The 51,586-nt window shown below is 41.1% G+C and overlaps 1 protein-coding gene across 5 annotated transcripts; it reads left to right on the top strand.

Moving 5' to 3' along the window:
• Positions 1-18,458: 18,458 nt before the first annotated feature.
• On the top strand, positions 18,459-45,424 carry LOC103189396 (gamma-aminobutyric acid type A receptor subunit alpha1). Of its 5 annotated transcripts, XM_042339881.1 has the most exons (12): positions 19,503-19,635; positions 21,204-21,262; positions 21,943-22,035; positions 23,285-23,402; positions 26,506-26,609; positions 28,410-28,477; positions 29,199-29,419; positions 32,345-32,427; positions 36,000-36,143; positions 37,634-37,786; positions 38,633-38,835; positions 40,258-45,424. In XM_042339881.1, the coding sequence occupies exons 4-12, from the start codon at positions 23,320-23,322 to the stop codon at positions 40,558-40,560; spliced, it is 1,362 nt and encodes a 453-aa protein (XP_042195815.1). In that variant the 5' UTR covers positions 19,503-19,635; positions 21,204-21,262; positions 21,943-22,035; positions 23,285-23,319; the 3' UTR covers positions 40,561-45,424. The 5 variants fall into 5 exon arrangements, with proteins under 5 accessions (XP_007907962.1, XP_042195815.1, XP_007907963.1 ...); XM_007909771.2 differs by lacking the exons at positions 19,503-19,635; positions 21,204-21,262 and adding an exon at positions 18,459-18,608; XM_007909772.2 differs by lacking the exon at positions 21,204-21,262.
• Positions 45,425-51,586: the final 6,162 nt, after the last annotated feature.

Genomic DNA, 51,586 nt, shown 5'->3' with positions numbered 1-51,586 from the left:
TTCTCTTGTGTTTAGATTATAATAATAATCCTTGCATTTGATATAGGGCTTTTCACGTCTTCTCAGCGTCTCAAAGCGCTTCACAGAATATGCTGTAAAGTGAATTGACCATATATTTGTGGACGAAACGCGGCAGCCAATTGCGCACAGCAGTGTCCCACAAACAGTCGTGGATTGCAAAGGATCAATTATTTTGTTTTTTGGAGTGATTATTATTAGGTGTGTGGTTGCCCAAGGTTTCGCCCTGCCTGGAATTGAACCCAGGTGTCTTGCTTGTGAGGCGAGTGCTCTAACCACTGAGCTACAGGACTCCACTGTAGCTGGATAATGTTTCTGTACATCATGCTCCAATTCTCATTTCTGTCTTAATAATTCTTAGCTCATCTCCAGTAACAGTTTGAGGCAAGAGTAGACAATTAGCACATTTAACTTAGCTCTGCAATGTCCCAACAGATTCCCCAAACATCTTTCTCATCCTTTAATAACCCCGATTCAACTTTATTTCGCAACTTGTCTGGTTCCTTTTTGAAACTCTTATCTTTGTTCCACCAACATGAGCTAACAGTTTATTCCCCGTATTTATCGTCCATTCACTTACAAAATTAGTCTGCAATTTCCAATTGCTTTCTGCTCTCCTTTTTGAAGCCATGACCTCATTGGTCTCGAGTTTTCTATATGGAAGTAAAATGTTTAATTTTTGGTAGCAATTTATTTCTTCTGTTTGCAAGAAAGGAAGACTTTTTTTGGTAGAGGTGCTGTCCTTTGGACAAAGCGTTAAACCAACGTCCCGTCTGCCTGTTCAGGTGGAGGTCAAAGATCCTACGACACTATTCAGGAAGAGCAGGAAGTTTCGCCTAGTGCCCTGGTCAACACTTTCCCAGGGAAAGAAATTGAAAATTAATTTTGTGTCTGTTTATGACATTAGGGTGCACAAATTGGCTGCCACACTTGCCTACAAATGTACTTTCAACAAAGCTGTGAAGCACTTATAGTTTTCTATGTGCTAAAGCGCTATATTGAACACGACTATAAATAACCCATTCTTTCAGGCTTTCTGTCATATGATGCCAGCGCCTTGGAACTCAATCCCAGAGTCCCTCTGGTTTGTTCCCTCCCATGTTCAAAGTCCATCTGTGGGGTCCTGTAGCTCAGTGGTTAGAGCACTCGCCTCGCAAGCGAGGGACCTGGGTTTGATTCCCGGGCAGGGGGCGAAACCTTGGGCAAGTTTCTTTACTCCTCACGCCTGATAATAATCCCTCATGAAAAAAATCCAATAATAACTTGATCACTTCAATCCACGACTGTTTGTGGGACGCTGCTGTGCGCAATTGGCTCCCGCATTTCACCAATAAATATACAGTCAATTCACTTTACAGGCTATCCTGTGAAGCGCTATGAGACGTCTAGAAGGAGTGATAAGGCACTATATCAAATGCAAGGATTATTATTAATTATTATTATCTCACACTACAGCTCTTTCTGTCATCTTTCCCCCTTTCTCGAGCTCCCACCCCCAGCACGGAGCTGCAAGACAACAGTGTCAGTTCCTTTGACACATCTCACAATATGAAAGTTGAGATACTGTATAAATGTAAACTCTATTGTTCTCTCTTGAATTGGAAAAGCACGATTACTACATTTACCTTCCACTGCTGAATCTGACTTGTTGGATCAAATGACCTTTAAAGATTATCTGCTATTGTTAGCCAGTTAATTTACATTGTATAAAACACGTTTCCTTAGACATTTATCAGATTACTATTACATTTCATTGCTTGAAAGGCCTTTCATAGCTCCATGTTCACATCAATGAACTGTAATTCTAAGAATCACTGAAAATCATAAAAACATAAAGTATGAAAGAGAAAGGAACATGCGATGAATTATGCTCATACCTTTCACAGGACGTCTCACAATTGATCACATCAAGACCTCTATTCTATCTGATAGAATCAATACAGTCTAGCTGGATAAAAAAAAACTACATTATCTAAAATATATCTCTACCGTTCTTTTCATTTCTCATTTCTGTGCCTTTATTGCAATGTTGAGATCCAGTGGCCTGACTTTAACAGACCTGTGGCAATGCGCTGAAATCAATTCTTGTATTCAGCTTATATTATTGTGCTCATTCCACACACGATCAATATGAAATGCAATTGTTTCCTGACACATCTGGTTCTTTCTGCTACTTGTTTTGACTTCTTAAAATAGTACCTTTCCCTTTTTTCAGCTGAAATAACATGCTGGTGTGACAGTTTACCATTCTCTTTGGCAATCTTATTCTTGGAGGTGTCTGTCCTCTTTCTCTCTCCCTCAATTCTATTTACATAAACAGTAATTTGATGTTATTGACGCCTCCATTAATCATCTTTCTCCTTTGGGAATCCCAAGTTTCATTCTTAAATACCTTTAATGGGTATTATTGGCCACCACAGACATTTCCCTGACACAATTCCAGGGGCAGAAATCCTCACGCCTTTATTGGAGATTTGGGGTGCTACCCTGTGTGACAGACGCTATATAAATGCAAGTTGTTATTGTTGATGATTTCCTTGAAAGAAAACGATTGAAGAATGCCAACGTTTTGGATGCTCCTTACACTGCTGAAACCTCACGGAAGAATTCACAGTTTGAGTCAGGGTGCCACAGTTAATGTTCTGAATGTCGTAATAACATCTAGAACATTGTTTAACGTAGCTCCTTTATTTCAACAACTAACATTTATAAATTCGGGTTGGGATGCTACCTCAAAGCTGAGCTGACTGGGGACTCAGAACCAGATGGGAAAGCCTGAGTAAAGTAGAGGCAACGGTTATGAACCCAACCCAACAATCAATACAACCCCAAGGGTTTGATTCATAACAGCAGGAGCAGAGACCTAATAAATGCTTTATTCAGCATCTCGACCAGTCACATGCAGCGAGCCAGGTGGGTGCACGCACGGAAGGAGACAGAAAAAAATAACTTCCACCGAATAACTTCGAGCACAAAGCAAGGAGAAGCGGCAGTCTCTTGTGCTATTTTCTTTTCTAGGTATTAAAACGTCATTTCATTGAACGCTTCTTTTCCAACACTGGGAATTGCTTGTGTTTTTTATATTATCTTGGGCACCATTTCATGCAACATTTGGTACACGCAGAAAACTTTGGCTGATGTAATTGAAATATAACGGCTAATAACATTACCGACAGCTGACCTCTGGGTAACAACAGGCACTGTAACTTGTGCAATAAATACAGAAATGTGATACCTGAGCACTTCTTGACAAGCTAGACATGATTAATGCTGCTGAACATTTACTGATTCATCCATCAAAGATTTATGATTTTATTATAACATTCCTTAGTTGCTCCACATACATTTTAATTTTCCATACTTTAGTTCTTTTAAGTTTATAATCTGCAAATTGTTACCAGATGAAGACAATGTAATTGGACAGTTTTATGTGCATATAAACATTAAATGTTCAATAACGTTGGTGGAATAAATAATCTACTTATAATTAGATCACAGTGGATTCACATTCAGCACTATGCATTAGTGCCAAACCCTTTAGGCTAGCTACACTTGGGATAAATTTTGCATTCTCAATAAATTTTATAATATATATTAATAATTCTTGCATTTTCATACACTGTCCTATCATGCAGTCAAGACCACTCAAAGCACTTCACTGGATTTTACTGTGAAGTGTAGTTACTGTATTTGTAGGCAGACGATTTGCACACAACAAAATCCCTCAATCAGTGTAGTCAATGACCAATTTTATTTTTCGGATTGGTGGCTGGCCAGGAGGAACTCCCTACTCTTTTTGAATAGTGGGATCTTTAACATCCATCTGAACGAACAGAGGGCCCTGGGTTTAACATCTCATCCAAAGGCCAGCACCTCCAACAATACAGCACATCCACAGCACCGAATATTGTTCACAGCCTAGACTGTGAACTCAAGAGTCCTGACATGGGGATTGACCTTCTGACTCAGAGCCGAGAGTGCTACCAATTGAGCCAGGCTGACACCTAAAATCTTCCTCTGGCTTCACAAAGGTGGTTTGTGCCCTTGGCATACACAGAATGATATGGCATGGAAACAGGTATTTTGGCCCAACTGGGCTGCTTTTATCTCTCCCCCCCCCCCTTCAGACAGGGAAATATCGACTGAGGTGTTAAGTGTTTGAAGTGGATTTCAAAGCCTCATCTGATGTAATTGCTGACAACGTCAGAATGGAACTGTTAATTGTGTTTCCTATCCTCCTTTATGTAAATGTTCAGATTTAAAGTCCGCATCAATGTCATCACTATATCTTGTTAGAAACTCGGAAGATTTGAGTACACCGAAGGAGAAATGGAAGTGTCTGTGACCTGATTACTGATATTAAGTCACCTCTGCCATGGATGAATACATTCTTGAATGTGCTGTTTTAGTTTCTATAGGAACTGAAATTCACCAGTTGGTGTTTAGAAGATAATGCTTTGTACCATTGGTAGGATTGTGAGCAGAACAGCTGATGGAAATGTTGTATTGTTGCTGTGATGTTGTGAAGTTGCTCAGTGTAATACTTTCTTTTGTCTCAGTGGGTTGCTGGACTGTTTTGCTATTAAGTTCAGCCGACCTGTCTACCTGTCAGGTCTATCAGTTTCTGCCACCCTTTCCCTAACATTGCCTGCCTCCCTGCCTGTTTCTCTAACTTCCACAGTGCCCTTCCCCGCATGTCTGTTCTCTCTCCTCCTGATTGCCAATTATTCTGCACTGCTGCCTGTATGTTCTGATTGTGTCTTGTGTGCAGATTGTTGATAGTCCCCAGCTGCTCATGTCTATTCCCACAAACAGTTTGACTACCTAATTGCCTCTTCTTCACCTGATGATCTACAAAGGATCTCAACAGTTAGTTTCTTCCTGTTGATATTCTGTATATTGTTCCACAATGTTTCGATGTTGTTGCACTCAATCCAGACTTGCGTACTGCCTGCATCATGTCACCCCTGTCAATCTCCCCTCTCGTCGTTTATCCTTTCCATTCCTGCAAAGAGATCTCGATCTCTGTAAATCTATTCCCGTGTCTCTGTTAAACAGGAGCTTCCATGGTGTGGGTCTAACTTGATTCCTAATTCCTGGCATTTTGTGCACATAAATTTCATATTCATTAAAGATTTGCACACATAATTAGATCATACAAATAATTGCCAAGGTTGACCCAATGAGGGAAATAATTATGATTGTTGATTCTGATACGAGTATGCAATTAATTGGATTTTTGACATGGGATTTATGTAGGAGTATATAAGCCTCACTTTTCTATTTATTACTTAAAAAAGGTTAAAAATAATAGCGGAACAGAAGCAACAGTAATAATGATTGTGGAGGTATGCTTGTGTCATTTTTCCTTGTCGGTGTTTTGGCAATCAGTTCTGCATTTTGTTAAACCAATCACGAATGTAAGTTCAAACAAACTCTGTCTGACTCCTCTGCTTATTGTTCCCTCAATTAACATATAGGTTAAGCTGCTTAAAAAGGGAAACACTTTCAATGACCACAATACAACAGATGCAGGAACTCGTACAGAACCTGATGGTTAGAACTTCAATAATTCTTCACTTCTAATTCGGGCCATTGGAAATTTGTAATTAGTTCTCTATAGTGAGATTGTCCAATGCAATGGATGGCTCACTGGGTGAGATCATTGATTCACCTTTATGTCCAAACTAGACATCTTTCTTCCTAAAGAGTAAATAATAATAGTCATTAGCAAAGTGGAGGTTCCAGATATGTACTCAAGGAGCTGAAAAACAATAAATCTACAGGAACAGATAAGCTATACTCTGGGGTACTTAGAAAGACAAGGGAGAAGATTTATGAGGTAGTTGCCATCATTTTGAGGGAGTCAATGGAACTAAGTACAATATTTCTCATTAAGTTACCGAGCCAGGCTCAAGCATTGAATGGGTTCGACAACTATGTTACTTTCCAATTCTTAAATGTCAATTAGTTTATGACAAAAATAAAAGCTTATAAAGACACCAGAGCACAGCATTTCAGGATCTATTTACTGATTGTTTTGCTATTAGATTTCTCTGCTTTTTTTCAAAAAAATAATGTTTAGGGAGATTGCAATCCAATTAGTTCCAACCCAGATATTTCATCAATATTTGTCACAAAGAAATACATTACTGTGGGTTATTCATCACTTAAAACAAATTGCACGTCACTGGCAAATTTCAATCTAAATATTATGTAACCAGAGACATTCAGTCCCTCATTCATGATTGTTTGGGCTGCATTGTTGGAAGTGCTGTTCTTTGGATGAGATATTAAGCCAAAGTCCCATTTGCCTATTGAAGTGGACGTTATACATCCCATGGGACTATTCAAAAAGAGAAAGCAGTTTCTCCTTGTGTTCTGGCCAACAATTCCCCATATAAAATTAATGAATCTCTCCACGGCTGTTTGTGAGACATTGCTGAGCACAAATTGTCTGCCTGCAAAATATACAGTCACTACACTTTACAATAAATCCATCTCCAGCATTCAGCACTAAATGCTGCACCTTTCCCCTGGTCCCAGCTGGTTTGAGGACAGCAAATATCACATTGGTGCTGAGGCAAGACTCTTCTAACGTTAAAATAAAGGAATAACTATTGAACTGCAAAGAGGAAGCTTTGTGCTGGGTTGGCTTAGGAGCTCAAAGCCCTGACACGGGACTTGAACCTAGAATCTTGTGACTCAAAGGCAAAAGTGATGCCAGTTGATGCCAGTTGAGGCAGGCAGACACCAGAAGCTCATTGGCCAGTAGGAGAGGAACATCTGTCACAAATCATTTTGTTTTAAAATCCAAACTCTTTCTATAACGTTTAGAGATCTGGTGAGTGCAGGAAGTAATGGACCTGAAAAAGACTTGATTTCTCAGTCATGAGGAACTATAGTTGACCTGTTGAGTTTGATTCTTTCTACTTAATTACCTCATCTGATAGATATTTCATGGCTATCGTTCAGTGGCAAACAAGCTGCCGGAATCAGTCACTTCAATTAGATGGAGCTTGTGTTGGCAGGGCTATGGACTCCACACATCTTGTTAAAGACAAAACGCCAAGCTTCTTGTTAACATGAGTGGATGATTAGAAGACCTATAAATAAATGTCATTTATAAGTAAAGGAACAGTATCTGTGGGTAGGAAATGATAACATATAAATTATAGATTTATTCATCGAGTCTATTGGACCATGATATACACACAGAGATACACTTGTTTTCCAATTCTTTTTATTATTTCTCCCCATCTGCTGATGGTAGTGACTCGTGTTGGGGTGTATAGACGGGTACTGACACCTTTATTGACTCAAAAGCGGTTATTCTTCATCCATGAGCCCATGTGGCGGTTGATGGCAAGTTATCATCGAAATAATAATTATTGCATTTGGTACAACACCTTTCACGTTGGGAGGATATTTTAAAGCACTTCACAAGATTTACTGTGAAAGTGCAGTGACTGTATATTTTGGAGGCAAATCAGCAACCAATCTGCTCACAGCAGTGTCCCACAATCGGTCTTGAAATGAGTGACCAATTTTGTTTGGAGGGCTTGCTGGTAGGACATCGGGAGAGAGAGAGAAACTGCCTTCTCTTTTCCAATAGCCCTGCGGGATCTTTAACATCCACGTGAACAGGCAGACATGTTTACACACATGTTTACACATTTACTTTGGAAGTCCTCCCGACATGAAAGACGCTATACAAATGTAATCTTGCTGTTATTGTTTACACATGGGCAAGTATCACATGCAAATTAGACCTAAGTATCTCTCTAAAACGACAAATTCTCTTCAACTGCACTATAATAATCTTTAGCAAACTATTCTATCTATAATTTGTTGTTATTTAGCATAGAGCTGAGTGTGTGGCAGGGCGATATACTGGATCAGAACAATGTCCTTTCACTTTGCAGATCTAGGCTGGATTCTGATAGAATGAAAATTCATTTCCTCTCTTTCATGGCCATAAGGGTTCAGCGTGAGTTCTTGAGGTTTGTCATGTCTGATCAGAGTTACTATGCAGTGTAAGACTGCACATAATTCCACACAGGTCGGAAATCGATTCACAATCTCATTCATCAAGGTCACCAGAGTAGCCAGTGTAGGAAACCCAAAATAAAATCACATTAAGTGCATTCATTAAGGGATGTTCTTCTGAGGCTGGTATTAATGTACATTGTTTGGATGAGTGCATGGAGTTCTATTCTGAATTTAAACCTTCTGTAGTTGCCCTAAGATTGCTTTGATAGCGGAGAAGTGTTCCATTCTCCAGCATCGACACCCCTCACCTCGATACATAGAAAAATATAAATTTAGATGTGTTATCGTGCACCTTCTGACTATATCACACTCAGGTACGCTGTTGTCTCTGTTTATAGTATACATTGTTTGTGAATCCCTCATTAATAAATCTCACAAACCACCTCTGTAACACTGCCCTCATTATAACTCACTTTGTCCCTGACACTGAATACCCTCTCTATCACAATCTTTTCATTAAACAACTTTTTTTGTGATACCATAAGACATAAGTGTAAACCGGGAGAGGAAGCTAATGAAAGACTGTCCCGAGATTCATTAATTAATCTCATGGAAGTAGTCAGAAAGTGAGCCATTCATTAAATAAGGATGACGTTTGACACGGATCCGTACTTGAATTAATCCCAAATTGCTTATGATTATCACTGAAAGTGGCATTTTACACCCATTGTTGCTCTTCAATGAGAAGAGAGCATATTGCAATCCATAGCCTTAAGGTGCCGGTATTGGGTAATTCTGATTGCTTCTGGCTTAGGTTTATTCAAATTAATTTAAATATGTTTGTGCTCTGCCTCTGAGCTCCATTATTTTGAAAGCTCTGAAAACATTTCACGCGAGGCGTTATTTTAGAAAGTCTGTTGGATCTTTTTATATTGGCAAAAAGTCAGATAATCTGGAGCAGTGACATTCTCCAAACTGCGCTGAGACAGTGATCACATTCATTCTTTTTGTTTGGTGAATTTGGATGAGGAAGGAATATGGACCAGAATCCCTTCTTTTCCATATATCACCATGCAAATATGATTTTGTTATCAACGATAAATATAATTTTAAAAATAACTTTGTTTTTTTCCAGTTTGTGTTTTTGCCCCCATTCTCTCTACTTATTATTATTATTAATAAAAATAATAATGATTGTACTTGATGTAGAGCCTTATCACATCAAAAGGTCTCAAATAACTTCACAGACGTTTCTGTAAAAGGTTTTGATAGTTGCACAGTGTGCAAGGACTGGAAACGTGTTCCATTCTCCAGCGTTGCCACCCCTCACCTCCATACATAAGCACATGTTATTTAAATGTATTATTGTGCAGCTCCTGACTATACCACATTCAGGTACACTCTGTTATAGCAGGTATTGTTTATGAATCTGTCCCCTGGGTGTGGACGGGTTTTACCCCACTGTCTTGCTCTGCTCAGGTACCAGAGTAGACTGTATTAACGCTATGGGATTGGGTACGTTCTCAGAGAGAAGTCACAGTTCTGGTCCCGATTCCGAGACGAATGGTAATTATGGAGACTGACTCAGTCGGTAGCTTTCCACTGGAATGTTTAATTAACAGGATCTACAGATAATCACAGAGATGTTAGATTATATATGCAGCATCTTCCATACAGAAGCTTGAATGATGTAGAATAACGGTTACAGGTAGAGGTGATGACACTTCAGCTCTATGTTGAATGCTACCCTTAGAAAGGTCTGACCCCTCTCAGTCTCCAGAGCAGAGACTACTCACCCACAGCTCCTTCATTGTGCTTCTCAGTTGCCTTGTTCACAAGAATTCTCCCATCGCCACACCACCATCACCCCCCCCACTCACACCCACCTCCCCCTCCCCCTACACCTCCCCTTCCCACTAAACAGACATGTGAACGACACGACAAAGACAGAATATGGATGAGAACCAGTGTTGACTGTTGGAGCTCTCTCTCAGTGGTACACATTCAAGAGGCTGAAGCTGATTTTGTACATAAGCTTATGTTGGTCCAATAAAATGTGGAGTCCTGTAGCTCAGTGGTTAGAGCACTCGCTTTGCAAGTGAGAGACCGGGGTTCAATTCCAGGCAGAGGGCCAAACCTTGGGCAAGTTTCCTCACTCCACACAGAGCCTAATAATAATTCCCCCTAAAGCAATAATAAATTGGTCATTTTCAATACACGACTGTTTCAGGGACATTGCTGTGCGCCTTTGGCCGCATTTCGCCCACAAATATAAAGTCAATTCACTTTACAGCATATTCTGTGAAGTGCTTTGTGACGTCGAGAAGATGTGAAAAGCACTATATCAAATGCAAGGATTATTATTATTATTTTTGCCCCCATTTCTCCTCTTCTCTCCTGAAACTTACAGGGGAACGAATACAACGCGTTCGAGGGTATTAATAAGAACAACAACCTATATTTATATACAGCGGATGTCACGTTGGGAGTACGTCTCAAAGTGTTTCACTTTGCACCAGCGGCGTGAGGAGAGAAGGGAATGAAAGTGCGGTCTTAAAGATGGATCTTAGAATGGGCTTTAAAGGCGGGATGGGAGGGAAGAAGGCGGAGGGACTGCGAGATGGAGATGGGGCAGAGTGGCTGCAAGGTGACCTCGTGATGGTGGGGTGAGTTGGGTGGGGTCTTGAAGCACAACACCAATGACAGTGACAACCCTCCTCCTGCAGTAACTTGCCGACCAACTGTTTTTATTTGAAGGATGACAGACAATCTGGTTACATATTCTCTTTGTCTTTTTGCAGAGTTATTCCGATTACCTACATGACTCAGGTATAAAAGTGGCAATACTTAGGAAAAATTATCTAATTAAGTCGTAGTAATTGCTCTTCATTTTTCATCTGGTGGGAGTCATGGAGCAACTCCCATCACAAAATGTGGAGAGTTAATGGTCTGTCCACACTTGTATTAATTCCTATTAAAATTAAATTTAAAATCTTGAATCATTTCATGGAAAGTGAAGTTATCTATTTTGGGTCTCTGAGATATTTCCTCACTTGTGCTTGTTGCACTCTGCCTCATTCTCGTTCTTGTTGGGCACCACTTTGCTTCCAGTTCAATTTCTCCCTCTGATTACTGTCATTGGGGATGTGATGATGCAAAGCATTTCTGTGCATGGTGTTTGACTTGCCAAATGACAGAGACGGCACCGATATAATTAAAAATATTCACGGCTGTTTGTGGGACATTGCCGTGCGCAAAATGCAAAAAACTTATTGGTTAGAGAACTCGTCTCACAAGCGAGAGGATCCAGGTTTGATTTCCGGGCAGGGCAAAACCTTAGGCAAGTTACCTTACTCCACACCCTCTGTTAACCTAGCAGTAAGTAGGACCCGGATGTTAGTCAATTTCCTGTGGTAATAATCCCATTACAAAAGGAAAAAAACAATTTGGTCACTCAATCCACGGCTGTTTCTGGGATGCTGCTGTGTGCAATTGGCTGCAAAATATAAAGCCAATTCCCTTTATAGTATATTCTGTGAAGCGCTTTAAGACATTTTGTCAACTCGGTGAGGTTCTCTATCAAATGTAATAATAATAAATAATACTAATCCTTGCATTTGATATAGTGCTTTTCACGTCTTCTCGACGTCTCAAAGCGCTTCACAGAATATGCTGTAAAGTGAAGTGACTGTATAGTTGTGAGCGAAACGCGGCAGCCAATTGCGCACAGCAGCGTCCCACGAACAGTCGTGGGTTGAAAATGACCAATTTATTATTGTTTTTGGTTTTGGAGGGATTATTATTAGGCTCTGTGTGGAGTAAGGAAACTTGTCCAAGGTTTCGCTCTGCCTGGAGTTGAACCCAGGTGTCTCACTTGGAAGGCGAGTGCTCTAACCACTGAGCTACAGGACTCTATGTAAGCATTATTTATTTAGTTAGTTTGTTCTGATTATAAATTCCTCTGCCAGCCACCAATTACGGAAGTTGGTTTGAAGAGAGTTGTTTACAAGTATGATTCCAGATCAAGGTTGCAACAGATCACCTGACTTGGTGGGTGGGGTGGGGGAACCTCAACTCGTGCTGAAAATCCAAGCCATTCTCTCTGGCTGAGCAGTAATATATTTATGGATTAATAATAAAATTCCTTTGCAATCTCAGTGCGGACCTCAATAATGGAATTCCGCAGCGGTTGAAATTAGGCTGAGTATTCTCAATCCAATTCCTGGCAGCGTCGTCCCACAAAATAAAGCTGCCCAGAACTTGGCACTAAATTGTCAATCTCACTCAGTGAGACGATAGACCCAGCGTTTCACTATTATTATTATTATTATTATTAACCTTACTTTTGATATAGCGCTTTTCACGTCTTCTGGACATCTCAAAGCGCTTCACAGAATATACTGTAAAGTTAATTGACTGTATATTTGTGGGCAAAACGCGATATATGGAACACTGTAGGGCCCTTTCACCTGAAGGACTCGGATTTCATGTCTGTGTAATAAATCTTGTGAGAGAGAAGAATAACAGCTAAAACCTCAAACAAGAGAATTGTTCTATTGACGTCTAAGGTAATCAGACGAAAACTCCAAGATAACATTTAACAATCTGCATTTGTTTTTAACCTAACTGTTCGCATTCCTGTGGGCAGCATTACTGAAGTTGGATTGTGCCTTTGGAGCTTTTAGTATCTATAACTTATCCACAGAAACTGAAAACGCTATCGTAGTTTCCTGGAGCTTCCTTTGAAATGAATTCATTGCCTTGGAGTTAATCATTTTGATAGCAATCTATTCAACGTGTCTATTACTGAATGTGTTTGGATGGGAGTCTGTCCCACGTACTGTGTATGGGATTCATGGAGGAAAACATTCATCCTGAACTGCTGGAGTCTCTATGATTTTCAACTGGTCACTCAATCCATGGCTGTTTGTGGGACGCTGCTGTGCGCAATTGGCTGCTGTGTTTTGGCCACAAAATACACAGTCACTACACTTTACAGTATTTCCTGTGAAGTGCTTTGAGAATTCAAAATCATTATCCTCACCTTCAAAGCCCTCCAAGATCTTTCTCCTTCTTACCTCTGTGACCTGCTAACAACAGCAATTTGCACTCCAAGCGCGCTCAGAGCATCTCAGAGCGTCTCGACCTGTCCGCACCCTCCGCTCAGCAGGCTCTGGCCTGCTCCATGTCCCCTACCTGGCCCTCCACACCATTGCCGGTCGGGCCTTCAGCCTCTCTGCCCCCATCCTTTGGAACTCCAACCCACAGTCCCTTCACCTTGCTCCCTTCCCTCACCGCCTTCAAGGCCCGGCTCAAGACCCTCCTCTTTGATCGTGCCTTCGGCTACCCTCCTACCCCTACCCTCCCTGCCCTCCACCCCTCCTGATTCCAACCCCCAGCTCGGCTCCAAATCCCTGACTGTCCAGCACCTTGGGACATCCTCCCAACATGAAAGACGCAGCGTAAATATAATCTGTTGTTGTTGTCGTCGTTGAACGACGTAATATGCACGAAATCAAATGCAAGGATTATTTTTCTCATTATTAAAAGACAATCTTAGATGTTGAATGCAGTGGGAGAATAGCTTTCATAAAACAGGGTTTCCAAATGGAAACCAATCACACAATGTGCTATTCGCCTGCTCTGTTTAAGCGAGGTACACTGAAAGATATGTAGAGGACAGGATAGCATTAAACTCAGACAAGGTCCTTTCCGTAACCTTGAGCAGAAATGGCTTGCTCAAATTGCTGTTATGCGAGCATTTCAGCTATAGTAATACACAAGTCTGTTGTTGTGTGTCTATTATGTGACATACACTGTGCAGCTGGAGGTAACTGTAATGTGGACAGACGTGTCACACGATTGACCTTGGTGTTTTCTGGGAGCGTTAAAAAGGCCGAAGAGTTGCAATGACACAACCAACCCGATTTTCAATTGGAGAAATAAGTTGCAAGAGCCTGGCTCAGGAGGTCAGAGCATCATCCAACCACTCGGTTCATTAAGAAAGATTCACGGTGCGCTGGCGTGTCAGGGTTGTCAGAGGATGAAACACCAGCGAGGAATGACAGGTTGGCCCCAAGGCCGCAAAGCTTTGTGCAACGTAATGTAAATTTACAATCCATCTGCATAAACAGCTGCCAGTTGCTAACAGCCTTAGCCTCCGCTGTGCGAGGTCAGATCAGACAGCATAAAGAGTTAGAGATCCCATCCTTACTGTGGGTTATGACATTGAAACCTGAAACCATTCAAAGGATTCTTATGGTGTCCATACCCTACCTCTCCAACTTGCTTTCTCCCCAACCCACCACCTGTTGCCTCCGTTCAACTGGCTCTGGCTTCCTGATTGTCCCTCATTTTCCGTTCCACTGTGCTTTCAGCTACTACGCCCTGAAACTCTGGAACCCTCTCCCTCAATCTCTGCTCACCGCCCACCCCCCCACCCCAACACCTACCTTCCCCATCGTCAGGTCACGACTGAAGACCGCACTTACGGTCAGCTCCCCCCGGCTGGGAGTCATGCTCCGCCACCGTCAACGCTCTGGGACGCTACCCTGCTTGAGGGCGCTGTATAACTGCAAGTTGTTGTTGCTGTTGTTGATTGTCTGGGAACACTTCATTGGAGGTGAGCCAGGTGGGCTCAGTGAGGTTCTCGCTACTCTAGGTTAAGCAATCTGTGGCTGTGAAATCAACAGCAGCAACAATAACTTGCATTTATATAATTACCCTTCATGGAATGAGCTAGAGATTGTTCTTCCATCTCCCCGGCTCTGTCCGTCGTCACAATTGTCTTCCAAATTTCACCAAACTGTAGCCCCTTCCAACATCTCAGTCTATGCACTCACAGCGCTTTCTCTCTCTCTCTCACACTCTCATTGGAAACTTTATTTTTCCATATCTCTCACTAGGTTAAATTATTGCTAGTAATATCCTGTGAGATGAACGCACGCTGTTTAGCTGATAGGCTTTTAAGTAGTGCTAATAGCTAATTGCAGGGATGGAAACAGTTCAGATTCTGGAGCTAGATTTTGGTTGGTTTCTTTGGGAAATTATTATCTTACGAGACTCATTATTCAAAGAAAATAACACTAAAGTACTGCTATGGCTGGTGCTGGAGTTATCTAATCATAGCTGAAGGCTATTGATCCTCTGTATAATGTTGTACTTTCTGCAGTCCTGTCACACACCAGATCTGTATCGTAACTCCAACACTAATCCTGATGCACGTAGTTTGAAACGGATCACAATGCATACAATTAGATAAAATTGCGGATCTGAAATTACAATTAAAGTTGCTGTGTATTACCAATAGAATAAAACGTGTTCACGTGTAATTTCGAGATGTGTATAGTCCAAGGCCAACACTGTAATGTACATTACGTCCGTAATTTATTTCTAGCTGTCCGATGTTTGGGAACAATTAATCCATGTTTTCAAAAATTATCTTACAGAGCCACAGTACCACAGAATATTTATATGATGTCCCAGGGAATGGTAAGGCAGGGAATTCTGTATGACTTTTGTCATGCTGTCTAAGCTAAGGCTTCAAAGTGTGTCTAGGACATTGCCCATCGGGTTGAGTGATATTGAAATGTGGTTACCATGAACTACTGGTGTACAGTTACACAGGATTGAAAAACCTAGGGATGGCTTACCTACAGCTTTACTGCCCACCATTTGGACTAGACAGTCATGAATGTCATGGGGAAATCTAGCCAGCAAAGATAGAGCTTTTATCTGGTGAACAATTATGGTTGAACAATAAACTCACTGCTTACAGAAAGGCTCCTGTATTAACAAAATGCACAGTCAAATCACTTCACAATATATCCTGTGAAGCGCTTTAACACTTCTCAATGAAGTGATAAGGTGCTATTATACTGAATGCAGGGATTGTTATTGTATTATTGTAATCTATATATAAATATTGATCAATAAACGTCATGTTTTACACTTTAAAGTTTGGGATATAATAAGTCCAAATCTGATCAATTTCATGTAAAATCACACATTTCTTATTATACGTTTAGTGATTACCTATGGAATGAATTATTGTAACATTACATTTCAGCGATTTTAATTTGAAAACAAATTAAATTCGCTGAAATTAAAATTTAAATTAAAAAGTGATACGTGACAGAAAAGTGAGGATTTCTCAATAAATTGGCTGCTGAGTTTGCCCACAAATATTCTGTCAGTGAATTACCCTTCACAGTAAATCCTGTCAAGCACTTTGAAACGGTTCAATGATGTGATGCGGTGATACATTGAGGATTGTCATTCCTTTTATAGCACCACTTTTCTTAGGAAATGGATAAAATGTTTCCCTTTCAAATTACCCACAGTTTGCTTTCAGAGACTCAATAACTAATCAAACATAAATTCAATTACAGCAGGGGAGGTACGGAAAAGTACCGTGCCACAAAATCTGCCTCCAATAATCCCTCCCAAAAAAATTGGTCACTCAATCCACGACTGTTTGTGGGGACGCTGCTGTGCGCAATTGGCTGCCGCGTTTCGCCCACAAAATACACAGTCAATTCACTTTACAATATATGCTGTGAAGCGCTTTGAGACGTCTCAATGACGTGATCAGGCGCTTTATCCAATGCAAGGATTCTTATATAGTCTTGTTAATTTCATCTGGTTTGACTGTAATATTTCTATTGCACGTGTGTCATGGGAAGGGTAGCATTGCAGAGAACCCAGCGATGAGCGTTTCTGTGACAAAAGCATCATTTTGGTCATTTTTAAGCTGGCAGAATGGATATAGACACAAGCTTTCCATTCCACATTCGGACAGGCTCTGAAATAACACAACAGATGGGCTTAAGGGTTTAATTCTGTACTGAAAAGCCTGCATTTTTTTCTCTAAACTGGGAGCCTGAATGGATCAATGTTTATCTAAATCTCCTGCAAAAATAAAATAAAAAATTTCCCCCCAGAGTTGTGATTCTGGAATATATTACTTTTGTTTTAGTAATATCCATAATTTTTAACATACTCAGAGGAATCCTTCAAAACACACACACACACGCACACACCATCATTCTCCCCTCTTTTAATTAGCTCAAGTCAAATATATTTGGCTTCAAAAGCCTACTTGGAGGAACATTTCCAATAAGTGCAATTGACAAACTCGAGCTTGTTTTAGACTAAGCTCCAGATTGGACTCTTGTTGCTGGTGGTGGAACGGTACATGGGTAGACATTGCGTCACACTCTTTGCATTGCTGCCTGTCATCATAGAGGAGGTCACACAGACACAGGATCAGTCACAAGAAACACTCTCCAGAACAGCTTCTCTCCTACATCAAAGCTGCCTTCTTCGCACTGTCCTAGTGCTCTCCAATGCAGGGTTTATAACAATAATCCTGGCATTCGATACAGCGCCTGATCGCGTCGTTGAGCCGTCTCAAAGCGCTTCACAGAATATACTGTGAAATGGATTGACTGCATCTTTTGCGGGCGAAACGCGGCAGCCAATTGTGTGCACGGCAGCGTCCCCACAAACAGCCGTGGATTTGGTTTGAAAAGGTGGCGTAATTCTTTCTCAATAATTCCAATTAATTGCCTGCCGCCCTTCACCCACAAAACACACAGTCAGTAGTTCACTGGACAGCGCAGCCAGTGAAGCATTTTGAGATGTCTCGAGGACGTGATAAGGTGCTTTATCGATTGCAAGGATTATTACAGTATTATAGATTTTCTAAATCAAGCCCTAACCTGCAGAAAAAAAACAAAGCAGGACTGCTCTCAAACATGTTATTGGTCAGGCACTGAGACCCCAAGGTCGGTGCATTTAACCCAAGAGTGACTGATGTTTCTCATTACTGCCCACAAACTGGGTCTCATTTTTGGTTCAACAAGTCCAAGTCCGGGGGGAGTGGGGGGGAAACAGTGTATAATTCACAGAGAAATGTCAATTTATTGGTGATTTAGGTTAGTCCCCCCCCCCCCATCCCCGAAAAAATGACTGAAAATCATCGCCTGGGTTTCACTTGGATCTTCCTGTGTGTTTTAATCCTGTGTGTGAAAGTGATCAGATGTGAGCAAAGGTATTCGAGTGAATCCTAAATCCCTCTGTGAGTCTTTGAGCTGAGGTGAGGAGTGCAGAATAGTGTTCCCATTGCCAGTTTATCTTCTCTATATTCCTGTGTGTGTGTCAGTGTGTGTCAGTGTGTGTGTGTGTGTCAGTGTGTCAGTGTGTGTGTGTCAGTGTGTCAGTGTGTGTGTGTCAGTGTGTGTGTCTGTGTGTGTCAATGTGTGTGTGTGTGTGTCAGTGTGTGTGTCTGTGTGTCAGTGTGTGTCAGTGTGTGTGTCTGTGTGTGTGTCTGTGTGTGTCAATGTGTGTGTCTGTGTGTGTGTGTCAGTGTGTGTCTGTGTGTGTGTGTCAGTGTGTGTCTGTGTGTGTGTGTCAGTGTGTGTCTGTGTCAGTGTGTGTCTGTGTGTGTGCGGATAACAGAGCCTCAACTCAACAATATTTCAAGACTAAATTCGCATTGAATCAACTGCTCGAATTCCCGTCCGTTTCAGCAATTTAAGAACAAACCAAAAACCCAACGGGAAGGAACCATCAGCTGAAGTGAGGCTTCAGAGAAGGTGAGTGACTGCTACACGAAGTTGGATTCCCCACCGTCTGTGCACTTCCATGTGCAAAGGTGTTATTTAAATAACTTTTAAGGTGGACTCTTTCTGTCATTGTTTTCTCATTTGCTTCTTGTGAATTCGTTTCGACAGAGAATAAATAGTCACACATGTTGGGCAACTGTTAAGCATTAGTGTGTGTGTGTGTGAAGGGTTATCACCTATTACAGTGGGTTTTAGAGAGGAGATAAGAAGTAGAGTGCGTTATTCAGACATTTTACATTAATCTCATATTCTGCTGTTCACACAGTGAATACAATCACAGACACAGTGGATCATAGTATTCAAAAAATACAGCTTTAGTAAATCGATTTGCCCCTTTTTTTCAGAAGTTGCCGCAAATACAGAACTCCTAACATTTCACAAACTACTTTCGAAGTGAACTAACCGTTTTGTGAATCGTTTCCCAGCGGATTGGATTCCAATGGCAGAAAACTAGAGTTAGAATCAATATATATATATATACATATATATTTTTAGAAAAAAATTGAATAGAATAATAGGCTCCCAATACACTACGCACAGTCACTCCACTCCACAGACAATCCTCTGATGTAGCGTTGAGGCTGTATCAAAATGCAACGACTGTTAAATACAGCGAAAAAATAAAATAAACACTCACACATACACACATATACACACAGATACACACACACACATATACACACACACACACACATATACACACACACATATACACACATACACACACACACATATACACACACACACATATACACACATACACACACACACACACACACAAATATACACACTCACATACACAGACACACATATACACACACACATACAAGGCAAACCAGCGGCCACACAGCCACCCCTCGGGGTTGGGGGAGAGCACACACTACAGACGGGATGGGGCGCAAGAGTTGAGTTGCCAATCGCCAAGTGAACCGCGTTCCTGGTTATTCCAGAGGGCAGGTGTTGGGATGTCTGTGGCCAATTGCAACCGTGGATTTAAGTAAGTACTTTTTTTGTGCAAAAACGGGACAGGTAGAGACAGACAGAGAGAGAGAGAGAGAGAGGGAGATGGTGGAGCTGGTGATGATGGCAAAATAATATGACTGGCGTTAGGACCACAGACACCAAGTGCCAGGTCTCCTTGTTGGAGCAGTGCGCATGCCAACCCAGGAGTGCTGAGCTCACCCCCACAGCCACTGCCAGCCCTGTGCCCCTCTCTGCCTGGGTTTGCACAGACAGGTTCTATCCCAATCTCCACCAGAATCATCATCTGGACGAGGTCCAACCTCTGAGCACAGAGCCTGACACGGTGTCTGTTGTCCATGTTTGTGCGTTTTCTTTTTTTTTAAATTTCAAAACATAAAGGTGGAGAATCGTGTCTGTGTGTCTGTGTGTGTCTGTGTGTCTGTGTGTGTGTGGAAAAAAACATCGCAATGGACCATTAGCACTAGTGATGGTGTTGTTGTTGTGTTGGTGGGGAGGTGACGTGCCATTTCAGATCAAGTGCAAACCAACGTGATTCAAACCCATAACCAGAGTCAGTTGGGAGAGAAGGAAACGCACAGGACCATCTCTCTCAGACCTGCTCACCATTCCCCATGCAGTGTTGCAAGCATTACCTGCTACAATCTCTCCCCCCCTCCCTCTCTCCATCTCTCTCTCTCTCTATATATATACACATACAAACAAACAAACAAATACACAGTAGAATTGTCTCCACTGGAAGAAACATTAGCCATCGACTGGTGTAAAGGAAGCCCAGGTTTCCTGCTGCAAACCACCATCCAGAAAGCGATTTAACCTGTTTTTTTTATCTCTCTCTATATATGTATATATATTAAAAAAAAACGTTAAGTCTTTTTTAAAAAGAACCCCCCCCCCCCAAAAAAAAGCAACATTGATTGGATGATGGATTGGGTTTCTACATCTGTTTACGTTCACTAAGGATATCCTCTCTCTCCCCCTCCCTCCCTCCCTCCCTCTCTCTCTCTCTCTCTCTCCCTCCCTCTCTCTCCCTCCCCAAAATAAAAAGAGAGCGAGAGAAGGGAAAAAAAATCTGCCTAACATGAAGTCACGGCTTATTTCACATCCGGTTTACAGACAGGCACATTAGCATTGGCTGTGGGGAGAGTAAAAGCTTAACTGGAACCTGCAGTCAAATCCCACGGTTTTGGAGATCCATCCTGTGCAGATGATACAGCCCTCTGCTTCCACTGGACACACACCCTCACACACACCCTCACCCTCACCCGCACTCACACACACACCCTCACACACACGGTAGCCACACAGTGAGGGTTCCCGCAGGGGGTGGGGGGTGGTGGTGGTGGTGGTGCTGATGCTGATGCTGATCACAAGCCGAGAGAGACAACAGAGTACCAGTTCTCCTCTCTCCTCCTCCTGTGTCCTCAAACACGCTGTTTCCTTCCCTCCCACACCCCCACACCCCCTACACTCCCCCCCCCCCCCCACACACACCCACACACACACCCACACCCCCCCCTCCCTGCCTGAGAAGCTAAAGCAGCCAAACACAGGGATCTGGTGATTTTTTTTTTGCCTTTCAAGTCAAGTCATCAGCTGAACAACTCGGCAGAGAAGTTTGCGCACTCCCCAGTGTGTGTCAGGTGAGAGACGCCAGCTCCCAGGCTTCACATTAATCCCCCCCACCCCCCCCCCCCCCCCCCCACCCCACCCCAAAAAACCCTGATGATGTTTGGGAATGAATGAGACTTTAGAGAGAGAGAGAGAGCTATCCTGTGTCTGTGTGTCTGTCTGTGGCTGTTGGGTGTATGTTTGTGTGTGTGTATATTTGTAAATTATTTTTCTCGCAAACGCGTTAGTTAAGATGTTGCATTTGAATGTGATGGGGATTTAGATACACACACGAGCCGCCGATGGGTGTTATGTGGCAGAAAAGCAATATACAGTACCTCTGTGTAGCTGTTTTAACCCATTCAGCTCCTGCCGGTGAGAACAGATCTCTCTGTCTCTGTGTCTCTGTCTCTCTGTCTCTCTGTGTCTCTGTGTCTCTGTCTCTCTGTGTCTCTGTGTGTGTCTCTGTCTCTCTGTGTGTGTGTCTCTGTGTCTCTGTGTGTGTCTCTGTCTCTCTGTGTGTGTGTCTCTGTGTCTCTGTGTCTCTGTGTCTCTGTGTCTCTGTGTGTCTGTGTGTCTCTCTGTCTCTGTGTGTCTTTCACAGGAGCACTGTTTGGGAGGAGGCTGTTGGAGTGATTTAGACACTGTGTTAGATATCCAGTGCATTCCGTTCCATCTCTCTCTCTCTCTCTCTCTCTCTGTCTCTGCAAAGACACGACAGTGTGGAGAACCTTGATTTGGGAGAACAGAACAGGACAAGAGCCGATACTGCTTCGCGTTTAGCGAAACTCGCACATTACAGCCGGTAACGTATAGGTTTGCATTTTACATCCGTGGCTTCAATGCATTAAAACTGCTTAAAGTCTTTCAAGTATGTTTGGTGCCAGAGTGCGATTGGTGTGTGTGTTTGTTGGCTGGTTACATATCCAGCTTCTTAAACATGTCGATCAATAGTATGTGTACAGGTCCATATATATATATATATATATAGAGAGAGAGATGGGTATTGGTGATTTGGAAGCGATGTGTGTAGATGTTAGCTGTTAGGTGTGGGGAAATAATAGGACATTACCGTTTGTTGTGTGTGTGTGTGTTTTAACAATGACATTAACTGACTTACACTCACCCCCTCCCTCAGTGGGATGCTGTGTGTGTTGTGTGTGAGTGTGTGTGAATGTTCTGTGACTGTGTGTATGTTGTGTGTGTGTGTATATATATAGTGTGTGTATGTTGTGTGTGTGTGTATGCTGTGTGTGTGTGTGTGTGTGTATGCTGTGTGTGTATGTTGTGTGTGTTGTGTGTGTGTGTATGTTGTGTGTTGTGTGTGTGTTGTGTGTGTGTGTATGTTGTGTGTTGTGTGTGTGTTGTGTGTGTGTGTATGGATCATTGCATGGATTTAGCTTTTAATGAGTCAGACAGTCGTGGTTGTGGAGTGTGTGTGAGTGTGTGTTGTGTGTGAGTGTGTGGGTTTTGAGTGTGTGAGTGTGTGGTTGCTGTTTGCAAATGGTTTGTATATGAAGCTGAGTGTCACACACACACACACACACACAGACCAAGTAAGGGTTAACTCTCCGTTTATATTCGACCCCACAGAGTGAGTGCATTAAAGTCATGACCAGGCCATTTATTTATCTGTTTGTTTGTTTGTTTGTTTATGTGTGTATTTATGCATTTGTTTATATTAATGTATGTATTTTCTTAAGCCATCCATCCTCCCCATCCAGTCAGCCTCACTCAGCGTTTGCGCCATTCCCCCCGCCTGTAGCTCTCCCTCCCTCTCCCTCTCCTCTTCCCTCCCTCCCTCCTTCCCTCCCTCCCCGTTTAAGCCTTGTGGTGGGTTCGGTGTTGACGCTATATTTGTTCCCAATCGCTTCTCCTGCAATGAGACAACAGTGTGTGTTTGTTTCTCTCTCACTTTGACACTCAAACCCACGTCGCCGCAGGTAAAAAGGATAATTGTTCCAATTGTCCCTTCAGTTCAGGTCTCTCTCTCTCTGTGTGTGTGTGTGTGTGAGAGAGAGAATGTATTAATTGTGTGTCATTTTCTTTATCAGATTGGGGGCTTTATTTTTATTACTGAGAACCTGCCATGGAGGGATGGACTGTTGTTTTCAGTGTTTGGGCTCCAGCGTTTCTGTGTTTATTCCTTCTCAACACCAGTTTTCCTCCAAGGTGAGCATCCCTTTCCCTCCCTCTCTCCCTCCCCCCCCCCAAAAAAAATCCCTCTCCCGAATGCCGTGTAAACTTAACCCGCTTATAAATAAGTTACAATCACTTGATCTATTCCTCTCTTGTTTTAAAAGACGGTTCTTGTCGAGCGTATTGTGTGTTGTGTTGTGTGTGAGAGGTTTATTTGCTAAAATTCAGCCTGTGGGGATGGGGTGGAATGGTTTGGAATAAATCATCTCAGGTAAAATCCCAATTGCAAAGAATTTAGGGGGGTTTAGGGGGGGAGGAGAGAGATTGATTTTAACACAACAAAAAAAAAATCAACTCTCCAGCGGTGCTTCAACAAACTACATATGGGTTACCTCCTCCCCCTGTGTGAGCCAAGGCCGAAAGTCTTATCATTAAGAATATTAACGCACAATATTACTGGTCCATTGCTCTCCATTACCCGCTCCCATTCCTTGGCTATTTACACCGCGAAGTACATTGGTAACACCGCTTCTTAAGTGTGTGTTTTTTTTAACTTAAGACCAACCCACCGTTTTAGCACCGAAAGAAAAGCTCTTTTTCTCTCTCTCTTTCCCCCTCTCTCCCTGTCTGTCTGTCCCTGAGAAACCATGTGCAGTGCAACATGTTATTCAATAAGATCCTGACTCTTACCTCATGTTTTAGGTGAGGAAGGGATTGTTTAGGCTTCTTTACAATGCACGACAAGCCTAAACAATTCATACCTGATAGACATAGATATATCTCTGCATATCTATATATACATCTCTATAGAAACTCCAGGCACCATTCTGCAGTGGTTGCTTCAGTTATTTTTATGGACCTGGTGTTTCTACCCAGATGTGAATCACAGGACACACTCGAGGCTTGTGCCCTCTCTTACTTTACATGACAGTCAGAATAAAATGGTCCAATTTAGGTCCTTGCTGAGTGAGTAAGAGACTTTAAACTCTAAGTCACATCGAGGCTCCATCCTCTCTCTCTCCTCTCTCTCACGTTGCCAGTATTGCCATGACCTGTAGGTGGAGTCGGTGTACAATATTACTCACCAAAAGAAGGCCTTCCTATAGTGTATATAAAAAAAATCCATTACAAACTATAATCCAGACCGGATTAAATCTCCCTCCGCACTGTAATGAAAGCGAAGTAGTGTCTTAAGGGAAATAATCATTGGCCGAACCAATCCCCCAACTGGGAGAAAGCCACAAACACCGTATTGGAGAGGCGGGGGTTTTGAACTCATTGCCGGTTGTTGTGTGAGTGAGTTTTGGTTAGAGTTTGGAGTTGATCGCTCTGCGTTTGGTGATGCAGTGGGTAATGTGTTCACTGTGACTGCTGCAAAGTGCTGTGACTGTAGCCCTTTCCCCTTGGATTTGGGCAAGGTTGCCTGATGTGCCCCAGTTTTGCTCCCTGCACTGTCTGTGTTGGTGCATAATTTAACATGCCATAACAATAAACAGCACCAAGCTTGTATCTTCCGCTCTGTCACCTTTATAGTATTCATAACATTTAAACAGATTATAAAAGCAAATAACTTTAAAGAGACCGCAGTGGTTCCGTATCCCAAACCCTCTCCAGTTTCCTACCAACAGAGTTATTGTACCATTTAGGTCAATATGTTGTAGAGAATACAGGATTGATCAACAATGAACCAGAATAATATTTTCAATATAATGTTGAAAGGCATAACCTGATTTTTTAAAAAAAAATCTTATTATAGGTTTTAATGTGATTTATTTTTTCCCCTCCTCCAACCCGCTGACTATCAATCACTCTCCAAATGAAATTCAGTTGATATTTGGGCTGTGTTAAATCTGAACGTTGAAATCCAAACTCTAAATCTATTATTTGTGTATTTTGTGAACTATTTTTGCAACGATTGAGCTAATAAAAACTAGACGGCACACATCAAATATGGTTTTGCAAATGGAAGAGTTTTTTTTTACGGAACTCCCCATGGGGTTAGGAAGAACCTTTTGTTTTTAAAACATTTTAAGAAAGGTCACTGATCAGGTTAAAGTCACACTTGACAGGTTAAGTGGATTTGAAGAGGAAACACACCTGGTCAGAGATAGCAGTGCTTTCACTTTGGTAGAATATGTGAGGGCTTCAAAAGCCTTTATGTGGTTACTGTTGTTAGACATTGCAGTTATTGAAAGATAACTTTTTTAAAAAAACAGCTGTTAGGGTTAGGGTTAGAGTCTGTTTGAGTCTGTAAATTCTGCCATTAAACATTTCGTCTGCAGTTAACTTGTTTGCCCTGATGTAATGGTAATGAGAGCTATCATAAATAAAGCAGGACCTTTTTAATCATCTAATACAAGTTGGCAGACACTGTAAATTGTGTGTATGTATATATTTACGTATTCTTTAAAAATATGAATTTCAGTAAAAATATCAACTGGAAAATCGAAATAGTAGCTCTTTTCGCTGTCTTCCTGTTTTAAAATTGCTTTCAATACTTTAGGCGACTGATTGCCTCATACCCGAATATATTGAATTAGTTATTTATAAAGGAAAGAGATGCCAAGAATTAAGGCAAGAATTGTGAAAAGGCTTCTTGTGCCTTCATTTCTATTCAATAGGCGTTTCTTCATTTATTCAGAACAGTAGAACCTGAGGACACGACGTGATGAGGCGCTATATCAAATGCAAGGATTATTATTATTATTTTCTCTCAATTCCCAATTAATTCTTTACAGTTTCCTCTTGTGACTTTGTGTGTCTGACCTGGGTGGGGGAGGGGGGAAATGGCCTCTTAATTTGCAGCCCAATATCTATAACGTTTCTTCATCCTCAAATCTGAATATCTTGTTGTTTTGCCCCTATGTTTGGCTTATTCAGGAATCCGTGCCATTTCAGACTAAGTGCAGCAACTGTATGACCAGAACTCCACAGTATACAATGAGAAACAGATAGCTCTCGCATAGGCAGCCACGTGGCAAATTGGAAGTAGTCAGAATTGTGACCCTGTTCACATTTCAGATGGATTTCAGCTGCCAGCAACGACTGATTTTAGTGATAAATTGATCAAGAGATGAGGATAATGGGTGCCCGGAGTTATTTGATGGCGTGGTTTGATCTGATTGTCTCTGTTTAGCTTTGGAATGTCTGATGAAGCCAAGGACAACATCACAATCTTCACTCGAATCCTTGACAGTCTTCTAGATGGATATGACAACCGGCTGAGACCAGGGTTGGGAGGTGTGTAAACGGCTCCTCAGTAAAGCACGATGTTGTAGATTAAATTGCTGTGTTCCTCAACTCCGTTATAAACCAGCAAGATGTTTTTATAATAAGAAGGTCTGTTTGTGACCGAGCACTGATATTTATCAATATTGACCATAACAGGTATAAATAACTGTCAGTGTTAGTTTACTAACTATTATAGGTTTGTGCATAGAGCTGGGCACTGACTTTAAGCGCTGTGAGACCCTGCTCTGTGTGAAGGCCACTATATAAATGTAAGTTATTATAATGAGTATCAGTTGTAACTATATAACTGTACCAGTGAGGGGTGTCAGCCACTGTAAATAACAGCTCTCACCATATCTCTCTATATATATATATATATGAGAACTAATTCTAAAAGGCACAACTATATAATTGTTGGCCAATATCTCCTGTACGTAACATAAAAGCAAGTATAATTATACTGATGCTGTGTATTTGGCACATAACAGATTTAACTCTGTCAGTACTGGGTACTAAAATTAAAATGTGTCATTATATGACTGGGGAGCACCAAATTCAACTACAATAGCTGTGTCATTGCCGGATATTGACAATACTCAGTTGGTTCTGTTGCTCTTCAATTTAACAAGCATCTCGTGTTGAATGTTGTTGTTGTTGTTGTGATTTTGTTATGCTCACAGCCTGCTGTAGGCGTCCATTGGGCCCCGGTCTCTGTTTGAGTTACTGTATTCACGTTGACACTCCATGTAAATTGGTTAAAAGCTGGTGGTGTTTGGATTCCTTTCCAGTCTCACTATTGCAGATCCATCGAAGGTTCAAAACCAGGCAGTGTTTACCGCAATCTGCAGATCCAACACTTGCTCAGCTAACTCAGTCTCACCTGTAAATACAACTGTGTAGCAACAACTAACAAACACACCTATCTGTCGGCTGGATTAATCAGCAAAATTAAACCGTTGACACTTCATCTCGACAACAGAGACTCTCTTTGAAAGATTTCAAATACTCACTCGTACAATCGCACCTTTCCTTGTCACCAAAAGGAAATTGATACGAATCTTAACATCCCAGTGAAATAACAGGAGCTTTGCTCACCCACTGCCGCTTTAACTAAAAACATTGCACTGGCGAATAACTCTTTAGTGACAGGCTCACATATGTAGGATTCAAATTCACCTACAAATACAGTCACTACACTTTATAGTAAATCCTGTGAACAACTGAATTGAGATGTTTCGATGACATGATATCAATGCAAAGAGGATTATCAGTAAATTAATCTAAAGGGCTGCGAAATATCAATTCATTCATCTCCCAAGAATGGGCAGGAACACTGCCACTTGATTCTTTTTCATTGAGAATGTCCCATCATTTCCGTATTGTCGGATCGCGACATTTGTGTGTCAATCTGCGCCGAAAAGTCTCTGATTTTGAATAAACTCATGTTTCATAGGAAGGGTTCTCTCTTGGTGTGTTTGTTTTAAAAGATAGTTACAGTACAAAATATTGATTGAAATAATGAGCACATTTTACATAACGAAATGAGGGTGTGTGTGTGTGTGTGGAAAAATGCTTTTTTGGGTCACGCACGAGGTAGATTCTAGAGAACGTTAAATAATTGATCACTGTCGATGCTCCATTAAATTCGGAACACAGAAAAAAAATTGCAAAGCTGATCAGTGTTTGCGTGTTATTAATAATAGTCTGTTAAGATCAATAGAGTCATCTGTTCAGATATTTTTTGCTCGTAGCTTGAAGCAGAAAGAAGTTTGGATAGACAATAACTGCCCTAATTTGGTTCTTCACTAGAGCGTATTACACAAGTCAAGACTGACATCTATGTAACAAGTTTTGGACCTGTCTCAGATACTGATATGGTAAGTGTCTGTTTTTCCCCCTTGATCTGTAATGAAAGCCATTGCTGTCAGTCTTCCAAGCGCAAATTAACTTTGACATTTTTTTTCTCTCTCTCTCTCTCCCTTTTTTAAAATGAAATTGCTCAGAGTCGAACTTGTGTCAGGAAAAAAGTAAAAGGCTTCCTTACCTTTTTCGGAATTTTTGATACAGATGGAAATGCAAAAAATCATACAATCAGCGCAACAAATCGTAAACGCATTTCTATTAAACTAACGTTTCACCTTTCTGTGGGAAATATAATTAGCATTCTTATGTTTCCATGTATATTTAATACCGTTCTGCCTTCCTAAGCAAGAATCAAGGCGAGAATCAACTCCGTTAATGGAATCTGTGTATCCGATATGTTTAGTCTTACTACATGAATCGTTATGTAATAATTTATGGGCTGTCAGAAAATTCATCTGTCCCGAAGCTGGGAAAATAAATCTTAAAAAAATTTGTTTTTGAAAGAGAGAAAATGCTTTTCAATTAAACAAGCAATGGCACAAGTTGTGGACGTTCACACAAGCTGACTGTAAATCAGAGGGACTGGCTTCGGTCTCAGTTGTGTATTTATTATAGGCTGTGTTCATTCTGTTGCATTAAATTACCTCCTTGCGAGGGTGTGTGCGTGTGTGTGTGTGTGTGTGTATGAGTATGTGGTGCACTGGCATAAACATATATATCTATTCATTCCCCCAGGAATACACAATAGACGTGTTTTTTCGCCAGAGCTGGGAAGACGAGAGGTTGAAATTCAAAGGTCCGATGACCATTCTCCGTTTAAATAACTTGATGGCCAGCAGAATCTGGACTCCGGACACGTTTTTCTACAACGGGAAGAAATCCGTGGCCCACAACATGACGATGCCCAACAAACTGCTGAGGATAACTGAAGACGGAACCCTCCTCTACACCATGAGGTGAGCAACGAAACCCATGTCAACACCAGAGACCAATGTTATGATCCCAACAAAAATCGTTAGGGGTTTGTTCTTCGGGAAATGCGCGATCATTAAACCATTCGGGACAGTTGGGACGAAAGCAAAATGACTTTGGTCATCGGTTTCTGCTGCTTATCTGGCGTTGTCAAGCACAGGGATACAGAGGCCGGTTTGGAATGCGGTGGTGAGAAGATAATATAAATTAACATACAAATGATAATTACAGTTTAATCAAAGTTATTTATAGCTAATTAAAGTAATTAATTTTAATTACCCACGCTAAATGCAGAGTAATTCATTACCCTATCTGGTGCTGCACTCGAGTGTTCTGTGCACCTGTCTTTCCGTGTCGCACTGTACCCATTTCCCTCCCACACTGCTCCTCCCCACATTTGCTGAACGGTGATCTTCTACCTATGGAAGAAAATCATCATCAAACAACTGTGTTTCTTTTTTTTTTCTCTCTCTCTCTCTCTTGCGTAGGCTGCGTGCTAAAATTAAATTAGGCTTTCTGACAAAAAAACTCCAGAAGGAGAGATGCTGTACCCACTGAATTAAAATAATAACACAAATAATTTCCTAATAATAATAAGCATGATAATAATAATTTGACGTCACACCTGTTTACATTGTTGGGATGTTTCAAGGCGCTTCACAACAACAGCAACAAATTATGCAGAGCCTTTCATGTCGGGAGGCCATCCCCATCCGTTGGACAGTCAGGGGTTTGGGATCAGGAGGGTGGGGAGGGGAGGGAGAGTGGGGGTAGGGGAGGGGTGACCGAAGGTGCGGTCGAAGAGGAGGGTCTTGAGACAGGCCTTGAAGGAGGCAAGGAAGGGAGTGAGGCGAAAGGACTTTACTGTGAAGTATATTCGTGGGATTTTACTTTGAAGTGTAGTGACTATGTATTTGTTGACAAATTGTATTGCCAGGGGAGATCTGTATGCATTTAATGGTTTATGTTATGTTGTGGGGAGTCTTTGCGATATAGATTGGCATGAAGATGACAAAGATCTTTGCTTGATGATGTAGAATGACCCGGGAATTGAAATGCAGTTCATTTCTCAATTAAATTACAATGATGATGTCAGCAGAACGGGAGGAGGCCATTCAGCCCGTTCCGCATTTTCATTAATCGACATAATTTTGACTTAAAATTTAAGTTTGCGCATAATTGTGAAGAATTGTTCAATCCAGTCGCAATTTGGAAGCTGGTTTCAAGCGCTGGGACACTACCCTGTGTGAGGGGCAAGTTGTTGTTCTTGGTTTCCAACAGTTCTTGAAAAGAACCGACTTCCAAATTCTGATTGAATTTTTATACGTTTGCACAATCTTAAATTTTAAGATTAAAATATTCTTGCAGGCTATGGCAAGGTGTAATTTCAGCCCTGTATTTCCCAGCGTCCAACCTGCTTGATTGGAGATGGTATTCTGTGAATATCCTATAACTCAGAAGAACCTATCGTTGGTTTAAATTCAATGTCATGTCAAAAAAAAAACTCTTTGCACCTGGTCAACAATTCCCAGGGATCGTCAAGGACAAAATGTAGGTTGAGGAACTTCTTGCAGGGACGTTGCCGATAATGGGAAAATCTTAGAATAAGCTGACCATCAAAATCAGTTCACTTAGCAGTTTGAGGAATTTCAGTCCCTCATGTCCGTTTGTCTGTGAATGAGCGAAGGAAATGCAATTTAAGTGGCTTTATACATTTGGCTCTATATCTGACATTTAGAATAAAATTCATGACTAAAATCTTAACCCTTGCCTTGTACATGTAATTGGGACAGGATGTAGACCCTGAGATACATATCGCAGGATTCTAGCAGAGCGCTAAACAATACCAACAGGATTGTTACCCATCCCCTGTAGAGAAGCGCCTCTAATTATGTTCAATGGTTCTGCATTCTGACCCTGCGCCTGAGCACAGGCAGATACTGACAGGGATGGGTGTGTATTCTCAGCGAGGAAATGGTTGCGGATGAATTGGAAATACTCCGACTCAACCACAAAGCAGCAATGGCTGCAAACTGAGTGAATGGCAGTTTAGAAAGATTTGGCCCCACAAGAGATTATGCTACACAGTCAAAAAGGAGAACATTCTCACTTTTGCCAAATTTGCTGGTCCCACTTGCAAATGTTGTGTAACCAGTTCGTCAGAACAGCTCCCACCGTGTGTTGTGGGCAGACTTTTGCTTGGCAACCAGTGAGACATGCTTGAATTAACTTTAGTTCACTAATATAAGCTGTCGTTTGCTCACTTAAAATGTCAGCTTCTCTAAGGAGATGTTTAATTATTAAAATTCTATCACTACGCTCTCTCTTCACGATGTACTTTTAATTTTCTTCCCCTCCTGTTTCCCCTCGTCTTCTCACCCACAAGCCACTGGATGAGTGTCCCAAAGGTGTGAGCTTCCTCTGGGACCTTGCAGTGTCCGTTCTCCATGTGTGAGCTCTGAGAATTCACCTGTAGGGCTGTTACAGTTAACCCCGAGGCTATTCTCAATCTATAGCTATAGACACACACCTTCCAGCCTGATTCCTTGGGTAAATATTCAGGAGTTGGAGCCCTTTGGCAGGTTTTATGCCATGCTCCCTGGACCAGGGTTGCTGAGCCATTTTTATAGAATATTGCATAGAATATTACAGCACAGAAGGAAGCCATTCGGCCTATCACCCTCATTCCCTTTTTGAATGTGCTCTATTTCACTGATGAAAGAACCAGCTTGATACTGTACTGGGAAAACACCAAGATGTCCATGAGATGGTCGAATGAACCAAACGGCCTCCTTTATCCCAATGTGTCCCGTGATTAGTGCACAACACCACCCGAGGATGTTCCCGTGAAACATCACGTATCACGTGCGATGTACTTTTATTTATTTCTGGGCTGTTTATTTTGGCAGGTTGACGGTACGTGCTGAGTGCCCCATGCATTTGGAAGACTTCCCGATGGATGCTCACGCCTGCCCGCTAAAATTCGGCAGTTGTAAGTAGAGAAATATTCACAGATGTTCGAATAGTCTCTGTTTGTCACAGCAGGTATGATGAGCCCAATGCTTTTTCCAACAGGTTCGATGCTATAGCACAGGACAAGGTTCAGCTGTGAGATGAGTCCTTTAAAGAGATGGGGTGGGTGGTGGGCAGGTGGGGGTTCTTTTCAACCTTAGGGCATATTTTCCAGAGGGCGTCTTGCTGTGAATGTAGCTTTTAACATAAATAAATATTCCTTCTGCTTGAAACAGCGCCCCATTATGTCATTGAGGTGCCTCACAGCAATTAACAGGATGTACTTAAATTGTAGTGACTGTGTATTTATGGGCACTCAACTGTGAACAAACATGCTTTTAAGAAGGGAGAGTCTCATTTTCAAAGAAAAATCAAAGCATTTTAATATTTTGTTTCGGAGCAAAAAAAAAAGGCCGGGTTATAGGAATGTTGGAGAAAGCACATTGTAAACAGTTTCCTGGGAGTATTTATAGACATCTACCAAAAAGCACTGAAAAATCCAGCTACGGTAACGATGAAACAACTGGAAATCAGTCAGTTATTTATGCCTTTGTAAATTACTGAGTCTCGATGCGGCCTTGACCACAAAGGGTAGAAAAAAAAGTCACAAAAGAAAGAAAAAAAGCACAAGTGAGTATGTTTTCAGTGTGGCAGCATTGTTTGTAAAGGTGAAATGGTAAATCACATTCAAACATGCTTTATTTGCCTTCAAAACAGAGACACATCAAAAGAGCCAGGTGAACTTTATCCTCCCGAAAGACAGCAAAGTTTGTGAGGTAGTGAGAATTACCCAGTGATACGTCAATAACAAAACCATGTCTGGATGTGAGGAGGTGGGGGAGAGTTTTCAGATAGCACGAACACAGATACACAGTCCTTAACAGAAACACTCAGTTGGCCAAAGAAAATGGTAGCCAAGCATTTTAATCTTCAGAAGGATGGAACCAGCATCTCCCTCCCTCCTAAGCATCATCTCAACCTGGTAAGCCTTCTACATACTTTTTTCCAATTCTTTATCAATGATTAACATACTTTATTAATACTAACACAGAGTCTAGTGTAATGCTTTCAGTAATAATGATTAGTAAATTGTTCAAATTAAATGCAGGACATTCTTTGGCCTTAATCGTTCGTGGCATTTGATGTAAATAAATTAACTCTTAGTTTTTTTTGTTCTTTTTTTCCTCATAGGACTGGTACGAACATCCAGATGCACAGTGACATGATGACGTGACCTGATGATATTTCAGGGTGATGCACAGTTTGGCTTAGTCCATTGGTGGAACATGTTGAGCTTGTAATTACTCTGCTCACAGCGTTGCTCACAAGCCACCAGTTGTGGTTTGCGCAGAGCCAGGAAGTTTAGGTTCAGTGATCCCAGTCCTACCATCAATGGCTTCCATGGCTAATGTAGCACCGCTCCTGGAACCCTGGGAAGAATTGTTTAAGTCCTCCCGAAGTTCAGCGTAAATTCGACAAAATAAAAAAAATTTTACTCCCAAAACAAACTGAATGTTTTATCTGCACTTTACACCTGTGACAACTGACACTTATTGAAGCTCTTCACCGTGACAGCTTTATCAATGTGCTGTTGGTGACGCATAAACATTAGTAACAAATTCTGCGTTCATTTTTCAAAATTACGGGTTTAGACCTCCTGTCGGCTATTTAAAGCTTCTTTGCTGATGTATTCAGGCATCTCTTCCCAAGGATTGTGTTTTTTATGTATTTATCAATTGGGCCAAAGACCTGGAGGCAGTTTGTTATATTACATCTACTTTGGAGTCTGTATCTATTCTCTGTAGTTTTAAATAATTCTCAGTTTGGTTTGGAGACTCTTAAGCAGGTTGATGGGTTTCCGCACGTGGCTGACCAAAAAAAATAAATTATTAGTCAGATTATACATACTATATAATTGTGTTCAAATGTGGTAGAAAAAAGTATTGCTCATTTCTCCTTTGTGCCAGGTGGCGGATGGAAACACAGAATACATTATTTTGCGGCAGTGATGATTTGTTACATTTAATAATCATTACATTTTGGCCATTAACTCATGTTTTTTTACCCAATAGCTCCCGACACATTTTTTTTCCCCCCTCCCTGAAGTAAATTTCCGTTCGAGTTCCCTGGTGGCAGTCCGTTATTGCTGTGTTAAACCTACACTGGAATGGCATTAGCAGCAAAATATTAAATACAATAAAATAATTAGAATAAAAATGAGGACCCTGTGATATTTTGCCTGGGAGTAATTAGGTAGTAACAGTTTGAATAATTGCCCCAATTATTGGGGGGGGGGTTGGCTTAAAGGAGTGAGAATCTGCATTACAAACATTAATACACAAATGACTCCCAGTACTGAGTAATTTATCCCAGATTCCTATTGCTTTCTGGGTGTTTCACCGATCAATTTGTCTTGATCAGATTTGTATTACCAATTGCCCTATCTTCTTCTGATAATTAGTTGTTTTTCATCTTAATTTCAACCGCCATTGTCTGCGTTCGGCCAAAATGTTCTTTTCCTTGGCTGGCAATCACACAAAGCAGTGGCATAAGTCATGTTAAACTGTGTCATTGCACCAATCGTGTGATAGAGCTCATGTGTCTGGCTCTTCTTCTGTCAATTGAAAACTGTTTTGCCAAACAATTTTCACTTTAATTTCAAGCGTCATTAACGCAACGGCAGCAGCGAAGTCTTCTCGGTTCAGTTTGGTAAATACAGAGCCCAATGGATATCACGGCACTTAACAGGACTCTGCAGTTTCATCCTGTTGCTTTGCTAGAGTAAAGAGCGTTATTTAATGGAGCCTGTTTCAGTTGTGATAATATTGTGCTGCAAAGCTTGTGGTTTGCAATATATAAATCCATCTTCCAGTTTCCTTGTAAGGAAATATTATGTGATTTATACTTATTATGTTTCTCTTCTCCCCTTTCCCGTGTGTGTGTGTGTGTATGCGTATGTGTGTGTGCGATATATATATATATATATATATATATAGATATAGATATAATGCGTATTCTCTCTGTCCCTTATCATATCATTGACTGAGGGAGGATGAACAGGTGTCCACATGAGGTTTGGCTGCTCTCTTCCTGAGCTGACAGGAGATGTAACTATGATCGGGGTGTGGGAGGGTGGGGGAAGCTATCTCATTTAGGAAAGCAGCTCCCCTCTGTTTGAGAGGAACCAACATCCTGGAGCATCTTTATTGTTGCTTTTATTATCAATATTACTGATATTATTATTCATATTGTTATTATTAATGTTATTATTAATGTTATTAATATTATTATACTCATGTGCTAATGCAGGAGTGCTGTGCGTGGTTTTTATACTAAATACAAATGTATTTATGGATAGAATATGGATTTACACTTATCTCAAAAAATCAATTGCCGTGACAGAAAAAAAACACATTAATATCCCGTTCCGTTACAGGATGCCTCAGACCTGGCTCTGGGAATGGGTGGGGGGGTTGTCTCTCTGCACTCCAGATGTGTTGTGTTGCTGTGGTCGGTCAGAACTAACTCACCTCACGCTCTGTTTCCACTCAGACGCATACACCACGTCAGAGGTGGTGTACATCTGGACACACGGAGCAGCACAATCAGTCGTTGTGGCTGAAGACGGTTCTCGGCTGAATCAATACGACTTATTGGGACAAACTGTGGGCAAAGATATTATTAAATCCAGCACAGGTTTGTAAAAATAATAATGATAATGACACTTGCATTTGATCTTACGCCTGATCACGACATTGAGACATCCCAAAGTGCTTCACACTGTAAAGGAGAGTGACTGTGTATTTTGTGGGTGAAACTCTTGCCTTGGAGTTGCAACGTTCTGGGGTCATACCCTAGTCTGACACTCCTGTGCAGTAACATCTTGGGTGCTGTCTATCAGACTTGTGCCTGTTCCAACAACAACTTACATACTTATAGCACTTTTCACCTTGGCAGAATGAGCCTAAGCTCTATGGTATTGTATAGAAATAGAATGTTGCTCTCTGTGACCTGGTCAAGAATCGACAGATTCAGCCCTTCTCGGTGGAGCAAATGGCTGCCACATTTCCTGATAACACCAGACATCCCAGTTGGCAATAATTACTTTTGAGATGTTTTCCTGTTATTTGGTGTTACAAAAACATGGCTCCTTTCTTTTACTGCATACCCACACAGTGATTGATGTGTGTCTGGTAGAATACCAGGGGTCATCCTCATATTCATTCCAGCTACAAGATTAATAGTGCAACGGGAGAAATTCAGGGAGAATTTATTATTAGTTTTGAAAGTGGAGGTGGAATATAATGTGTTACGTTATCTCATGGTTCAGAAATCATAATGTTCCCCATAGTTAGTGTGTAATTGGCTGCCTTGCCGGGCAACATTGAAATAATTTGTGTAGAATCTGATGTTTGTCTCTTAAAAGTGAGTTAAGTTGGGGATGGTTTGTTTTCAGCTTTTCGAAGTGAGAGATATTTGTTCGGCCATTTATTCAGTTGGTAGCACTCTGACCTCCGAGTCAGGGTTGTTGGTACAAGCCCCACATTGGGAATTGGAACTCATTTAGTCTAAGCTGCTGCTCCCGCAGTGCTGTGGGACTGTGGCATTGTTGGAGGTGCTGTCGTTCCAATGGGATGTTAAACCAAGGTTTTGTCTGCCTGTTCAGGTGGATGTTAAAGATCCCATTGCGATATTTAAAAACAGAAGTGAGTTTCTCTCTCCTGGTGTCCTGGCCAACAATCCTCCAAATAAAAGCAGTCATTCACTTCATTGCTGTTTGTGGGACATGGCTGTGCCTGTTCTCTTACAAAACACACAGTTTTATTACACTTATTACACTAAATTACACTTCATAGTATACCCTGTGAAGTACTTAGGTACGTCCTGACGTGAAAAGCTCCATACCAAATGTAAGGATTAATATTCATTCATTCATTAATTGATTATCCTCAAGTATTCTCAGTTTAGAATGGATCAATGGCAGATGACGTTGTCCCTACAGTCCCAGCAATGCATCTCAACCCAACTTCATTCCTAACTCTACATAAGTTCCATTTCTTACACACACCAGCTGACTTTATGATATCTCTGGACAATGCTGTGTTTCAGGAGCAGAGTCTTCTGTGTATCTAGGTATGAGGCAGGTGTGAATGCTCCTTATTCTAATCCTTTACTTTTCTTTCCAGGGGAATATGTTGTCATGACTGCACATTTTCACCTGAAGAGGAAAATCGGCTACTTTGTCATTCAGACCTATTTACCATGTATTATGACGGTTATTCTCTCACAAGTCTCATTCTGGTTAAACAGAGAATCTGTTCCTGCAAGAACTGTATTTGGTGAGTGGATTGAAGCTGTTTATCACCTGATGGGTTTGAAGCTTGGATCCAGTTGTTTGTTTGTTCGGATTCAGGGGTTGACGAGAGTTTGAACTTTTCGACAATTTATGATGACTTTTTAAAGCAAAAAAAAATTGCAACTGTAATTTTCAATAATTGAATGTTTAGGTCAAAAATCCTGTCAAGGGGATCTATAATAATAACAATAGTAATTGTTGCATTTGATGTAGCGCCTTATCACGTCATTGAGACGTCTCAAAGAGTTTCACAGAATATACTGTAAAGTGAATTGACTGTATATTTTTTGGGTGAAATGCGGCAGCCAATTGCGCACAGCAGTGACTATCGCAGCGATCTGCTCTGTTAATCTCCATGAAGCTTGTCATTCTGCCCACAATGAGGTCTAATTTGCGATATTCACAAACTGGATGGGAAGTACCTTTTGCGATTCCCTTCTTGCTGTCCAATTTGCAAATATCCACAAATGGCCAAATTCTGGTACCCAAAGGTATCAAAGTGAGTCAGAAATACTGTGGAGCAAGACTGCCGTCAGGAGAAAGAGACCATTTTGCTTTTCAAGCTTGCAAAGTCCCTGCTTCAAAGCACAGTCGGTAAATCACAAGCCATGACCAGTTAAAGGCAGTTTTTCCAACTATCAACTCTCAGTGGTAATCAGTAAATCCCATTGCAAAACCAACACCTTTTCAATTCTCTTGTGTATTCAATGAGCAATGCTGTTGTACCATGCGTATACCTTTATTTAACTGAGAGCTACAGGGAACGTCTCTGTGTCTCATACAAGAAATTCCTTCAGTAACATGCTTTCTTTATTGTGTCTTATTTCAGGTGTCACAACTGTCCTAACAATGACAACACTGAGTATCAGTGCCAGGAACTCGCTGCCCAAAGTGGCATACGCCACTGCCATGGATTGGTTCATTGCTGTGTGTTATGCCTTCGTATTCTCCGCACTCATAGAATTCGCTACGGTCAACTACTTCACGAAGAGGAGTTGGGCCTGGGATGGAAAAAGCCTCATTCCTGAAAAGGTAAAATGCACAAACATCGCATTTATTTAAGTGCCACAACCGAGCTCATCACCACCAAAGGACGAAATGTTTTTATAAGATGTGACATCTCACAGTACTGACACACATTGGTAAATTGTATTAACGTACTCAGTATTTTTGTACTGTAATATACAATATACATTGTTGGGAGAAATTGGCTGCTGCGTTTCGCCCAGTCACTACTTTACGGTATATCCTGTGAAGCCCTTTGAGAGGTTTCAAAGACATGATGAGGCGCTATATCAAATGCAAGGATTATTCACTTTATTATTACATTAAAGCTTGGGAAACAGTGGTATGCAAACAAATTACTCCCTTATTTTTATACGAGATATCAAAGGTTAATAGTCTTTTTAATGCAATTATACACAGAGCGCACCTTGGATTGCACCCACAATACAACATCTGTCTAGAATTTCCATAAACGAAAGGAAATTGAATAATATTACAATTTGTATGGACTTTTTAGACATTTTGCTTAAAATGCCTTTAAAAAGGTCATATGAACAGGAGAGAGTTACAGGATGTACCCTTGGAGGATTGTTGGGCTTAGCTCACTAATAATTAGGTTAATTGCCATTGGTGCTACTGTTCTGTTTCCTATTAACTAGCCAATTTGCAACTTCATATTTGCTCCCGCATGCTTTCTCTTGAGCCGTAAATCTCTCGTGAAATCACTTCCTATCACCTTTGAGCAGAGAGAAGATTGTATTGCCCTGTCCTTATTTCACATGGACGGAATACATTGCTGATTGAGAGGCCCAAACTGTGACACCGAAGTCATATGATGGGCTTTATTTGTATGTAAATGTAAATGTAAAATGGATTGAATTGAGTAAATAGTGGGTAGGGCGGGGGACATGAAGCAGAATGTATTTGCTGTGTGAAGGGAATGGCCTGGTCACCGTGTTCAGGCCGAATTTTGGACCCTCTAAATCAGGGTGGTCCAACTGGTCGCACAAACTGGTGAGATGATTTCATTCAGCCATCCAGCCATTTCCAATTAATAATAAATAATCCTTACATTTAATACAGCGCCTCATCGCGTCTTTGATACATCTCAAAACGATTCACAGCCAATTGCACACAGCAGCGTCTCCACAAACAGTCGTGGATTGAAGTGACCAATTTATTATTTTTGTTAAAAATTTATTTAATTATCCAATGAGCGAACACAGTTGACACACATGATGCCCCAAGCAACAGGGCTGATCAATCAGGATACAATATTATTTACACGCCTGCAGACGTTTCTCAAATCTGTAGCCAAAAGGTTGGACCTCCCTCTGCTCTTGAAAGCTACATTAACAGAGGGAATGTAGACCCAGGTGCAATCTCTGCCCGTGCGTGCATTGGTTCTGCAAAACTGTTTTCTTTTCTCTTTTCAAATTTCCTTTGCAGAAAAAGGAAAAGGAGTCTCTGATGAAGAGGAACAACACCTACACGGCAACGTCAGCAAATTTTGCTCCAAATATTGCCAAAGATCCAGGCCTGGCAACCATCGCCAAGAGTGCTGCCACGGAACCCAAAGATCCCAAACCAGAACAGAAGCCGCCAGAGCCCAAGAAGACCTTCAACAGTGTCAGTAGGATCGACAGACTGGCCAGAATAGGATTCCCATTAATGTTTGGGATTTTCAACCTGGTCTATTGGGCGACTTATTTGAATAGAGAGCCCGTTCTCCTAGAAGAGGACCATAATTGAAAACGTTTAAAAAAAAGCAAAAAGCAAAACAGAGTTCTTTGGATTTCAAAAAAAAATATTTTTTATTTACTGGGAAATGTCATGAAATTTCTAGCAGATTCCTGTTCCCCATTCAATTTGATGCATAGGCTGTTTCTTTCCTCCCCCCCACCCTCTCCCCCACCACCAATGCATAAACCATGAAAGGTTTGTTTTCTGGTTAAACACAGAAATAAACAAATCTCTCACTATCTCTTTCTATATATATGTATATATAGATAAGATAATATATACACATTGTCAGTAAAAGCAATCTAGTTATGTCGCAAAGCTAACATAACTGAATTACTCACTGTATAGGGACTTTTCTTAAAAAAGCATGCCCATGAACTGATGAAAATGTAGTTTAAACCTATTCTTACCCTGGGGAGGAGAAGGGCAGTTAAAATAGACTTAACAATTTCTGGCACTTGCAGAAGTAGCTGGAAGCTTCTGTTACCACGAGTTGGGTAACGTTCCAAGACTTGCCGTTGTTCGCTTGGCAAGGCACTTTGTTTCCTTTCAGGCTCGTTCGAAACTGTATGCGGAAGACAGCAGAAGACGGAAGCAGTTCAGTTGTTGATCTTTGTCATGAGAAGGTTGTATACTATTTTTTTTGCAATATATTTTATTTCAAGTATTACGAGGACAAAATTTATGAGTATGAGAAAAACAATGTTTTATTTAAATAAACTAAACTCGGTAATAGTTTGATGTACGACACATTCACCTTTTCTCCAGGACACCGGCAAGGTGCTAAGGTACTCGAAGGTTCTTGGGACTTGAATGGTTAATAACTTAATGGTACGATATTAAAAAATATGGGGTCTACTGGTATATAACCATTTCTCACCCAGGAAGGCCAAAAGCATGATTTGAATTAGTTTATCAATAACCCTCTCCTTGTAGAGCAGATTGTTGCCCGTTTGCATTTTTCTTGGCTTAAATGACAAGGGGATTTCAGTTTACACCTTTTTTNAATGTAGGCCTAGAAAATGCGAAATATTTTATATTGTTAAACACTATCTGAATGTGACACCTAACAGGTTGGCAGGATTCCCTGAATTCAGATTTCAGAGATTCCACTTTAAGGCGGTTGGTGCAGTGGAGGAGGTTTATCAGAGAAGTGAAATCTATTTCTATCAAATGCCCTGGACTGGGAAGGGTTAACGTTCCTGGAGGAGCCATGCAAATAATTCTCGAAAATGTCAGGGTTCACAAAATGATCTTATTTTGTTGGCTATGACTTGTTAAATGTAGCTGATGTTATTTTTGAGGTCTTGTTTTTTTTCTTATTGGACTTGTTATTGGCAGAGGGGACTGATGGTAACAAAAGCATTCGCACTCCGACTGCTACTCCTGTTCATTGCCATACAAATCCTTGTTTTTTGTAGAACGCACGCTCCTCTGTTAATAACTTTGAAATGAATTTATTGCTGACATCAGGGTGACAATGTGCACATAGTTATTGTTCAGCAACATTTAATGAGATGGGGATCAGGCAATTTTGCCCATTGGAATTATTTCTGTTTTCTAAACCAATCGAATTATAACACAGCATGAATATGCACATCTCTTTATAATCATTGGCAATTGGATCGACTCTTTTGTCGAGCTTAGAAACAGTGAGTTTCATCAGGACGCACATAAAAGCTCATGTACAAGTACATCAACCCACCAATAGATGAGGAAAGGTCATCGGCATCTTTCTGAAACAATATAGTCATAATAAACCAGTGAGTATTGGAACCTTTTTTTGAGGCCAGTGGCAATATCCTGCATTTATTTTTCTATATAGTTTCCTCCCACAACCAGTGTTAATAATATGCACATTCAGCTTATATCACCTTTCCCGACCCTCAGTGCCATTGACATATTCTCTAAAACAGCGACGGCTGAATTGGCTAAAGATCAAAGCGATGTAAATTGTTCAATTTCTATTCAATGGGGATAGAGTTGGCATCAGGGCAGAGGGAGATGTCATTGGGCTGAGCAGGTCATGTGCATGGACCTAAAGGAAGAAATGAGTTGGAGATCTTCCTGTATGTCCTTCTTTTCCCGTCACCAGCCTCAATGACCAGTGATGTCATGGTCCAGTTTTAATTCCAATAAGACTCGTCTGGCACTGAGCACAGGGCAATATATATGGTGATGGGGTTAGCACTGGGGCTTAGGCAATAGCCAATGTGGGTTAGTGACCACTTGGGGTCGAAGGAAGATTTTGTCACCTATCAGTGAGCCTGTCACTGCCACTGTGCTGGACATTGCGTAGGAGTGAAAAGGTGGAACTTTATTTTAGTTACAATTGAGGCCAAATCATTGTCATGCCAAAAGGGATCTGTAAACCAAAAAGCTCGGACAGTTTGGCCAATTGGTCATAACAGACTGTAGTGTCTTCCAACTTATTCAGGCCTATCTAACGTTGACCCATAGGCAGCGCGGAAATGATATTTTCGGACTATTGGTAACACACAAAACTCTTCAAAAAGCTGCCGAAAGACAGAATGTGCCAGGCCCGAGAAACATTGTGAGATAATATTGTTCTTTCCTCCATTTAATGTCTTTATCGAATAAAATGTGTTACAAAAAATTAGCTTCTCTTTTCTATAAGCCGTAAACTCCCTCTCTTGTGCAAGTGCCAAGGCAAACTGTGGTGCACCTCGAATGATACAGTGATATGATTATGTTTAGGTGAATGGCATCTGATCGTTGGAAAGTAGAAACTTCTTCATCATTGAAGCTGCTTTAAGGCACAGTTATTGCAACAGGCCCTGAAGGTTCTCTGATCTGAGCAAACAGCCGAGAGTTACACTCCTGCTCTGTATTCCTTTCACCCTGGGTAAGCCTTAAGCAAAGCAGAATTCTGCACATAAGAGCCACCGACATGCACAGAGTGAGCTCTGCTCACTGATACTTGCACTCAAGTTGATTTTTAATATTAGTTGAGGAGCAGGTGACCCCCATCTTCTCTCCCACTAACATTAACAATCTTCACTGCGGTCCAGAGGTCAAGCTGGAACTTATTAAGGTGTCGATGAAAGGGTGAAGGGTTTCTTTTGAACTGGCTGGTGTCGTACCCAAGTTAGGCAACTTCCTGGGTGCAGAAACCATAAGAACTGTCACAACTAACGTAACTGGACACCAAAGCACTGTGCTGACAGACGGAACATAGCGGCTTCCAATAGACTACGCGAACACCACAAACTTCTTTACTAAACTGCTACGTAGCGTTTCCAGGAGGATATTCATTTCTAATTAACTTAAGAAAAAGTCAGCCAGTTAGTTATTTGATGGCAGGCGGTTGCTTTTTTTGACCCCTCTAAACTGAGGTTGCTGGGCTGGTTGCCCTCTTCACCAACACGGCCATTTAATCGGAGCTCCCTACAGAGTTTCCAGAACAAACGGTAGGATGTGCAGTGTTGACAATCGCAGACAACACCGTGTTTCTCCTTCCCAGGCCTTCCCAGGTTCGCAATGATGCCGAGGCTGATGAGATGCACAGAGAGTAAAAGCACTGGCTTTAAATTGCTTTTTATTTGTCTTCAGTATCTAAACAGCGGGAGGGAAGAACACTGTGTTTGTGGTTCCCACACAGTGGTACCTTACTCTGGAAAATAGGATCCGTTTCAGTGAAAGAAAATTGTGGTCGTCAGGCAGTTACCAAAAGACAGACATTCTTGAAAAATAAACTAAAAAAGTTATTAAAATTGATGACAGGTAAATGGCACAAGTAATAATAACTATGTACATATCAACTTGCATTGATGGTGTCTTTTTTAAATCAAGCTGTGAGTTACAAATCCAGCACAATGTAATGTACTTCCATCTCTCTCTCATTCAGCGTAAGGAGAACGTATCTTCTAGTGAACTGCTCCATAAGGTCCAAATATTACAGACAAACTATCTGGCCACTTACTGGTGACGCTCAGGTTCCCCTTAGGACTATGTTCTGTACTTTAGCTGATCACTGATCAGAGATGATATGAGAGCAGATATTTTATGCCCCCTTGTGATACTATGAAGGGTTGCTCTCAAGGCCACATGAGTTAACAGTCAGCCACCATCCTCCACCATCCCCACTGATCATTTCTATGGGGAAGCACTTTGCAATGTCACACTGTGGGCAGATCTGCACAGTGTCTGATTGTCTCCAGCCAGCTATCAAGTACAAAACCGTAGCGACAAGTGCCTGAGAAGCAACAGTAAGTGCAATGGAATTTCCCTTCACAGCATTTTCAAGTTATGGTGCAATCCAATAAAATATACATTTCCTTTTATTAAAAAATCCAGTTTGTAAGTACTACCCAAATATTTATTTACAAAAAAAGTGTATCTATGTAGATGAATAAAGTGTTGAAGGAGGACTTAGAAGTATAAGTGTTATCTTAACAAAATCAAGCTGACAAAATCCCTCATCTTCATAACTGCCTTGTATTTTAGCAATATTGCTGTAAGAAAAAAAATATACTTCAAATGTAAGGGCTTCTAGTACATGTGGAAATATAACTTTAAATAACCTGTATAGACAAAATTGTATAGATTTGTTTCTTTTTTTTTTGGCTCCTTCAAGTTCCGTGTAATACTTCTGATTGCTCTTGCGGTTTATTTCGTAGATGGTTCTTATTTTGGGAGAGCTCTATGATTTCCCACTGCGTACCTCACTGTTACTTGCCGATGCTATCATGCGTTGTTTTGCACATTGTTGTGAATATTCTACTGAAATTTAAGTCAGCTTCTTTTGCTATGCAATAACTGCTTTGTATCACTTCTCACTTCTCAGTTCTGTAGATGTAAATGTGAGTTGACAAATAATGTATAGACTAAAATACACTTTACCAAAATTGAAGTATCTTAACTGAGCTTTTATACAGAGCTTTGCTGAGTCGGTTACTAAGGGGTTTTGTCAAATTACAGAAAATCCCAAACTTTAACATTAAATTTAAAAATAGTTGGTGATATAATGGGGGGGAGGGGTGTGGGGGGGGGTTTGAAGGGAGAAATTTAAGTTGACTACAAACATATTTTGGAATTAATCATAATGATTTCCACTTTATATAATAAATTCTCATGAATTAATAACCACTTACTCACTACGATGTTCAGTATTTTCCCAGATTTTATTTTAATAATTTCAAATGAAAGGCGTTGGGGATGGGGCAGGGAATGTTTCAAATTTGTTCTGGAAGCTTGGATTTTTTTTCCAGAAAGGAAATTAGGCAGAATCTTCCCCTTTTCTGAAATCATTTTGTCTTCCTTGCTGGTTACAATAGACCTGATTGGAAGGCTGTTAATCACTGCTGAGCTGCTACGTTGAAAGCTGAGATGTCAAATGATATTTGCACATTTTTCGGAAGGTGAGAGATAACATTTAGATGCAATAAATCCCATTAAAGCTGTGGTATTCCTTTTTGACCTTGTCAGGCTAGAGTTTAGTGATAGAATCACCTGCATTTTTTTAAAACAACTTTTTCTCCAACGACACACAAACTTACTTGGAATTTACTGTATCTTAACATGCTATTCTTGCAGTTGATGAAATGTATATAGTTCAGACCAAAAGCTACTTTATGCCAGTATTTCTAAAGGTTTAAGAGGAGACAAGATATGTATGTATGCTGAAACATATCAGTGGTGTTTGTATGATTTACTACATTTTTATAATGCCTTGTTTGGTCTAAAAGTGAATACTGCAACTTTAAAAATCTGGTATGGCTGTATTAGGGTCTGATGAGAGCGTTAAGATATTTTATTGGATTATAGAGTTTATCACAAGTTCTTGAATATATTTCAGTCTCTTATAGTTGCTACTGAACTAGTTGATGAAAATAAACCTAAATTATTGGTCAACTTGTGTGTCATTGACTTGTCACCACACATAATTGTTTTGTGTTCCTTGGTGTAGAACCTATTAATACACACACGGTCCGATAGATTTTCTGGGAATCACAATGAATATTTATTGTTTGTCTTTCATTGTGAATGTCATTGGCCATTAACCAGTAACGTTAACAATGTCTGCACGTCTAACGACTGTTGGCAAACCTAAACCTCAATAATACAACCTTGACCCAAGTTTAAGATTTTGTCACGTGTCCAGCTATCTTAATGGAAAACTGGCGCCACGCAGGGCGAGTGTTAACACTGGTGAACTTTATATTTACATGTTTATAATAGGCAATCTCATTTTAATTGTGTTACAACATATTTACTTGTGCTAGCAATTGGTGAGTGTTAGACCTGAATATTAGTCAGAGAGCAAGGAGGCTACTGGGATCTAGCGACATGTCTAACAATACATTAAAGTCCTAAATGAACAACTGAGCAATCTTATTAGAAACCACTGTCCAAATCAAACACACTGTTAATCCAAATAGATCACATTTGCTGCAGTGTTAACTTCTTACTAACAAACTCCACAATGTCTCAGTCCTTTTTGCTGTCATTATTACAAACCGGGGATTTGGGGAGAATTTTGTGGTGATGCCTGGTAGGGAGGACAGACAACAATGAGATGAATTCATATTTCTAAGAGTTGATGTGAACACATGTAACCTCAACAACTCTTAAGCGCTCACCTGCACCTGACTTCCTGCACTGATTGAGTCTAGAGCAGTCTAAAGAAAAGGTGACTTTTGCACTGATAGAAACATCACGTTGTAAACGTGTGTTTGGACTCTCCTTTGAAGGCAGAAAAAGAAGACTGAAGATTTATTAAAAGAAAGAAACGTCCAGCCAACTTGTCAGCACAGGTGCTGAGCTGCAACCATACGATAAGGAAAGGGTGGCGACAGATCTTGGAAGAATCGTTAGCACTGAGGACTTCTTTGCTACAAAGATTGAGAGACAGCAGAGGGGAAAGGTTGCCTGCAATCCAGAATGTATTCCGATTCTGCCTCCAGGTACTGTCGATAGGAGGTTACAATATGTGTTGTCTGACGACATGGGTGATGGCAAAGAATTAAAGAGAGAACTTAATGAATGGTTTGGGGTGGTTGTCAGAGTTAACAGATAGACAGTGACAGCTCTCGGGGGGGTGAGAGAGTAAACCTACCCTGGAGTGAGAGGAAGAAGCCTGTAGGAGGCAATCACTAAACGCCATTAATGTCCCACCCTGTGGAGGTTCTTCCCAACCCACAACTCACTGTCTCCGCTCGACTGGCTCCGGCCTCCTGCATGTCCCTCTTTCCCTCCGTTCCACCATTGGTGGCCTCGCTTTCAGTCGCTGTGCCCCAAAACTCTGGAACACTTTCCCTCTATCCCTCCGCTTCGTCCCTTCCTTCCCCAGCTTCAGGTCGTGCCTAAAGACCGTCCTATTCGACTGTGCCTGCGGTCACCTCCCCCTCTCCCCCTGGCTCAGTGTCGGGCTCCACCGCTGTCAAGCGCTCTCGGTGTCTACCCTGTGTGAGTGAGGGGGCGCTGTGCAAATGCAAGTCGTTGTTGTTTTCTTCTCAGTGGTTTCCACGTGCAAAACCTCTGTAGCTTTCCTAAGATTGGTGTTTGAGGGGAAAAAAAAGGCATTATTTGGAAAAGGATTTGAAAACTCACACTGCGTGTCAATGAACTCTTTTTTCAGCCAATGAGGGAGACATAGTGGAAAGCTAGAGTAAAGCACTTTGCTGATCCATTGAATCAGATAAAGAGTTTAGTCAAGAGGAGTTCAGATGGTCTAAGCTGCAGGCAAGGTAGGGAATTCTAGTAGGTGGGGATGGGTTGAGTTGTGTTATATTATCTAAATCTGTAAATAGGTTCACAACATTCTGGAGAATCATGGAGGCAAAGCTGAAAGGCTGAAAATATAAATTGAATTAATCATTCTTCATCCATCGACATTTCTTGGCCTTGTTACCCACCTCCAATCTGATCTTACTATCTCATATCCTGAGCAAGACAGTGCCAGCAACACCCAGCTTAGCTGAGTGGATGAGCAATGATGAAAAGCAGAGAATATGAAGTGAATGCTGTGAATTTGGGTCGATTCCAACAAACTCAGTCACGCACAGTGTGTGTGTGTGTGTGTGTGTATATATATATATATGCTTGCATTGCCTAGGGTTGAAATAGTTGAAAGAAAGATAAACACTAAATGAAAGAGGTGGTTGGCAATCTTTATGCTTGTTGACTAATATAAATCTTATATATCTCATAATCTGCCATGTTTCACCCACAAAATATACAGTCAATTCACTTTACAGTATATTCTGTGAAGCTCTTTGAGACGTCTCGAAGTCGTGATAAGGCGCTGTATCAAATGTAAGGATTATTGTTATTTTTATAAAATGACAGCACAAACTGGCACATAAAGACTGGCACATAAAGTAGGCTGACATGCTAATCTTCTTAACAGCGCTCAGAAAACTGCAGCAGGTCTGGTGTGCAACTTGTCTTTGAGCAACTGATAGAAAATATATAATTTTTTCCCCAAAATATAAACAGCCAGTCTTTTGTCATCTAAATAAGCGCCAAATGTGAATTTCTTTTTCTGGCCTAACCCACTGCCTGCTGCTTTCATGTTGTATTTGACGAGTATAGTTGTACCTTAAAGAAAGAACTAGATTGTCAGTGTGTGGTTCCAGCTTTCACATCCCATTGTCCGGACTGTCACATATACCTTTAGTGATTCTGCCGAATCCTTGAAGGGAATAAAGAAATCATTGGACTGTGCATCTCACAACCCAGACACAGTGAAGACCTTCAGCTGTGCTGAACTCTTTATTCCGTTACTGCGAGGGGAAAAGAGTGCTTCGAGAGGTTCATGGCTTGAAGAATCAATGCCTCCACAATGTCTGCATTTTGCATCTGTTACAAACAAGGAGACTGATCATTGCTCATCTGGATCAACTGTCAGTTGTTTTTTTAAAACAAAGTATTATAATTTAATCTGATCAGACAATGGTAAATCTGGGACACCGGAAGTGGGTGAAATGTGGTTTCTTTGTTTGGTTAGAAAGCGTTGACACCCAGGCACCATCATGTCAAGAAGACATCTCAAAGTGCTTCACAGGACTCACTGCAAAGTGCGGTGACTGTATCTTGCAGACGAAATAACTACATTTGTAAATAAATGTAGTATTTTAGTTTTAATATTAATTTACGTGTGGTCCCTGGGTCCACCTGTTTAGGTGTATCATTATCACATCAAATCCAATAAGGACAGCAGTTATGGAGAGCAACTGTTCCTCTTTGATAAGCAACAACTCAGGTTGTAAAATCTCGGAGGATATGAATTCTCCTTGTGAGAATTGTTACTAGGCCATTGCAAGTGAGGACAGTACAAAACTCTGAAAATTAGAGCAAAATCTTAAACAGGTTGACATCACAGCGGGAGAGCAAGTTCAACCAGCAGAATCATAAATATTCTCTAAACCCAATGACATCCACACCTGGCAAAAACACACACGTCTTTCCTTGTTGGATTTTATGATGACAATTACAATGATCGTTGAAAGGCACTGTCTGCAAAGGGGTCCCTTACACCAACAGTGTGACATTGTTTCACCAACAAATGACACAGTTAATCCACTTTGATAATATATCCTGTGAAGCGCTTTGAGACGCCTCAACGGCGTTATATATGGCGCTATACCAAATACAAGGATTATTATTACTGTTATTATTATTTTCCCTTCTTTAGCTGTGATTGTGTTCTTCCTCAAATAACTGACAAGTAGCAGCCAAGCAGTGAAATCTGGGTGCTCTTGTGCGGGACAGTTATATCCAGGAAGAACTAGATTACCACTGACCCAGAATCTCTATTCAATTACAACCCTCAGAGAGAGATTTTCACCCCAACAATCAGAGTCTCATTGAGTCCAAGCCTCGTGGGTTTCATTTACTCATTAACCGCTTGCACTTCTCTCTGCTGTGTCTGAAAATCTCTTGTTCCATTTACCTGGAAATTAAAATTTCAACATGTTAAACGTTTTACATTTAGCTGGTAAAGGGAGGAGCAAATGAGCATCTAATCTCTGCCTTCAGCTCGGATGTGCAAGTATTTCTTTATGACCTACAATTTGGTAGGTTGTTTTATAAGGTGATACCTCTTATACTCAGGTGTTGCCCATATTCGACTATGGATTCGACAATCAAACTAATAACACTATCCAATCTGCCAGAGAGGCAATCGATAATACCACGTGTTGAAAAATATACCTAGCCGGAGAAAAATTCCCTGATTATTCCCTCCGTTCCACCATTGGCAGCCGCACTTTCAGCCACCACGCCCCAAAACTCTAGAACTCTCTCCCTCAATCCCTCCACCTCGGCGCCTCCTTCCTCACCTTCAGGTCGCGCTTGATGACCTTCCTCTTCGACTGTGCCTACGGTCATCTCCCCCCTCCCCCAAGCTCAGAATCGTGCTCCGCCACTGTCAAGCGCTCCGGGATGCTACCCTACGTGAGGGGGGAGGGGTGTAAATACAAGTTGTTGTTGTTATCTGTAACAGATCCGTCTCTTTTTTTAAACACACCGAAGATCAGATTGTCACCCTCTTGTCTCTGATAAGGAATGTGCATTTTTCAAGGTCACCCTTCCCACCTGCAAAATACCACCGCCAGAGAGAAATGTCAATGAACCCCTTTCGTAAAATAAAGAACACAAGTCACCGCCTCTCCTCTGTTTCCCCCTTTGGCTTTCGTTTAATAAAACCAAGAATTTTTTTTGTCAAATGGGAAAACTAATAAGGGCATTTCTGTCATCCCCGCAGGGGTATGGCGCACAGTCTTGTTGTTTTGGACTGGTAGCTAGACGCTGGGCTGGAGAGAGAAACAAAATTACGTTGGAATTCGTAAGTCTTTATCAGCAGGTTATAAAAAAAATCTAATTGCGTCCGGACACTATTTTATTGTATAAATATAATAATAATAATAACCTTCGCATTTCATATAGCGCCTTATCATGTCGCTGAGATATCTCAAAGTACTTAAATGGGTTCTGATTGCTGTGTGAATATAGACGCAGTGTTTGTGGAGTTTGACACTGCATTGATTGATGCTGTTGCCAATCATTCTGT

This window comes from Callorhinchus milii, unplaced genomic scaffold (genome assembly GCF_018977255.1).
Source record: "Callorhinchus milii isolate IMCB2004 unplaced genomic scaffold, IMCB_Cmil_1.0 Scaffold13, whole genome shotgun sequence".
Classification (NCBI taxonomy): Eukaryota; Metazoa; Chordata; class Chondrichthyes; order Chimaeriformes; family Callorhinchidae; genus Callorhinchus; species Callorhinchus milii.
This window is presented reverse-complemented; position numbering and strand designations above follow the sequence as displayed.

What these genes read in the sequence shown, in the direction of transcription:
- LOC103189396 (XM_007909771.2), top strand. Translation starts at nt 23,320, where the DNA reads ATGGAGGGATGGACTGTTGTTTTCAGTGTTTGGGCTCCAGCGTTTCTG. An exon ending in CTGTCTCAGATACTGATATG is followed by an intron (nt 28,478 to 29,198) that starts GTAAGTGTCTGT and finishes TCATTCCCCCAG; the next exon opens with GAATACACAATAGACGTGTT. An exon ending in CCCGCTAAAATTCGGCAGTT is followed by an intron (nt 32,428 to 35,999) that starts GTAAGTAGAGAA and finishes GTTTCCACTCAG; the next exon opens with ACGCATACACCACGTCAGAG.